Source organism: Dreissena polymorpha, chromosome 2, assembly GCF_020536995.1.
Source record: "Dreissena polymorpha isolate Duluth1 chromosome 2, UMN_Dpol_1.0, whole genome shotgun sequence".
NCBI classification, from domain to species: Eukaryota; Metazoa; Mollusca; class Bivalvia; order Myida; family Dreissenidae; genus Dreissena; species Dreissena polymorpha.
In genome coordinates, this window is record NC_068356.1 from 17,472,941 (window position 1) to 17,545,029 (window position 72,089).

A 72,089-nucleotide genomic window follows, 5' to 3' on the forward strand; every position below is an offset into this window, starting at 1 on the left:
TTACTAGGTTCAAGTTTTATAGGTTTCATTTGCAACCCTTAGATACGGATGAGCAGAAAGCAGCATAAAACCTTAACAGTCTGCTAGTTACTTGCAGGCTGTTCTGGTTTTTATACTGTATGCATATAGCCATTTTCACTTTGCTTTTCAGTAGGAAAGGGTTAAACATATAATATAAATCTTGCTTTATAACATGCTGATACACCTAAATTGTGTAAGGCCATACAAACATTTTACCAATTTCATGTCAAAAGAAATTAGTTATAGCATGAACAAATATTTTCCACAACTTTTTTTGCTCACGGTTGATTAGACTGAAAGCTGGTTTATTATTATGGATATAATTCCAATGTACAAAACAAGTTAGAAGTTTCACTTCGACAAGTCAGAAGATGTAACATTCTTAGTTAGCAGGAACTGAAACTGAAATAGAAATTTTTGGAGCCTAAGCAGAGGTTGTGTTTTGAAAACCCTCAAGCAAGTTGCTACCAAATTATTAAAATAGTTATATTTCACAAAAATAAATAAGAATAAACATGTCAATTCCAATTCTTCACATAGGCTGACATCCATTGAATTAGTCCAATTTTATTGTTTATGTGACCTTCAACTAAAAATCATTCTAATCATAATGGAGTCACGCTCATGGAAAACCGGACTTAATTAATATGCAAAGTTTTTTGTCCCAGATTGACTTCTGCGGTCTGCACAGGCTAATCTGGGATGATACTTTTATTGGTTGGAGGGTAGGTAAGAATTGAGTATTGCATTTGCTATACCTATTGCCAGACAAGATCCTTCTTCTTAACACCAGGCAACACCTCCAGACTTCAGTGCAAGTCACCACTGCTGTCCATCACTGAAGCCTCAATCTGAGAAAACTGGGCTCCATGCATGCCTGTACTGTATTGTGTGTGGACTGCACAGGCTAATCTGGAACTACACTATTCACATGAATTAAGCCAGTTTTGAGTAGAGTGAGGTTAAATTAACACCCACATGCACTTTTAAACTGAACACTTTTTTGTAATAATCAATTTTCTTACAATTTTCAAAATGAAAATCAATAACTTTAAAACAATAATTAAATATTTGTACAAAGTTTGAACTAAATATTCATAGATTTTCTACCCCTCCCGTTTTTCTATTACATATGTGGCTGGCTCTGACAAAAACAGGGCTTAATTATAGTCCATAAAGTGTTGTCCCAGATTCAGTGTCAGACTGCACAGGCTAATCAGGGACGACACTTTATCAATTTATGTTGTTTTTTTGTAAAAAGGAAGTCTCTATTTCGCAAAAAACTAGTTATGGCAGAAAGTGCGGACTGCACAGGCTTATCTGGAACAACACTTTAGGCACATGCATTAAGCCTCTTTTCCTCACAGCGAAGGTCATATAAATAATCAATGTCCTGCTGTTATAGTGCAAGGGATATAACTCAAACATGTCAAACGTCAATCACTGGAGGGGATAATCGTATCTCTATTACTCAACAAAACACAACTCATTGAACCTATTTCTGGCAGGAAAGCAGACTTTCTTCAAACATTGTGATGGATAGTTGGTAAATAAATACCTAAATACCTGGCAAAAATAATTATCTTGGCAGAGAAGGGAGGCTGGGTTTTTTATCATCAATTACCTTGTAAACAATGATCAAGAGTCTAGATGCAAAGGATATATCAGACTTTGGGAGGAAAATTATGTTAGTCTCATCAATTTGTCATAATTCTTGGACAAGTCTTCATATTTTCCCAGGAACATGCACAGTGATAAATAGTTTGGTTAGCAGGGGTTTCAAGAAAAATACTTCTTTAATGTGATCAATATGTAACAGGAGATTATCATAATTTTTAGCTCACCTGAGCACAATGTGCTCCTGGTGAGCTTTTGTGATCGCCTTTTGTCCGTCGTGCGTCTTCAAAATTTTGCCTTGTGAACACTCTAGAGGCCACATTTATTGTCTGATCTTCATGAAATTTGGTCAGAACATTTGTCCCATTGATACCTCGACTGAGTTCGAAACTGGGTCAAAAACTAGGTCAAAAAAAAGAAAAACCTTGTTAACACTGTAGAAGTCACATTTGATGCCCAATCTTCATGTAACTTTGTCAAAATATTTGTCTAAATGATATGTTGGTTGAGTTCAAAAATGGTTCCGGTCCGTTGAAAAACATGGCTGCCAGGGAGCGGGGCAGTATTCCTTATATGGCTATAGAGAAACCATGTGAACACTCTAGAAGTCACAATTTTTGCCCAAGCATCATAAAACTTGGTAAAAACATTGGTTTCATTGATATCTCAGACGAGTTCGAAAATGGTCCAGATCGGTGAAAAAACATGGCTGCCAGGGGGCGGGGCAGTTTTCCTTATATGGCTATAGAGAAACCTTGTTAACACTCTAAAGGCCAAATTTATTGTCCAATCTTCAAGAAATTTGGTCAGAAGATTGGTCTGTATGATATCTTGGATGAGTTCGAAAATGTTTACGTTTGCTTGAAAAACATGGCTGCCAAGGGGCGGGGCATTTTTCCTTATATGGCTATATATGGTTGTAGTAAAACCTTGTGAACACTCTAGAGGCCACATTTATTGTCCAATCTTCATGAAATTTGGTCAAAAGATTGGTCTCAATGATATCTTTGATGAGTTCGAAAATGGTTACATTTGCTTGAAAAACATGCCTATGGCTACAGTAAAATCTTGTTAACACTCTTGAGGCCACATTTACTGTCCGATCTTCATTAAACTTGGTCAGAAGATTCATCCCAATAATATCTTGGAAGAGTTAAAAAATGATGCCGGTTGGTTGAAAAACATGGCTGCCAGGGGCGGGGCATTTTTCCTTATATGGCTATAGTAAAACCTTGTTTACACTCTAGAGGCCACAATTATTTTCAGATCTTCATGAAACTTGGTCAGAAGGTTTGTCCCAATAATATCTTGTTATCTCAGGTGAGCGACTTTGGGCCTTTCAGGCCCTCTTGTTGTATGTAACACTCACATGACTAGTTACAGGATAACAGCACATACAGACCAACAATTGTTTCATGCTGCACCTGAGTGACAGACAATATACTAGAGATCACATTCAAGACTCACAACAAGTAGATTAATGTTTGAGATTGAAAATACTGTAAGCAAAAAGTGTTTTTTTAATATCATGTAACATATGTTAATGATCAAAATTCTCTAAAGTATGTGGGTGATAATTATTGAATCTTTTATATTCCATTTATTGTTTATTACAAGTCATATATGTACTTGAAATATTTATTTTGGAATACATTTTTCTTAATAAGCTTCTATAAATTACTATACAAAAATACCTTTTCAGTTTAGCCTTATCTGACTGTGTTTTATAACCTGTTTCCCCTTTAAAACTGACCTTATAAATATATTTTTAATAAACAAAATCAGGATCTGACAATTTGCATTGTGTAACATAATGTTATGATGTTAATACAATCATACTTAATTTTAAACACTACTTTGCATATCCTCTACTTTTACTGTTGTTCACATGGAAAAGCAATTGCAATTAAAAAACTAAATGTACATGTTGTATTAAATTTTAATTTAGTTGTTGATAGGTAGCTATTCTTATAATTTTCCATTTTCAGAAGGAAGATCATGTCTCAATTGGAAGTCAAATAGAATTACCGGGGTAAATCTCACAATTCTTTTAATAATGTCATGCGCACAGTGTACCTGCATGTTTGCTTCTGATGAATGGCAAACGTTTGTGTCAATAACATTCTTGACCACATTTATCATCATTATTGACTAGAATTGCTGCTTGATTTCAATGAAGTGAAAAATTGTTTATTTGGCCCAATGACACAAGATTATATGTCCCTAAAATTTTCACGAAATTCCCGATTGTGACCTGAACAATGTATGAATTATGGCATGTGTGAAATTAAATAATGAAATAAACTGCAACATAACTTGGCAAAAGTAATAAGCAAACATATTTATATTTAAATGTTTATCTTTATCATATTTAAACAAGACCTGTATTTGTGAATCACAATGCCTCTACTGCGCGGGACCGAAACTCACACTTCATCAGTAAGTCATGTAGGTAGACTCAAGTGCCAAAAATCAGCTAAATATCTGAAAGAATTGCGATAAAAACCTTCGGAAACGGAATGCTGGACTGACAGATGGAAGGACAATGCGACTGCTATATGCCACCCTATTGGGACATACAAAGTATTTAATCGTACAGAGGATATAAGATTTCTCTGCTTATTTACACATATTTTCCCCAAGGAAAATATCAGTACTTTAATACAGGACTTTCTTTTGATTATGTTTTATTTTTACCAGTTCATACATTCTTTAGATACTGAAATGACATTATCAGTCATATTTTAATACTGTGCATATTTTACAATTGGTATTGCACAAATTTAATGACCCAAAAAGGCTGAAAATCAGTTAAAATTATTATGTTATCAATTACTCTTCAATCTGCTGAGAGGTACTTTTTCCCAAAATTGTAAGAAGGCCCGAATGAAATGGTCACTTTAAGTCAAACTAGAAAATGGACAAACAACAGTTATCCATGAGGCCACTCAAGAGGAATTACCTTCAAGACTACTCATTTCCGTTATTTTAAACCAAATAATGTACCCAAAGAAAAATTGCCTTTCCTTTAAGAGAGAAAACAAGAGTGATTGCCGACACAACTGAATTCAATCAAACAAGAAACAGTGTCTCTTAGCTTTGCTTGAACCATAAAACTGACTAATGCCTTAGCAATAATTAATGCTTTATTCAGAGACAACTTCCCCGCAAATTCATTGACACTGAGTGAGGATATGGTATAGATTTTCTGGGAGAATCTGTTTTGTTACTGGTATTGATCCAAATGAAATAAGCAACATTTCCCTTGTGACAAGTTTGTGAGGGGCTAATATGACAATATCTTAAATGCAAACCAATTTAATCAGAGAAGTGGAGCAGAGGAAAACTCTGCTGCTGCCTGACAATTATGCTTGTCCTATAGACAGACCATTCAATAGGCCTGACAAACAGTTGCACATCAACATAAAAAAATGTTTTCTACATGGCTTCTATGTTCTATTATTCTAAACTAGTTAAAGCAGAGTGTTTTGAAAGTTGAAGTCAAGTGTATTTACAAGAGGGTAGTGGGAATGGTTGTAGCCTCACTTATGGGAGGCCTAATGTTCGATCCTCACTCTGCGAGTACTTGTTAACATTGTTACCACAGACAGCAAGACCTGGTTCTACCCAGAAAATGGAATCAAAGGGTGTCTTACCGGTAATTAAATATATGCTTTCACAGCAATTTAACAAAAGACAAATTTGTATTCTTTTGTGAATGATATTTGTTTACATGACAAAGGAGAAAAAAATTTGTTTAGTATATTTGTTTTCATTTTTCATAAATCTTAGAAATAATTTACTAGATATAGGTGTGTAAAAGCTTTTGCACATGATATTAATTCAACCTGACTTTTGAATCAGAGTTAATTCTAAATTTAGTGTCAAACCATCTAAGAATAGGAATAGTTTAAGACAATAATGCCCCCCCCCCCCCCTGCCAACATTTAAAACAAGACGGCCAAGATGGCCCTAGTTCGCTCACCTGAGAGGAGTCGGTTCATTTAATCTTTACCAAATGTCAAACTTGACCTAGATATTGTCCAGACAAACATCCTGGTCAAGTTTTATCATTATTTCATCTGCAAGTCATGATCAATGTACCTATGAAGTTTCATGATCCTAGGCGTAAGCATTCTTGAGTTATCATCCGGAAACCATTTTTCTAAGTTGAATCACCGTGACCTTGACAGCCATTGTGTGAAAAGTTTTTTGGCACTGTGACCTTGACCTTTGACCTAGTGACCTGATAATCAATAGGGGTCATCTGCGAGTCATGATCAATATACCTATGAAGTTTCATGAACCTAGGCATAAGAGTTCTTGAGTAATCATCCAGAAACCATTTTACTATTTCATGTCACAGTGACCTTGAATTTTGACGGGTCATCTGCAAGTCATGATCATTGTACCCATGAAGTTTCACTATCCTAAGCATAAGCATACTTGAGTTATCATCCAGAAACCATTTTACTATTTCAGGTAACCGTGACCTTGACCTTTGACCTAATGACCCGAAAATCAATAGGGGTCATCTTCGAGTCATGATCAATGAACCTATGAAGTTTCATGATCCTAGGCATAAGCATTCTTGAGTTATCATCTGGAAACCATTTTACTATTTCGGGTCACTGTGACCTTGACCTTTGACCTAGTGACCTGAAAATCAATAGGGGTCATCTACAAGTCATGATCAATGTACCTATGAAGTTTCATGATCCTAGGCCTAAGCGTTCTTGAGTTATCATCTGGAAACCATTTTACTATTTCAGGTCAGCGTGACCTTGACCTTTGACCTAGTGACCTGAAAATCAATAGGGATTATCTGCAAGTCAAGATCAATGTATCTTTGAAGTTTCATGATCCTAAGCATAAGCGTTCTTGAGTTATCATCCGGAAACCATTTTACTGCTTTGGGTCACCGTGACCTTGACCTTTGACCTAGTGACCTGAAAATCAATAGGGGTCATCTGGAAGTCATGATCAATGTATCTATGAAGTTTTATGATCCTAGGAATATGTGTTCTTGAGTTATCTTCCGGAAACTATTTTACTATTTTGGGTCATTGTGACCTTGACCTTCGACCTAGTGACCTGAAAATCAATAGGGGTCATCTGCCAGTCATGATCAATGTACCTATGAAGTTTCATGATCCTTGGCATAAGCGCTCTTGAGTCATCATCCGGAAACCATCTGGTGGACGGACGGACCGACATGAGCAAAACAATATACCCCCTCTTCTTCGAAAGGGGGGGGGGGGGCATAATGATAAAACTGCCCCACTCCCAGCAGCCATGTTATTAAACTGACCGGAACCATTTTTGAACTCAACTCTCGTATCAAGGAAACAAATGTTCTGAGCAAATTTCATGAAAATTAGGCCAAAAATGTGACTTTTACTGTGTTCACATGTTTTCACTGTATACATATAGAGAAAAATGCCCCGCCCACTGGCGGCCATGTTTTTTCATCGATCCCAACCATTTTCAAACTCGTCCGAGATATTAATAACACCAATGTTTTGACCAACTTTCATGATGATTGGCCAAAAATTGTGACTTCTAGAGTGTTTACAAGGTTTCTCTATAGCCAAATAGGGAAAACTGCCACCGTCTATATACATATAGAGAAAAATGCCCCGCCCACTGGCGGCCATGTTTTTTTAACCGATCTCGATCATTTTCAAACTCGTCCAAGACATCAATTGAACAAATGTTTTGACCAACTTTCATGATGATTGAGCAAAAATTGTGACTTCTAGAGTGTTTACAAGGTTTCTCTATAGCCAAATAAGGAAAACTGCCCCGCCCACTGGTGGCCATGTTTTTCAACAGATCGGAACCAGTTTTGAACTCAACTATGATATCATGGGACAAAGCTTCTGACCAAGTGTCATGAAGATGTGACAAGAAATGTGACCTCTAGAGTGTTTACGAGCAATTGTTAACGGACGGACGGACATTCGACGGACAAAGACCGGTCACAAAAGCTCACCTGAGCAATCAGGTGAGCTAAAAAAACAACCCACTTCAAGAAATAAAGCAATATGAATACATGCAATTACTGATTCACAATTTTAAGACAACTGTCTGCATTGCAACTCATCATGTTGTTGTTTTTGTTTCACAGTGAAAATCAACTTGAGAAGGCTCTCTTATTTCTCCATGATTTGAAAACATTAAAATTGAGGCAACTACAAGAGAAACACCAACAACTCCAATTCTGGCACCATTTTACTGTCACTTAACCAACACTTCATAATACATTTTATAAAGTTGTTAGCTGGTAATTGAAGAACCATGTAATATCCCCTAATTATGCCTGTGATTGATTAATAGCGCTATATTTCATGAACTTTTATTCAACATTTCAATATGGCAAATGGCATTTCCTATCCCCAGGAGCATACAAGGCTTGTAACACAATTTATCAATTTAACATACAAAAGCTGATTCCAGTATTATGATGATTAGACATTTCAGGAAGAAATAATTGATATAACTAGAACCAGTGTAATAGAGCTGAAAATGGGTTTCCTTAATATCTATTTTCTAGCAGCGCTAAACAAGCTGTTATTTAAGCATCAATTAAGGATAAAGTTTCAAGCACTTAAATCAAACACCAACATCTACTTATGCAGGAAATCAATTTATGGCTCAAACAGTTGCAATATTTGATCATTTGAATCTGGTAGCTTCATTTGATGTAGATTTAATACATTGTAGGGCAGGTGGCTCAGAATAATTATTTTATTTGCTGCACACAAATGACATTATAACATGCAATTGATTAAAAAATAAATAATTTTGTTTGATGCTGATAACACAGCAAAAAGTAGACTATATTCAATGTTGTTCCTTCTATTGTTGGTTAAATGGGAACCATGTATGACCAACTCCATTCCAGTTCATGGCTAAAAAAGTTTGTTTATCACAAATATGTATACATGTATTAAAATCACACCTGTAGCCTGAAATTTTAATTACCAATAAAGTTGCCGAGTGTTTTCTTGCATTTATTATAACATGGTCATTGCTTTGAGCTTTATAAAGCAACAGCTTTGATCTGCATGTATATATTTAACATGGAAAATTGTTGACGAACACACCAGAATAGTCACAGGAGTGACCTTCACAACATGGGTTTATTACAAAGCTAAGACATCCTTTTTAATGAAATGGACCGTCGAACACTTTGATATAACAAAAATAAGCATTGTGTTAGGGCAGTAGGAGCTTGTATTGTATAGTGGGACCCTCCACAATACTATTGGCAATAGTCAAGCCTTTCACTAATTATTGTCTGGAAATTGTATGATGGATCCAGAAATGTTCAAAAGACACAAATGACCCCGCTTCATGTCACTGGACTCACAAACAATTGTTATGTGACAGACATAATCTGAACAGTCATTACAGCACATATATACCAGTGCTTTAGTGGGGCTACATATAAAGCCTTTTTTCACAATTGTGACTTCAAGCAAGCATCATTATTGATGCATACAACATTTTATCTTGAAAAGAAGATACATTTTGAAAATGCTATATTAAGAGATAGAACTGGTAGTCACATGAACATTTCATACCACTTTTACCATGTAAGGAATATGCCCAAACTTCAAATGTCTACTTTGACCTTGATCTTAAAGCAAGTAAAATGGTAAGAGCATGTGACAAGTCGTCTTGAGGATAACTTGTGATTTCACATTCACATTATACATATGAATCTTATGACGAATAGGCAAAACCTCCAAAGCCAACGCTGTTACCTTGACCTTGATGCAAACAATATGGCTTTTGGCACAACAGGACATCTTGATATGATAATTATTTGTTTGATCTACATGTAGATCTACTTGTCTCCCTTTCAAAACTACAGTACGTTGTATTCGATTTTTGTTGGATTTTTAAGAAACATTCCGAATGATGTTTATGACCGCGGTAATTTAAAATGGCTCACTTGCCCCCATATCCCCATCCATTGACTGATTCCGGGTCAGTTCAGATCCTTGATGCCGAACAAAAACGTTCGTTGTTGTCCGTGGCATGGGATGACGCGCATCTATATAAATTTCCATCCAGGCAAGTTGTATAATGACGTCATAATCTTCATCATCATGACGGACGCGGAGCAGTCTTTCTATAGTACTGACAATGTAGATTTGTCATCTGGCTATTTTGTCAATAAACAGATATTATATATTTAGCTTAAATCAGTAGATTTATGTAGCTAGATTGAACTTCAATAGCCTTAAACCCCAGATGGCTGAATTTAATTGATAGAATTTTCTAAACTGTTCTATAAATAGATTTAGCGCTTTCTACTTTATATATGAAAAATGTACATCTTTGCACAACTGCCTTGATGGCTCAGTGGTCTTAGGCGTTGGACTTTGTTTACTAATCTGACGGGCGCAGGTTCGAATCCCACGAGGGTCTACAGTTTTTGAAATTTTTTTGTTTGGGGGGGGGGGGGCAGGGGCGGCATGATATACAATGTATGCATAGTTTTGCCCTTTTATTGTCATTTTGAGACAGTCTTCAACAAGGTTTAAAAAATTATTTTCACATAGGCCTACTCTAGATCTGACAAATCTTAGTTTTATTTTTAAATCGGCCTGAATATGTCCCTTTTCAGCGTGCCAAGTATATAAATACTTATATAGTCCCTTTTTAGCGTTCCATGTATTATGAATACCGGGCCGCACATCCAAACCACAATAAGCCAACCCCAAACTCCCCTCCCCGCCAACAGTGCTTATATTCCCTGTTTATTATGTTTTCCAGACTGATTGGTGGCAGATAAGAAGATTCAACGCTAATTGGCTAAAAGACTATCCGTGGTTGAAGTACTCAGTGTCTAAAGAGACTGTTGAAAGAAATAAGCACATATTAGGCCAAATAATCAAAGTAATTCTTTTGTTGAGCAAGCAAAGTATAGCCGTCAGGGGTCACATAGAAGAGAAAAGTAATTTCATGGCTGTTCTGAAATTGAAAGCAGAATCCGACCCTGTTCTGGATTATCACCTGAAACATGGCAAAGATAATGCAAAATATACAAGTCCAGACATCCAAAATGAGTTGATTGGATTATGTGCTGATAACATACGTCAGAGAATCATTTCTCGTTGCAAAAATGCTGAATATTTTGCAATTATGGCCGATGAATGCACCAACTGTTCAACAAAGGAACAACTATCAATATGCCTACGTTTTCTGGAACTAAAAGAGGGGAAATATGAGCTACATGAGGAATTCTTATGATTTGTAACATGCAGTTCAATTAGAGGAGTGGTTCTTGCGAATATCATATTGCAACATCTTTAGGACTGTGGACTTGACATTATGAAACTTCGAGGCAAATGCTATGACGGCGCAAGCAATATGTCCAGCAGGTATAATGGCTTACAAGCATTAATTCGAGAACGTTTTACTCTTGCAACGTATGTTCATTGCAAGTCGCATTGTCTGAACCTAGCTTTAGTCCATACATGTAAACTCCAGTGTGTACGGACCATGATGCAAACCGTTCAGGATATCAGATTTGCCTTCTCCTACTCCCCAAAACGATTAGAAGCGTTCAACTCCGAGCTGTCAGAAGGTCAAGTAACACGTGAACAAATGGACGGTCGTCAGAAGCTGAAGATGCTCTGTGAAACACCTTGGATGAGCCGGGCAGAAGCACTGACGACGTTCCTAAAGGCTTTCAATGTTGTGGTCCATGCCCTCGAACATCTTGAGAATGATGGCGACGTGAAAGCTGGGGAACATGTATGGGCTATACTGAGATTCGAGTTCATCATCACTCTTGTCACCTGTGACCATGTACTCAGCTCTCTCGTTGGACTCACAGCAATACTGCAAGTTAGTTTCTAGCTCAAGTGTTCGAAAAATTGTTTAGCCTTCTCCTTTGAGGCCTACTCGACCCCATTCTTGCGTTGTACAATATAAATCTGTTTGATATATTTGGTTGCAAACTTGAAATTCTTCTTCGTCGTCATAAACATGATTACTTACAAAGGCCTGGTTACATTGATTACTTACAAAGGCCTGGTTACATAGTTAATCAGAGTTTCACTTTTCTATATTATAATTTATGTAATTCTATTCGTATCTAATGTAGAAATTCAAATATAATTATTCATTTACATGCAGTGAAAATATACGTGTATAAACTCATTGGAATTAGTTTTATAAGAATTTAGTGACTGATTAAATTTCTATATTGATTTATTAGCATTAAATAAAAAGAAAATATCATTTTCCCGCCATACGACAACAATTTGATATTCAATTTCAGGTCGACATGGACTTGATAGAGCATTCTTCGTGCTGAACAACAAGATGGTGCGGTGTTTGATGCGCTCTTCGAGAAAGCTGTCAATATAACGGCCGAATTCGATGTAAGTTTCCAAAATACTAAATGCTTATATGACAGAGATATAATTAGAATGTAGAATAGTTAAAACAACAAATTCACCAAACATTTTCAAAAATAGTCATACCAAACTATCAAATCAATAGATAAGGGTTCAGTGCATACAAAATATCCTTGGTTGATTTTTATTTTGTATAGCGTGCCTTTTATCCCGGCTTTGTCATTAGACCTTTAAGCGAGGTTAATGAACAGCGCCATGTAAAAGTGGAATAAAGAATGTTAGAACGATAGTTAACAATGAACTGTGGTCCAATCAGATTCACAATTTAGGACAACGATTATAAAGTCCATTTGTATACGAGTCTTTCTATGCTCTATGGACATAAAAAAGTAATTTCACATGTTAATAGTAAACGATTTAATTTTAGATCCATGCAAGTGTACCTCATCAAAACCCCAATCAGCAGAAAAGGGCAAACTACACTATAGGAGATTTGTTGACATACTGGCAGATTGCCTTGTTCAACGTCTTTGTCGATCACATTGTTGAAGATTTCACAGAGAGGGTTCTCATCAACCAGGAAAGGTTCTGTGCGCAGCTACTTCTGCCAACACTGTTGGATAACCTGAATGATGAACAGATGAATCAAATCTACAAGAGTTATGAAAGCGACATAGACTCGACTAGAGATGCATTTGCGGGCGAAGTTCGGCGCTGGAAGGTACGGTGGAACAACAAAGTTCAGAAGCCAGGCACTCTTATTGATACTCTGTATGTTACACCAAAGGCAGCATACCCGGCTATACACCGTGTACTAGCAATCCTGCTCACAATGCCAGCTACCTCTGCCTCGTGTGAGCTTTCCTTCAGTTCTATGCAACGTATCAAATCATACGTGAGAAGCACCATGTCTGGCCAAAGGCTGTCTGATTTAGGACTCCTGCACATTCACAGAGAAACCAAATGTTTCGATCGATGAAATAATCAACACATTTGCCTCGATTAAGTGTACAAATATTGATTTCATGTAATTGATTCACTTGTTTGAACAATTAGTGTAATAGATCGACTATAAGTAAGTTTGACACTCAACAAAAAATTGTTCTCTGGTATAAAGATATTACAGTTAAATTTAGTTCTCTGACATTGAGATAAAATAGTAACTTATCAAAGAAAAACAGTCCAGTCTTATATTTTCTTATCTTATTATTTGTCTAGATATGCTTTAAATCTCACCACAGGCGTTATAGGATTAAAAAAAATTCCGGGGGAGGAACCCCGCACCCCTCCTTTTTAGGTATCATTTTTTGGCCTACAGCTCAAGAAATGCTAGCTACGCCCCTGACATAGTTAAACAAGAGGGCCATGATGGCCCTGTATCGCTCCACTGTTTTTTCTTTGTGAAAAAAAACATGCAATGAGCATGGGTTGAAATGTACTCAAGCATGTGACTTTCTCTTTCTATCCCTCGTCCCACTGGGGGTTTAAAGTTGGAAGGATGAGCATTTTTATTTATGGAAAAAGTTACTACCGTGTTAACTTAACAGACTTAAAAGCCCGGGAATTGTTGCACAGGTCCTTTGCTTATAACGTAGGTACATTTATCTCTCCAGAAGATATTGTCGTTCTTTCTATTTCACATATTTTTAGATGCTGAGGATCAAATCTACGCATTTGATTTGAAACAGATTCACAAGACCCATAGGAATCAAAATGCCTTAACTCTTTACCAAACCACACATTTTGGACTTTCCCAATTTGAAAGAGGTTGCAGACGTCAATTAAATTAAAATGGAATATGAAAGAAATGATCAGGTAGGGTAGAAATAATTGTGATAAAAGGAGAAATTGCTCATCAACCCACACATCCCTAAGACCAACAGGCCTGAGAATATTATGATAATCTAAAGATTATTTCTTTATATTTATAAATGTATTTAATTAAGTAATACATTTGACTTCTAAGATCAATTCATAACTTATATTATGAAAATTATAAAATGGTCAGAAATATATATGGATTGTTGAGCAATTGACAATCATATCCACAATTCATGAGTCACGATTCACAAATGGAAAAATGAATCATTAGTTATTAAAAAGCAGCATATACGATAGTTAAGAACATTGCACTTCATTAATTTCAACACCTTCTCTTTGAAACAAAGTTTGAGTTTACCGTGCAGTATCATATATTGACTTTTCTTGAAATAGTTATGTTCATGAAAGTTGTGTTTTTAAAATCAATAATATATTATTAAACTGATTTAAACACTACAAAAAAGACATGAAATTAACATGTCATCCAAAATATTTTCATCCAGATATATGGTCACTTTCGACATATTTAAATAAAACCCGACTTTTTTCAGTTTGTAAGAAAAACATTCATAACACATGTTCTTACTTCAATGCCTCTGTAAGCAGTCACCATCTGACCTAAAATGGCACTAAATGACAGGATTTTATCTCATGTTTACAAGATGTTGATGTTGTTGGTCACAGCCAAACGGTCGCAGTAATATCCACTGGTAAACGTCATATGTTCAGTTTTGTGACCCCGGGGCCGGGTCAAATTTGAGCCTAGGGGAATAATTTGAACAAATTTGGTAGAGGACTATTAGATATCACTACATACCAAATTTAGTAGCTCTAGGCTCTATAATTAAGAACAAGAAGATTTTTAAAGTTTGCACACACTAAGCCTTATTTAAGCATATGTTCATTTTTGTGACCCCTGGGGCAAGGTCAAATTTGTTCCCAGGGGCATAATTTGAATAAACTAAGTAGAGAATTATTATATGTCACTACCTACCGAATTTGGTAGAAATAGGCCCAATGGTTATGGACAAGAAGATTTTTATAGTTTGCACAAAATGGGCCCAATATAAGCATATGTTCAATTTTGTGACCCCTGGGGAACGGTCAAATTTGATCCCAGGGGCTTAATTTGAACAAACTTGGTAGAGGACTATAAGATGTCATTACATACCAAATTTGGTAGCCCTATGCCATACGGTTATGGACAAGATGATTTTTAAAGTTTGCACAAAATAGGCTTTATATAAGCAAATTTTCAATTTTTGACCCCCCGGGGCAGGGTCAAATTTGATCCCAGGGGCATAATTTGAACAAATTTGAAAGAGGTTCACGACATGAACATTCCTGAGAAATTACATCAGAATTGGACCAGTAGTTTAGGAGATGTTTAAAGAAAAAGTTAACGCACGGACGCACTGACGCACACACGACGGACACAGGACCATGACATAAGCCCCGCTGGCCTTTGGCCAGTGGAGCTAAAAAGAAAGTACAGTTAAGAGCTGTTGTTTTTTAATATTGAAATCAAACAATTGGATTACCATCAGACAATCCATGCATATATTATGGATGCCATATAATTATACTGCTGAAATAACAAAACTGCAAAAAACGCATTGTTTTAATTAACTTCCTGCATTTGTGGATATCACTGCCCATTCCCAGCCTGTCACGTCAAAACTGTCCCTCTGATTGAATTGTCATCCCACTGTCTGAAATAAATGACCCTAGATCATTCACCTGTGTATTGGGGCAGGGTCGGTTTTAAGGTAGCGCACCTCTAATGATTTCCCGCGATTTATTTTACGATCATTGCCAATCTTCAATGATCGCTTATTTCCGAGAGATGCATTTTTTTTTTCAAACTTCGAATTTTGATATATGTTTAACTTATTCATTTAGAATACATTGTTTTCACTATAAATATTGACTTTGATCCAATTAGCGACTGAAAAATACGATTTCGCGATTTCTTCAAAGATCGAGCGAGCCTTTTTACCTGTTTACTTATGAATATCTAATTTAAGGTTGCGCTGATGTGAAGTTGTCGTGGCCGAGTGGTTAAGGCGATGGACTAGAAATCTTTTGGGATCTTTACGCGCAGGTTCGATTCCTGCCGACATCGCATACTTTTTGCGATGCGTTTTATTTCTTTTCTAACGTAATTTGATTTAATATAGCACATAAGCTATGTTAATTGTTAAATATGTTGAAAATTGTATGCACATCCTTCAATTTTAAAATTAAAACAATGTTACTACTAAATTGATTAATTTACTGCTGAAAATACAAGTGATGCATGTTGCATTTTTATTTTTATTTCAAAAAGTAAACGGTAAATCTGTCTATTTTTTTGGTATTATTGCTGTATATAGTGTTTCTATAAAAACTAAGTTTAAAATATAACTTAAATGATACAATTTTGAATTTTATGACACTTTGTTTTTAACCGACCCAATTTTTACTTGGCTGAAATCACTTACATTTCATGGCGCTATTCCATAGATTAAAATTTGTAAAAAATAAATGTCTGTAAAATAATACTTATTTCATCTTGTTTAAACTTTAAACACCTTAACTGCATCTGTACACACCAACTGCATGACCATATTTGGAAATTTGAATGAATTATGGAACTTTTATATACCCCAGGGGTGAAAATAAACTGGACAAAAGCCGAGCGTGAGGGTGGTTTTGAAAAAATCGGTATATTTTTTTAAAAAGCCTGGAAAGCTTACCTACAAATTTGCATGTAGTTCAGTGAAATGATGCTGATTAGGAAAATAATTAATTAAATTATATTTGGATATGTGCCCATTAGAGGTGCGCTACCTTAAACCCAGGGGCATAATTTGACCAATCTTAGCTAAGAATCATTATCTGATGTCACATATTTAATATCAAAGCTTGTGCTTTGTGGTTTAAAATCAGTTTTTTTAATTATTAAGCAACATTATTCAATATAAAATATTGTACTCCTGAGGTCCAGCCTGGCTTAAATTGCCTAAATGTTGGACAGGATCAATTTTACATACAAATATATAAGCTTTTGGCAATGAGGTTTCAGAGATGTTTACGGTTACTAGTATTTACAATATAACTGTACAAATAATGTGACCCCAGGGGCAAAGACCACTATACTATGCTACACACCAGATATTTAACCAATGACCCTTGCGGTTTCAGAGATAATTGTTATGTCAGTCCACCAGTATATAAATTATTTGACAACTGACCAAAATATTAAATCCCTGACCCTTGCGATTTAAGAGAATAATTTTTTAAGTATTTAATTTTATTAACTTTATTTAGCTTGGGTGACTTATATATTCAGTGAATCAGAACGAATCCAACAACTATAACAGAGGGTTGGCTATGGATCATTCCTAGAAAGTGTCATTTAAACCTGCCATAGGTTTCAAGAGAAGTTGTTAGAAGATAAATTTAACTAAAGGACAGACAAGTGCACGAACAGACTCACAGACTGACAGGCGCTTGACAGCACAAAATCCTTAAAGCTCCCCATAAGAAATTGTGCAGTGGTCAGCTTAAATTCAACCAAATATGCTTCTTAAACAATAATTACTTCCTAATTACCCTTCTCTATAATAAGTATAACTTCAACAGCTGCAGCCATAGTGTGCTACTGTCTGCATATTGCTCACATAATCTGCCACACTAAGTGATTAATCAACCCTAAAATAAACTCATGCAGATACCAGCTACAGAATAAGTCAAAGAGAGACAATCAAAATCATTTTTAAAGGGAGACAGGACACTCCTCAACAAGACTACCTAAAAACTTCATTATTTCCCTTTTTATTGACCACTTTTTGTAGGGTTTAAAGGAAATATCAGTGGTTAAAAATCTGTAATAAAATATTCTTAACAGTGAAAATTTCCGGTTATGTTAAATGTTGGTACTGCGTTTTCATGGTTCCCAAAGAAATTCTGTCACTGAAAAAGATAGTTTTAAAATGTCAGAATAAAAATTAGTGAAATTACTATTTAAATAATTAAAAATACAAACATTCATAAATGAATTTCCAAACCTTGTGAGAAATGCTCCTTAAAGGGAATTAGCTCAAAAACTGAAATAAGTTTGAACAATATATTTATTAACAAAATGTACAGATAAGTTAACGATGTTCTATTACTGATTTCCGCAAGTTTTTCTATCTGCCAAAGGTTCAAACAGTATGGCTTATATAAGGGACTTTTCATGCCATGGGTTTATTTGTAATAAATCTGTTACCTACAATATAAAAAACCGTTGTAAGACATCATATACACAATTGAAAGTTTTTACATTCACATCAAAACATGGATTATAACAAAAGGATGATTTGCTAATATAAATCCCGCAAAATGGGAAAAGTTAGATTATTATATAACATGACACACAAAAGGAGTGACAAACATTAACTTTAAACCCTACTATCTAGGAATGAAATAGTTTCTTACATTTAGCTATAGTTGACAATAAATTAGTTAAATGTAGAAAGTAGAATTATCCGGTTATAAACAGCACACTAAATAGATAATATGCCCTGGTGACAATGATACAACAATAATGAAATGTGTTGGATTCGGAACAATATAATAAAACTCATGATCATAAAACAGGATTTTATATTTTCAATAATAATTTTCTTCAGTCTCTTTAACAGGTATTCAGTCATCTTATTTTCATAAAATATGATTAAGTTTTATGTCATGAAATTTCGCAGAAATATAGATGAGAATTACATGCCTCTTTGAATTCTTGATCTCAAAATTCACTCAAGACTAACCAGTATGCTTATTTACATGATCCTCCATTAGCGTTCTCAAGATATCAAGTGGAATGGTTTTTATGTTACAAGTGCCTCTGACTATATCCTCTTATTGGTTGACCTCAAAAAAACCTCCCAAGAAACAAGCATACTTGCTTGGATGGTTGTCAGTAAAATGTTTCTTTAGTATGCAGCAGAAACACTATGGTCTATGAAAAAAAGGTTGAAGCCGCACAGCAGCTATTTTAGAAAAAAATGACTTTTGACCTTGAAGGATGACCTTGACCTTTCACCACTCAAAATGTGCAGCTCCATGAGATACACATGCATGCCAAATATCAAGTTGCTATCTTCAATATTGCAAAAGTTATGACCAACCTTAAAGTTTTGGGACAGGCATACAATACAAATACAAGACATACAATGACAGACAGGCCAAAAACAATATACCCCCAATCATTCGATCCAAGGGCATAAAAATGTTTCAGATTAGCAAATTTTCGTAGTATTAATGATATTTGTGAGGAAACAGTAATACCGACAAGGGCTGTTTGTAAAACATGCATATGGGCTGTCCGTTGTACTGGCAGCCATTGTGTGAATACGACTTTTGTCACTGTGACCTTGACCTTTGACCTAGTGACCTGAAAATCAATAGGGGTCATCTGCAAGTCACGATCAATGTACCTATGAAGTGTCATGATCCTAGGCAAAAGCTTTCTTGAGTTATCATCCGAAAATCATTTTACTATTTCGGGTCACCGTGACCTTGACCTTTGACCTTGTGACCTCAAAATCAATAGGGGTCATCTGCGAGTCATGATCAATCTACCTATGAAGTTTCATGATCCTAGGCATATGCGTTCTTGAGTTATCATCCGAAAATCATTTTACTATTTCGGGTCACTGTGATCTTGACCTTTGACCTAGTGACCTGAAAATCAATAGGGATCATCTGCGAGTCATGATCAATCTACCTATAAAGTTTCATGATCCTAGGCATATGCGTTCTTGAATTATAATCCAAAAATCATTTTACTATTTCTGGTCACCGTGACCTTGACCTTTGACCTAGTGACCTCAAAATCAATAAGGGTCATCTGCGAGTCATGATCAATCTACCCACGAAGTTTCATGATCATAGGCGTATGCGTTCTTGAGTTATCATCCGGAAACCACTTTACTATTTCGGGTCACCGTGACCTTGACCTTTGACCTAGTGACCTCAAAATCAATAGGGGTCATCTGCGAGTCATGATCAATCTACCCATGAAGTTTCATGATCCTAGGCGTATGCGTTCTTGAGTTATCATCCGGAAACCACTTTACTATTTCGGGTCACCGTGACCTTGACCTTTGACCTAGTGACCTCAAAATCAATACGGGTCATCTGCAAGTCATGATCAATGTACCTATGAAGTTTCATGATCAGGCCCAAGTATTCTTGAGTTATCGTCTGACAACCACCTGGTGGACGGACCGACCGACCGACATGAGCAAAGCAATATACCCCCTCTTCTTTGAAGGGGGGCATAAAAATTAACCATGCTCTAAAATATCGATTATATGCATCTTTAAACGATAAAACAAGAGGGCCATGATGGCCCTGTATGCTGAAAAAAGGCTGAAACAAATATTCTCTGAATGTGCAAATACTTAAAATAATATTTAATATAGGCCCTATTTAAGCACTTGTACACTTTTGTGACCCCCTGGGCATAATTTGAGCAAACTTTGTAGAGGACTACTATATCTCACTACATGTACAAACAAAATGTGGTAGCCCTAGGTCGTAGAGTTAAGGACAAGAATATTTTTTAAGTTTTCACAAAATAAGCAAGATATAAGCGTATATATGATGTTCAATTTTGTGACCCGCGGGTCAGGGTCAAATTTGACCCAAAGGGCATAGTTTGAACAAACTTGGTAGAGGACTATAAAATGTTACTGCATACCAAATTTGGTAGCCATAGTCCAAATGGTTTTCGACAAGAAGATTTTTAAAGATTTCACAAAATAGGCGCAGCGCGTTATAAGGGTTTATTCAATTTTATGATCACCCTGGGCAGGGTCAAAGTTGACCCCAGAGGCATTATTTGAACAAATTTGGTAGAGGTTTATTAGATGTCACTACATACCAAATTTGGTAGCCCTAGGCCCAATGGTTATGGACAAGAGGATTTTTAAAGTTTTCACAAAATAGGCCCCATATAAGCGGATGTTCAGTTTTGTGACCCCCCCCCCTCCCCCCCGGGCAGGGTCAAATTTGACCCAAGGGGCACAATTTGAACAAACTTGGTAGAGAACTTTTAGATGTCACTGCATACCAAATTTGGTAGCCCTATGCCTTATTGTTAAGGACAAAAGATTTTTTAAGTTTTCACAAAATGGGCACTATATAAGCATATAATTGATTTTGTGGCCCCAAGGACAGGGTCAAATTTGACCCCTGGGGCATAATTTGAACAAACTAAGTAGAGGACTATACAATGTCACTTCATACCAAATTGTGTAGCACTAGGCCTAATGGTTATGGACAAGAATTTTTTTTAAGTTTTCACAAAATAGGCACTATATAAGCATATGTTCAATTTTGTGACCCCCGGGGCAGGGTCAAATTTGACCCCAGGGATAAAATTTGAACAAATTTGGTTGAGGACTATTAGATGTCACTACATACCAAATTTGATAGCCCTAGGCCCAATGGTTATGGACAAGAAATGTTGAAGTTTTCACAAAATATGCCTTATATAAGCATATGTTAAATTTTGTTAACCCCTGGAGGCCGAGTCAAATTTGACCCAAGGGATAAAATTTGAACACATTTGGTAGAGGACTATTAGATGTCACTACATACCAAATTTGATAGCCCTAGGCCCAATGGTTATGGACAAGAAGATTTTTAAAGTTTTCACAAAATAGGCCTTATATAAGCATATGTTCAATTTTGTGATCCCCCGGGGCAGGGTCAAATAAATTTGACCCCAGGGGCATAATTTGAACAAACTTGGTAGAGGACTATAAGATGTCACTTCATACCAAATTTGGTAGCCCTAGACCCAATTTTTATCAACAAGAAGATTTTTAAAGTTTTCACAAAAAGGCCTTATATAAGCATATGTTCAATTTTGTGACCATAGGGGCAGGGTCAAACTTGACCCCAAGGGCATAATTTGAACAAACTTGGTAGAGAACTATTAGGTGCCACTACATACAAAATTTGGTAGCCCTGGGCCCAATGGTTATGGACGATAAGATTTGTAAAGTTTTCACAAAATAGACCCTATATAAGCATATGTTCAATTTTGTGACCCCTGGGGCAGGGTCAAATTTGACCCCAGGGGCATAATTGGAAGAAATTTGGTAGAGAACTATTAGATGTCTCTACATACCAAATTTGAAAGCCCTAGGCTGAATGGTTATGGACGAGAGATTTTGAAAGTTTTCACAAAATAGGCCTTATATAAGCATATGTTCAATTTTGTGACCCCAGGGGCAGGGTCAAATTTGACCCCAGGGGCATAATTTGAAGAAATTTAGTACAGGACTATTAGATGTCTCTACATACCAAATTTGATAGCCCTAGGCCCAATGGTTATGGACGGGAAGATTTTGAAAGTTTTCACAAAATAGGCCTTATATAAGCAAATTTTTCAAATTTGTGACCCCCTGGGGCAGGTTCAAATTTGTCCCCAGGGGCATAATTTGAACAAATTTGAAAGAAGTTCACCCCAGGAACATTCTTGAGAAATTTCATCAGAATTGGACCAGTAGTTTAGGAGATGTTTAAAGAAAAAGTTAACGCACGCACGGACGGAAACACGGAAGTACGCACGAGGGACACAGGACCATGACATAAGGCCCGCTGTCCTTTGGCCAGTGGAGCTAAAAACCTAAAAATTATATAGCCTTGCAACGCGAAATGATTTAATTATTTGGAGAGTTCTGTTGTTGTTGTTATATTTTGTGACACTACACAGAAAATATAAAATACATCACTTATTGTATGAGCATGGATAGCCATGTGGTCTTAGCCTTAGACTTTTACTCCAGGGGTCAGTGGTTCGAGCCTAGTTGAGGTTTACTTTTTTTTCTTTTTAAAATTTTATTCTTGTTTTTTACTGGAGCTTTTTAGATCCAATGTTTACAGTTATCAATATAAAGCATTAAATGTCAAACTTCAATACATGCCAAAATCTGTGAAAATGTCCCTTTAAAAGCCCCTGTTTGATCTCTTGACCTTTGGGTTTATAAGTATTGTCTTTTTCTCCCAAGTAACTAACATGTCAACTTAAAAGAAAGTAGGTGTACAAGTTCAATAGATAATGTACTGAAACCAACTGACTACAGGTAGACAAACAGACTCACAGACAGACCATTCAACTGACTGCAGGTAGACAAACAGACTCACAGACAGACCATTCAACTGACTACAGGTAGACAAACAGACTCACAGACAGACCATTCAACTGACTACAGGTAGACAAACAGACTCACAGACAGACCATTCAACTGACTACAGGTAGACAAACAGACTCACAGACAGACCATTCAACTGACTACAGGTAGACAAACAGACTCACAGACAGACCATTCAACTGACTACAGGTAGACAAACAGACTCACAGACAGACCATTCAACTGACCATCGGCAGAGAGAAAATTGCAAACCACTCTCAAAGGGCTGTAGGGGATACAAAACAAGTTTTCCATTTCTAAAAGATCTATGTAAAGACAAACAAACATAGCCCATTCTTTCTGATATCTTTGGAAAGGACGATACAAGAATGAAACTTATTAAACTTAAGGAAAAGGCATGGACTAGGAAATTTTGGTGTCTGTACTTTGAATTTTACTCAAGTCATAACAAGAGATGTGTTTGTCAGAAACACAATGCCCCCTTCTGCGCCGCTTTGAAGACGTTTATTTGAGCTTTTACCTTGAAGGATGATCTTGACCTTTCATCACTCAAAATGTGCAGCTCCATGAGATACATATGCATGCCAAACATCAAGTTGCTATCAGAAGGAAAATAGAAGTTATGAGCATTTTTTCGAAACCTAAATGCAAAGTGTGACGGAAAGACAGACAGACGGACAGATGGACGGACGGACTTTCCGATCATTATATGCCCTCCTTCGGGGACATAAAAATATTTTAAAAAGTCAAAACAATAATAACATTCAAAACAGTAACATATTAAAACAAGAAACTGTCTGAGACGGGTGATGCTCCCCAAAGTTTTTTTGTCACAATATTGCACTATATATTCAGATAAAAGGAAACGTTTTGAGGGCACAGTAGTTGGGGGGACAAGAATTTTTGTATTTAAAATTTCAAAGGGCAATAACTCTGTGAAAAATCATCCGACCAGAACCCGCTGATAATATGCACATCTCCTCTTGGTAGTGAAGCTTCCCTTAAAGTTTTATTGAATTCCGGTCATTAGTTGCTGAGAAATAGCCCGGACAAAAATTGTGCACGGACTGACAGACAGACGCACACACACACACTCAAGGACAGACGAATCGGCGACTATATGCTCCCCCCAAAATAAATTTTGGGGGAGCATAATGAACCAACTTTAGGCGAATTGTAAGTTAAACAATAGTTATGCATATATCTGTTGGTTGATTGCTCATGTTGTAAAACAACAGAACACAATCCACACATGTCACCCGGCTGTGAGTTGACAATACATCCTCTATGCTACCCGCTTACAAAATAGGTCTGTAAATGAGTTAGTGTATACATTGTCATGTTTGGTTATTAACTACTGAACACAACGTTAAATGAATTTGGTTTTTCAGAATGTATTATCATAAGGATGACAAGACTACCAACACCAATAGGGGCTCTTATCTAATCTCGAGGTATGATGTGAAGTTATCAACGTTTTAATCTTCCTCCCTTTTGTTAATTTAAGATAGTGTTAATGTAAATGTTTCACTGGTTCAATACTGTTTGACATTATCTGATGACACATGGACAATTTCTTAAATAGAGAATGTCAATTTAAAACTAATTGTACCCCAAATTAGTGGATATAAATAGGTAAGCATTTTATTTTCATACAAGAAATCTATTTATACTTTCATACAAAAAAGTATTAGTTAATAAATTAAACAACTTGATAAATGTATCATTCTGTTTCCGCACGTCCTTTTCCACATTAGATTATTGACTAATACAGAAATAAGAAGTTTTCCGTCATCATAACTTCTAAAACAATCAAAACAGGTTTTGCATACTACTTATAAATAAAGTGAAATGAAGATTAACAGTAAATGTTCAAGCAACATGCATGTGTATTCTAATTAAACAGTGCATACACATTTTATAAATATAAAAATACTTGTTTGCAAGGCATTGGGCAAATATTTGTATTTATGATCAAAATTTGATGCTTTTGAAAGCTTCTTATGTTTTAAATAATGTCATAAATGAACTACAATAGTCTCAAATATAAAAGTTAAGAAGAACGCTTGTTATTTCACGAGTGATCATAGAAAATATATTTTCATGAGTTTCTTTTATGCCCTTTTTCAAGAAAATAATTAACAGCTGCTTCCCTTTTGCACCGTTGATTTACATTGTAAAAGAGATTAACTGGAGAATTTCGCTGGTATAAAAATGACTTCATTTCATGTTTTGAAATGTATTGAGGCACACTCCGAGAAAGGGTAACTTTTCAGCAAAAGGGAAGCAGCTGTTAATTATTTTCTTGAAAAAGGGGCATAAAAGAAACTCATGAAAATATATTTTCTATGATCACTGGTGAAATAACAAACGATCTTACACTGACATGAACAAATATCCTCTATAACTTCAAAATCCGGCCACTTTTGACCCTTCATTAGCCACCATATAGCCAACCTCTGACCAACATGGGTCTGTTTAACTTTTGTCATTTATTAAAGAACACTGAAAATACTTTTTCAAACAAAATTTAAAAAATCTTATTTCATGAGAAAACCTTTCAAGTGTTGAGACTGGACTTATTTATCAGACAAGGAGATTATATTAAGCAGACAAAACTGTTTCACACTAGAACCAAGGAAAAGTGAAGTGAAGAAAATTCCCTTTATATATATATATATATATATATATATATATATATATATATATATATATATATATATATATATATATATATATATATATATATATATATATATATATATAAAGGGAATTTTCATCATCTTCTAGCAATATACAAAAGCTCTCAAAGGCTGACTGCTAACATAGATCGTAAATTAACATGTCACAATATGATATGTGTACACCTTTGTAAAGACAAGCTTACACTTAACTGCATGAAGCCAAAACCGATGTGAGTCTATTTATAAACATTAAATACTGTTTGCATACATTTACATCAACAATGACGGAACTGTATGAAAGCTGAATAGTAAGTGCACAATCTAGATTTACATTTATTTTGAAATCAGTGATAGATGGTCAAATTTATGGAACATTTTCAGTGACGGTAGATTATAAATTATAGTCAATTATTTTTTCTATAGGTTAATGTTCAACAAATATTCTTGAATTTATACATTTGCACTTAAACCATACTGGTGTAAACGAAAAATCATTTGAGTATTGCACAATTTTACCTGTATACCATGTACTGGTACATGTGGTTTCGTATTACCATATAACTTGTTTTTGTCATTTGTTTGCATTCATGTGCACAATATTGTTACTGACAAATTGTTTGACCCAGTTAAGGCTTTTCATTAAATATGAACTTTTATCATTAATGCCAACAAATACTTTGTAGCACTTTATGGAAGCCGATTGAGTGACCTGATTACAGTGTTTGACCTTAATTCAGTTATTCTATGACCTTAATTCAGTTATTTTATGTATATCATTTTAAATTTTAAATTACGATATTTACTTCACCGGTAAAATTTTGATTTTGTATTAACACAAACGTTTGTTAGTCATTTTGTTTACATTAATGTGCCTAATATTATAGGAAAATTGTTTGAATCAGTCTAAACTACTTCTGAAAATAAAAATACCATCGTTTGCCAAATATAATTGTGTCTTGTTCTGTGAAAGCTGGTCATAATGCATGTGCGTAAAGTGTCGTCCCAGATTAGCCTGTGCAGTCCGCACAGGCGAATCAGGGACAACACTTTCCACCTAAACTTGATTTTCTGTAAGGAGGGACTTCCTTGAAACTAAAAATACCATAAACGCGGAAAGTGTCGTCCCTGATTCGCCTGTGCGGACTGCATGAATTAACCCCTTTTTGCCAGAGTGAGGCTGAAATGTATAAGCATGAAATTATGATCAAATCATTTTAATATTTATTGTAATATAATGACAATTTCAGGTCCATATATTTACATTTAAGATGGCCATTCTGTACAGCTGTATCGCGCGGGGGACAACAGTGCTGTGCAGCCATGGTTTGCAGGCGGGCGCGAACAACTATGAGGCAGAGGCAGTAAAGGTCCTGCCACAGATACCAGTAAGAAATGACGGGAAAACTACAATAACAATGGCCAGGTATTATATCATATTGTTTAAAATGAACTTTTTTTAAAATCAATTAACTTTTTGCCAGATAATATATACTACGATAACTGCTAAAAACTACTTGTACAGATTCACAGATAAACCTAGGTTTGTTCTTTGCCTAGTGTTAATTTCAATTAAAAAATGTGCACTCTCACAATATCAGTCAAGTTTTTTACTAAAATTGCTCAGAATTTACTTATTTTATTTTACTGCCTTTCACCAATTTGAGCAGTATTTTTTTAAGGAATAATTAACCCTTTCCATCATATGAAGCAAAGTAAAAATGGCTTTTGCAACCAGCATAAAACCAGAACAGCGTGCAAGTAATTACAGGCTGTTCAGGTTATAAGCTGTTGGCTGCTCATTAGTAACTTAGGGTTGGAAATGACGCCTTTAAAACTTGAATTTAGTAAGAAAGGTATTTTAGTTATATGTTATTTTTTAAAGGACTACAAATGCGTCAAAATATGTATCTAAGTGGTAAAGGGTTAAAGAGTTAAAGACAAAATTTTTACCTTGACTTAATTCATTTTAGCATGCTTGGTAAAAGGTCTTGTTCAATACTTTAAGGACCAATATTCAACTTGTCTTTCTTAAAGTCTCAGTCGATGTCTAGACTATATGCTTCTGTTCCATCATCTGAGATTGAAATGATTTTGCATCTTCATTCACATAATGTAAACATATTCTGTATATGCATTTCACTGCAATTAATTTGGTTATATAAGTGTTCACTCAGCATTATGTTATTTTAGAAGGCCAGCTTTTATCAAACTAAAGATTTATCAAAAATTTATGGCAGTGAGCAATTCATTGTGCTTCTAAACGTAACAAGAGCACCGCCTTGCGGGTGCAGACCGCTCATCTATTTTTCTTTTTAAAGGTGTTTCAATCACAAAGGAGGGAGGGGTGGAGTGGAGAGGGGTGTATAGGATGGGGGTGTGGTCCTTTATAACATTATCTTCCAAAAATGCAAAAAAAAAGCAAAAAAAAAAAAAAAATGTTTTTGGGGGGGGGGGGATTCTTGGGTGGGATGGTTGGACGGTATTTCAAAAATAAAATAATAAAAATAAATATTTGTGCTTTTTAAACATGTTTGAAAAAAGCAAGAGATGTGTTTGTCAGAAACACAATGCCCCCTATTGCGCCGCTTTGAAAAAAAAAATGTTTTTTTTTACCTTTGACCTTGAAGGATGACCTTGACCTTGAACTTCCATAACTCAAAATGTGCAGCTTTATGAGAACGCCACTTTGAAATATTACTTTTTGACCTTTGACCTTGAAGGATGACCTTGACCTTGAAGGATGACCTTGACCTTGAACTTCCACCACTCAAAATGTGCAGCTTCATGAGAACGCCGCTTTGAAATTTTCTAATTTATTTTTTAACCTTGAAGGATGACCTTGACCTTGACCTTCCACGGCTCAAAATGTGCAGCTTCATGAGATACACATGCATGCCAAATATCAATATCTTCAATATTTTTTTTTTTTATGGCCAATTTTAAAGTTTTCGGAATGACAAATGCCATATATTTGACATTTGACCTTGAAGGATGACCTTCACCTTCACCTTTCACCACTCAAAATGTTCAGCCTCATGAGATACACATGCATGCCAAATATCAAGTTGCTTTCTTCAATATTGAAAAAGTTATCGCCAATGTTAAAGTTTTCGGACAGACAGACACCATAAATTTGACATTTACCTTGAAGGATGACCTTGACCTTGACCTTTTACCACTCAAAATGTGCAGCTCCATGAGATACACATGCATGCCAAATATCAAGTTGCTATCTTCAAAAGTGAAAAAGTTATGGCCAATGTTTAAGTTTTTTTAGGACGGACAGACTGACTGACATACTGACGGACAGTTCAACTGCTATATGCCAAACTACCAGGGGCATAAAAATAATTTTTTTGGGGTGGGGGGTATAGTGTGAGGGTGTGGTGGTCATTTATTAGATGATCTTTAATTTAAAAAAATAATGGGGGGGGGGGGGGGGTTGGGGGGGGATTTAGGGGAGGGATTCCAGGGGAGGGATTTGGGGGGGGGGGGAGCGGACGGGGGCGTGGGGGATGGTTTGGGTGGAGTCTATTGTGGTATGTCAGGAAAGAGTTGTTTTTTCAAAGTATCAATCGAATCTAATCATAGATAAAGAAGTAATGGCAATTTTAGCAAATTTTAATAATTTGACCTTGAGAGTCAAGGTCATTCAAAGGTCAAGGTAAAATTCAACTTGCCAGGTACAGTAACCTCATGATAGCATGAAAGTATTTGAAGTTTAAAAGCAATAGCCTTGATACTTTAGAAGTAAAGTGGATCTAAACACAAAATGTAACCATATATTCAAAGTTACTAGGTCAAAAAAGGGCCATAATTCCGTAAAAATGACAACCAGAGTTATGCAACTTGTCCTTTACTGTCCCCTTATGATAGTTTGCGAGTGTTCCAAGTATGAAAGCAATATCTATGATACTTAAGTGGTAAAGTGGACCAAAACACAAAACTTAACCAAATTTTCAAGTATAAAGGCCCATAATTCCGTCAAAATGCCAGTCAGAGTTACATTACTTTGCCTGCACAGTCCCCTTACGATAGTTAGTAAGTGTTGCAAGTATGAAAGCAATAGCTTTGATACTTTAGGAAAAAAGTAGACCTAAACACAAAACTTAACCAAATTTTCAATTTTCTAGGTATAAAAAGGGCACATAATTCTGTCAAAATGCCAGTCAGAGTTACATAACTTTGCCTACACAGTCCCCTTATGATAGTTAGTAAGTGTTGCAAGTATGAAAGCAATAGCTTTGATACTTAAGGAATAAAATGGACCTAAACACAAAACTTTACCAAAATTTTCAATTTTCTTAGTATAAAAGGGCACATAATTCTGTCAAAATGCAAGCCAGAGTTATCTAACTTTGCCTGCCCAGTCCCCTCATGATAGTAAGTAAGTGTACCAAGTTTGAATACAATAGCATTGATACTTTATGAGAAAAGTGGACCTAAACGCAAAACTTAACCGGATCACGCCGACGCCAAAAACAAAAATCTGTTGGTTCAATATTACATGCCAGGTGCAAATTGCCTCAATTTGATAAAACATTTTAGACAACTGTAAAGGGCTTAGGAGAATATAGAAGAATCATGAATACAAACATTTAATATTCAAGAATACCTTGACATTGAGAATGCATAATTGGCTAAAGCAGTCTGCACATGGTCTCAATACTAAACCCTTTGAGGCAAGTTGCATGAAAATCCCTCAAATTGTAAAGGGGATATTGCACATACATGAACAAATGAACACACAAATGGAGGCTCAAATATTTTACCTTCATATGTGACCTTGACCAGGAGCTGGCATAGAGACTGAATCTTCTGCATATTGTATCAAGGTTCTTAACGTTTTTGTCAAGATACATGAAGGTTGCAGTGATGTAGTCGATATGGTGTCCGTCTAGCTATCAGGAGGTCACAGGTTCAATCCCCACTGTGGGAGCTTTCTTCAGATTTCCCCTATAGACACCAAGTACTGGTTCTAGTCCCAAGAAAAGGACTCGAGAGCGTTTCAAATAAGCCTTGGTCTTTCTATGCAATCGAGCTAAAATAAATAGGTTTAAACTAAAATTAGTTACATAAAAATCCTTCCAAAGGGATGTATGATATGGGGCAAACACAAATGATTCAGACAGACATAGTAAACGAGGATAAAATATATTCTCATTACACCCTTGCCACTTTGCTGGGATTAAAAAATATCTACAATTGTCATGAAATTTCTAAAATTTTATTTATCAACATATTAACATATCAGTATGATATTTGTCATAACATCACACACACACACACCATCCAAACATAATGTGAAAATTTATGGTATACATAAATATTTCCAAACATTCATTGTTCAAGAAATTTTTATTTTAAATACTATCAAATCTGCACAATTAAACAGGAAGAAACATTGTCCACTGTGTGGTACACATCATGAACACACATAAACAACAGTTTCAAACATGGTTAAACAAATACTTATTTACCTCCCTTACAACATTACATAGTAAAGATTGGTTAAAATAATAATCATACTGGATTATTATTGAAAGCCAGACCAGCAAGCTGATATATCAGAAATGTTTATAAAAGAGGTCATTGACATAGATGAAATATATACAAACCAACCTCTGGTTTGTCTTGAGGCATTCTGTTCATACACCATTGTAATAGTTATTAAGATCAGACCTGGACACCTTTTGGCTGGATTTAATTTTTCTCTTTTTAAATCATATTGTTTGTGTGTATTGGATCAGTTACCTAAGGTATTGTATCACATATTGGTTTAGTTAATTAATTTATTGATTAATGTTTAAAGCTTATCCAAACTTAATAAATGCCTTTCAAAAATGGGTAAATATCCACACATTTTTGTTTGATTGAAACATTTTTTTTGTGTAAAGCTGTACAAGAAGCCGAATTAAGTTGTGTCTGTCAAAAATTAAATTCATCATAATGTCATAACTATGAGTAACTGCTCCTACATGGCTGCCTGAGGTACTTGCCATTTTGAGCTTTCTTATGCCTGCCTACATGGCTCCCTGTGGTACTTGCCATAATGAGCTTACTCAGGCCTGCTTACATGGCTCCCTGGGCTACTTGCCATTTTGAGCTTTCTTATGCCTGCCTACATGGCTTCCTGTGGTACTTGCCATTCTGAGCTAACTCAGGCCTGCTTATATGGCTCCCTGTGGTACTTGCAATTCTGAGCTTTCTCAGGCCTGCCTACATGGCTCCCTGTGGTACTTGCCATTCTGAGCTTACTCAGGCCTGCCTACATGGCTCCGTGTGGTACTTGCAATTCTGAGCTTACTCAGGCCTGCCTACATGTCTCCCTGTGGTACTTGCCATTCTGAGCTTACTCAGGCCTGCCTACATGGCTCCCTGTGGTACTTGCCATTCTGAGCTTTCTCAGGCCTGCCTACATGACTCCCTGTGATACTTGTCATTCTGAGCTTTCTCAGGCCTGCCTACATGGCTCCATGTGGTACTTGCCATTCTGAGCTGTCTCAGGCCTTCCTACATGGCTCTCTTTGGTACTTGCTATTCTGAATTTTCCCAAGCCTCAACACTTTGACAAGGAAATGGAACTAAGTCATTTTGAACATCATGAGTTTGACTTAATATTTCTGATGTTGTGTTCAGCCACTTATTTTTTGAGACTGTAAGGACTGTGAATATTACTGAGAGAAATGATTATACTAACAGCAGGTGTTTTTACATCAGGCATTTCCCTTTCTACTATTATTTTGACAGCAGATGTTTGTGAAACAGTTATGTCCCCTTCAACGATTATACTAACAGCAGGTGGTTGTGAAACAGTTATGTCCCCTTCTATGATACTATTTATAAGAGCTGTTTGTAAAACAATTATGTCCTGTTTTCTGTTAAAAATCATTCTTGATATTATTTATAATATTTGGAGACAATTGAAAGAAAATTGTGACCACTAGATGTGAACGGAGCCGATATGTTTAAATGCGAAATTTTCAACTTATCAAACGTGTTCGTTCCTAGAGCAGAAATGAGTCAATCTTCGCTAAAATAAAACTTTAAAGGCCACACATTTTTATTGAGCTTGGTCAAAATTTAATGATAACTGTTGAAAACAAAAGTACTGATATGGTTCCAAAATTTGATTTTGAGATAAATCAAGGGCCAATAACTATTGTTGGACTAATTGGCCAACATGCTATGTTCAGTAACATTTTGATAAGATTGGTGAATGAAAACTGCTGGACCGATATAAGCACAACCATATAAAGTAACATCACTGCTTGCACAACTAGTATGGCATCATTTCTCAATTCTATGTCCTGGTTCTGCTGCAAGTTCGAATGCATAGTGGACAATGGCATAGCTATGTCCTGTTTCGGCTGCAAGTTCAATTGTATAGTGAAGAATGGCATTATATTCATGTCCTGTTTCAGCTGCAAGTTTAATTGTATTGTGGAGGATGGCATCATATTCATGTTCTGTTTAAGCTGCAAGTTCAATTGTATTGTGGAAGAAGGCATCATATTCATATCCTGTTTCAACTGCAAGTTCATTTGTATAGTGGAGAATGGCATCATATTCATGTCCTTTTTAGCTGCAAGTTCAATTGTATTGTGGAGGATGGCATCATATTCATATCCTGTTTCAGCTGCAAGTTTATTTGTATAGTGGAGAATGGCATCATATTCATGTCCTTTTCAGCTGCAAGTTCCAATGTATTGTGGAGAATGGCATCGTATTCATGTCCTGTTTCAGTTGCAAGTTCCATTGTATTGTGGAGAATGGCATCAAATTCATGTCCTGTTTCAGCTTCAAGTTCCATTGCAGAGTGGAGAATGACATCTTATTCATGCCCTGTGTCAACTGCAAGTTCCATAGCATAGTGGAAAATGACATCTTATTCATGTCCTGTTTTAGCTGCAACATTGCATAGTGGAGAATGGCATCTGATTCATGTCCTGTTTCAACTGCAAGTTCTATTGTATTGTGGAAAATGGCATCATATTCATATCTCTTTTCAGCTGCAAGTTGAATTGTACAGTGGACAAGTGCATCATATTCATGTCCTGTTTCAGCTGCAAGTTCCATTGTATTGTGAAGAATGGCATCATATTTGTTTCCTGTTTCAGCTGCAAGTTGCATTGCATAGTGGAGAATTGCCTCATATTCATGTCCTGTTTCAGCTTCAAGTTCCATTGCATAGTGGAGAATGGCGTCATTTTCATGTGTGCAGCTAAGCCAGACTTCAAGACACAACCTTGCTTTGCCTTTCTAACAGAGGTAATATTGGGAGGGACTGAAGCCAAATAAGTATTAACTCCTTCACATCTATTAGTTAAGGAATTATTTCTCTCCATAGGAAATCACACACATGTATGAAACAGTTTGAATGCCAAAACACGCAATATTCAAGTCCAATGAATAGATACAATTGAAGATTTGTGTAAGTGAATAGAATTGAACTTTGTTCTTAATTGTTCATTATATACCAAATATATTGGGAATTTACTACTTAGTATCTAATACTGATGATATCATACATTGGAAATATTATTTGGGTCATTTTTATACAGTCAAAACTGACCTAACAGCCACCTAAGAATAACGGTCACCTGCAGACAACTGTCAGTCAAGATTCCCCACGACGAAAATCACTCTTAATTACACTTGAGAATAACGGTCACCTGTCCATAGCGGCCAACGGCTACTATATTCCACTCCGAAATTGATATTTAAACTGAAAACAATGGTCACGCGTCAGTCGTCTCGAGTCGCGACAATTAAAAACAAAGCACATCATTTGTCCGTCTATTTTGCGGGTAAAGCTTCTGATAGCGGTAATTGCCTTTGATATTATACAAGAAGCACGCTTAAACAAATAACAGGGTGTTGAGAAGGTTTGTTTTCCGGGGATAATTATGGGTATGTTCAAAAGAAAATATGTTAGAGTTTGTGATACGTTTAAAGTAATTATCGCTTATTTAATGATCGCTTATTAGTTCACTGTACTTACAACCTTGAGTATGGATTTGAAAATAACATTTTTGGATCATTCTTTAAAGGAGCTTTCTAGCGTACACAACACTTTTAAAATCAATCCGAATAATACATCACAGAATAACAATGAGTGGTAAAGAAGTATTCTTTGCGAACCGGGTCAATTGTTCTAGTATTCAAAAGAAAATAAGCAAGTTTTTAGCATGGAGTGAATTGTTTTGATTGTTGCGCATGAGAATGGTTGTGTATGTTTTGAAGTTTTTCTTGCGTGACAAGTTATCTTGATTTTTGTGCATGATGTTCTGTGTTTTTAGAATGAATGAATGAATGTTTGTATTTTGCACGAGTTTGTTGAATGAAAATGCTGTTTGTGTGATGTTTGCGTACAAATAACTTTGAACAACATTTTTGCGTCTTTTTCTTTGAATGAGAACGGTACACTTACACCGTACTATCGGTTTATGACAGCAAATCCGCTGTTTAGACTTGTTCGGACGTGAGGTCAATTGCAAATAAAAAGCTTTATTTACTGAATTAATGAGATGCACGAGTAAACAATTATACTAGCGTTGATAAAGTCATTGATTTAGTTTAACAATATGAAATTAAATCAATCTATAACATATTATTCTGTATTATTCAATGTAAGTTAATTCTGTTATTATGCTTAATTATCAGCAAGGAGCCTTTGTTTTACACTGTATGCAAATGACTGGGTGGGGTAACGGCGTAGCAATACTACCAATTGACCAACCATCTTAAAATTGTGATCCGAAAACAATGGTCACCTTTGGACAACGAGCACTTTGGTCATTTCCCTTGACTGACTGCTGTTCTCAGGTTTGACTGTATAAAGATTATGTACATAATATTATTCTCAGCTGATTACCGAAAATGTTGTGAGAATCGATAATAGTGTGTCTGAGATATATAAATACAATTCTAATCATGGTCTGTTGCAGATTAAAGACCATATTATATTTACAAGATAATTGTTTGTTGCAGATAAAAAAAAAATTATTATATTTACAAGACTATAAATTGTATTGTTTGTTGCAGATAAAAGACGAGTTTCACAGCAGAGAACTATCAGACAAAGCTGCATTTGCAAGCAACCACAGTTTTGATGCAGAATTCAACAGTACTCTAAACAAACAGATGGTATCAGAACAAACATGTCTCATGTATAACAATCATAAATTGTTTGCTAACTTTTTAAATATCAATTATAACATTTTCCTGCAGAAAATACAGAAACAGAATTCATGGTTGTATCTGTAAATGTCACAGAAAATGAAAAATAACCATGACTCATGTCAAGCAGGGGCAAAACTCGAGGACAAGTACAATTTAAATTATTTATTAAAAAACATGTGTATTAAAAGTGTCAAAATAAAATGACAAATACAATAAGGGCTTCATTGCCCTCATATTCCACTTTTGTTTCAAAACTCAACTTATGTCAAAAACAATCTGTTCATGGCAAAATTTGTTTGTTGACACAAAAGTGTGACCTTGAGCTTTGATGTTGAGGGACAGGTGATCCAATCAACACTTTGCCTCCTCATTGTGGTCATTAGTGGAAGTTAGTTTGAAAATGCATTGCAAACGTCAAAGTTACAGTCCAGACCAGACAGTGTTTTACAGTCAATTTTTACCACTAACATTCAGATAAGGGAGACAAGTTTTACATGTGACACTTCTTCTTGTGATGGTTTATGTTTGTGACTTTTCAAGCTGCTTCATAAGTAACTTTGACCTTTGACACCTTGTTGTTACCTTGACCTTTAAAGTAGTTTTATTACGTTTAAGGTGACATAAATTGGCAAAGTATATCAACACATACACAACAATAATGTCTTCGACTTCTACATAATATAAAGAAGATATCTATAAAGTTTTATGTTGGTTGGCAGCATATGGCTTTCTCATTTTAAGACACAAACACACTTAAAACAGAAATCATAATCAACACTATTGATTATGAATATTATTTGGTTGTAACATTTTTTGTGATATCAGATATTTAAGCATCATCATACATTGTTGGGCCCTAAGGAAACTATGCACAATTTAGATAATATTTAAATGTGTTGAACAAAATGTAAAAAATGTACATATTATATAATCAAACATTTAGTTTTAATACCTATTATGCAGTTAATGGTATTAAGTGGTGACAATACCCAGTACTTTGACATTATTCAGACTTCAGATTGTTCCAACAAAAATTGATGTGAGTCTTAAAACATGCTTGTACCTGTGCCAATTATTGTAATTAGACTCAGCTCTATTAAGCTGATGATTTCCATACTTCAGTCCATCAACTACAATCATGGGTAGTGTTGTTTACAATATAAAGATAAAAAAAAAAATTCATTGTTTTTGCTGTAGGTGTTTCTTTAAAACAAGAGCTTGTCACAGTAGTGCCAAATCCCCGCCGAAATGTGTTTGCTTGTATGACAACATTTGTTTTAAAGAGTAGAATGATATTTGTAATACACGGCAGCTGTGTAATCTATTTATATTTCAAGGATCAATTAGTTATATAGTGTTGGAATTATGCTGTAGATTTCTAGTTTCAAGTAAATACATTCAGTAGATTTAGAGTTATGCTCCGGACAAAAAATTACTTTTATCTTACCGGTATCTCAAGGGAGATAGTTCAAAAACTAAGGTAGATAGAGTTATTGTTCTTAGTCACTGAACTTCTCCTACTTGCTAACTGTTTATATTTCAAGTTTCAAGTAAATCCTTCAGTAGATTTAGAGTTATGCTCAGGACAAAAATTTACTTTTAACTTATCTCAAGGGAGATAATTCAAAAACTAAGGAAGATAGAGTTATGGTTCTTAGTCACTGAACTTCTTCTTCTTGCTTACTGTTTATATTTCAAGTTTCAAGTAAACCCTTCAGTAGATTTAGAGTTATGCTCCGGACAAAAATTTACTTTGAAACTAACTTATGGGAAAAAAATCAAAAACTAAGATAGATAGAGTTATGGTTCTTAGTCACTGCTCTTCTCCTACTTGCCATCTGTTTATATTTCAAGTTTCAAGTAAATCCCTTCAGTAGATTTAGAGTAATGCTCTGGACAAAAATTTACTTTAAAATAAAATAAAGGGAGATAATTAAAAAACTAGGGTAGATAGAGTTATGGTTCTTAGTCACTGCACTTCTCCTACTTGCCATCTGTTTATATTTAAAGTTTCAAGTAAATCCCTTTAGTAGTATTAGAGTTATGCTCCGGACAAAAATGTACTTTTGAAATTATATAAAAGGATAGATAATTAAAAAATAAGGTAGATAGAGTTATGATTCTTGGTCACTGCACTTCTCCTACTTGCTATCTGTTTATATTTCAAGTTTCAAGTAAATCCCTTCAGTAGATTTAGAGTTATGCGCCTGACAAAAATGTACTTTGAAATTATATAAAAGGGGAGATAATTCAACAACTAATGTAGATAGAGTTATGTTTTTGGCCACTGCACTACTGTTGCCATCTGTTAATTTTTTAAGTTTAAAGTAAATCCATTAAATAGATTTGGAGTTATACTCTGGACAAAGTTTCGGACGGACGCACAAACGGACAGACAGACGGGACCAATTACTATATCCCCTCTGAATTTTTTTTTGGCAGGGATAAAAATTTAAAGATGATGATAATGCTGATAAAGATAGTCAAGGTTTTTATACCTGTACAGATCAAATGCATTTATAACAATCAGACTATTTAACATTTACCTGCCTTTAACAGCAAGCTTTGCAACTTCCTGTGACTGGCCGCTAAACAAAGGTTAGACTGTACACAAGAACACACACAACGTTTTAATAGGATTTTCAAAGTTATCTGTACCTAGCATATATAATTTTGGGCCAACTTACAAGAACAAACCTCATTGTATTGTAGGAAAAGTTTTCAAAGCCTGGAGCTGCTGATAATCTGACGGTTCTTCAAGGTCAGGTCAAAGAGGTGCAAGGTGTCATGGCAAAGAATATAGAGTCCGTAATCGAGCGAGGCGAGCGTCTGGACGACCTCATGGACAAAACGGATGACCTGGAAGCAGCGGTATGTTAAAGGTTGATTAGAATAATTGAAGCAATTTTCTCAGCTAAAAACAATAATACCAAAAATGACCTTTTTCTAGAAAGCTGTTTATTTAAACGATCGTTACTCGAATAAAGCTGAGCAATACGCATTGCAAACAGACTAAACAATATTGCCCTTTGACAGCACTATGGCCTTTTCAATAACATAGTGCTCAAAGATGGCTGATAAGCCCTTGTGGCGTTTGGAAAAAGAGTCATTTTTAATTTAATTTTATTTTATTGTTTAAACTAAAGGAAATACTGTTATTAGGATAACACTTTTGACAAACACAGCTATATTCAATGCTTGAAATAGTTTCTAAGCAACAAAACTTGGTGTAATTATTACCATATCTTCACAGTACCAAACGCAACCACAATTTATGCACTGTTTGGTCTTCATTTAATACTTAATGTTTTGCATTATCAAACACTGCTCATAATTCCTATGCAGGCAGCCTGCTGGTTTCTTTTAATTTAGTTTAAAAATTGCATATCATGAAATACCTTATCATCATCAGGCATAATTAAAGAAGAGGTTTTGAAGAACAAGAGACTTACCTTCACAACTTACCTTCTACTATGTTTATTGTAGAGTGCCACCTTTGCACGGACAGCTGGTAAAATCAAGAAGAAATACTGGTGGAGAAACTTAAAGATGAAGATCATTATTGGGATTGTGGTCACCATAGTTCTGCTGATTATAGTGCTAGGAATTTGCTATGGTACTGGGGTGTTTAAAGGAAGCAGTGATGACAAGAAGACTACAGTTGCTCCATCCATTTCAACCATTGCAACCCCACCCTCTGGTTGACAGTTGAACAATAGACTTTTGATTCCAATTACTGAGCTGTTGAAACTGTGAAGCCTCTCAGTACCCATTTATGAGTCTGTTGAAACAGTGATTTCCCATGAAGTTTATACCATTATGTCCCCCACTGTAATGTTGACCAGTGTTGTTGTCTTGTATCATTATATTTATATTCGAATGTTTACCAATTATATTTACCAAATGTTTTACCAATCTTTAAAATACTCACACATACAACATTTATGATACTGTTCATTACAATGTTAATAAACTTGGTGTGCATTTCATATATAAAATGTGTTTGTAAATCTACCCTATTTGCCTATATTTTATTTATCTTAAAGAAAGCAGTTGATACTCCGTAAGAACTAGAAAAGTAATTGAAGATAAACAATACCCCAGGAATTGCTCATTTCAAGTTTGTGCATATCATGTTAGAACAAAAAAAATTGTTAAATTGATACCCTGCTAATTTAAACATGTTGTGATTGACGGAGGACGGGCGAAATGATGGACGGACACGCCAATTCTATTCTCCTTCACCTTTAACAATAATTGAGAAAGCGTTCAAACAGCGTGAAAATACTGATAAATAAACTTATCAAACACATGAAGCATACTGATCGAAATCAAAAGACTGGAGTATAATAAATGATACACTTTTCATAAGTATGGATCACACTATGTGTTGCACTTTTCATAAGTATGGATTACACTAAGTGTTGCACTTTCAAGAAATGTGGATCACTGTAAGTGATGCACTTTTCATAAGTCTAGAACATACAAAGTGATACACTTTTCATAGGTGTAGAGCATGCTACATGATACACTTTTTATATGACTGGAGCATACTAAGTAAGACACTTTTCATAAGTGTTGATCACACTAAGTAATGTATTTTTTCATAAGTCTAGAGCATACAAAGTGATTCACTTTTCATACACACTAAGTAATGTATTTTTTCATAAGTCTAGAGCATACAAAGTGATTCACTTTTCATAAGTCTAGAACAAACAAAGTGATACACCTTTCATAAGTTTGGATCACACTAAGTGGTGTATTTTTCATAAGTCTAGAGCATACAAAGTGAAACACCTTTCATAAGTGTGTATCACACTATGTGATGCATTTTTTATGAGTCTAGAGCAAACAGGTGTAGAGCATACTAAGTGGTGTGGTACACTATTTATAAGAATGGAGCATACAAAGTGATACACTTTTCATTTCATAAGAGTAGAGCATACTACTGTCAACACACAGTCATATGTCTACTTGCTCATATGTGGAGGGGGGTATAACAATAGAAAATTTGACATTTTAATTCGGTGAAAAGATGTAAAACAAAAGGGCCCTGACATAGAAAACATCCCCCAGAAAATCAAGCAATAGCCTAGCAAGATATTCTTAATCTGACATCTAAAAAAAGTAATCAATGGAATAAAGGATTACTGAAAGCCCTTTATAACAACGTAATTAATATAATAAAAGAAAATTCAACATCAACATACATCAATGTATTTATATATTCTTTCGAGATTAGAACGCTTTTAATGGGCATTTAGCATTTCTAATGCGTTATTTTGCCATTTACAGGCGACTTTTCACCAAAAAGAAGTACCTCGCAGTCAGCGACCTGGGGAAAATTCTTGGTAAATGTCCCAAATTCGGGACATTGCGGGTTTTTTTTTCCTCAAGCGCCGGTTTCTTATAAAGGTATTAGTATTTGTTGCAGAGCGAATAGAACGCTTTTTAATAGTTCTGAGACTGTTTTATGCGTTTTGTAAATGTTTACCGGCGACTGTTCATTCACGAAAACACTATGTCCAACACGGACAGTCTTAAACGACAAAGAACGCTTTTTAATAGTTCTTAGGCTGTTTTATGCGTTTTGTAAATGTTTACCGGTGACTGTTCATTCACGAAAACACTATGTCCAACACGGACGGTCTTAAACGACAAAGTCCAAATAAGGTCTATATCGAGTAAGTCAAGAAAATTCAACATCAAAATACATCAATGTATTTATATATTCTCTCGAGATTAGAACGCTTTTAATGGGCATTTAGCATTTCTAATGCGTTATTTTGCCATTTACAGGCGACTTTTTACCAATAAGAAGTACCTCGCAGTCAGCGACCTGGGGAAAATTCTTGGTAAATGTCCCAAATTCGGGACATTGCGGGTTTTTTTTTCCCTCAGGCGCCGGTTTCTTATAAAGATATTAGTATATGTTGCAAAGCGAATAGAACGCTTTTTAATAGTTCTTAGGCTGTTTTATGCGTTTTGTAAATGTTTACCGGCGACTGTTCATTCACGAAAACACTATGTCCAACACGGACGGTCTTAAACGACAAAGTCCAAATACGGTCTATATCGAGTAAGTCAAGAAAATTCAACATCAAAATACATCAATGTGTTTATATATTCTCTCGAGATTAGAACGCTTTTAATGGGCATTTAGCATTTCTAATGCGTTATTTTGCCATTTACAGGCGACTTTTCACCAATAAGAAGTACCTCGCAGTCGGCGACCTGGGGAAAATTCTTGGTAAATGTCCCAAATTCGGGACATTGCGGTTTTTTTTCCCCTCAGACGCCAGTTTTTTATAAAGGTATTATTATATGTTTCAAAGCGAATAGAACGCTTTTTAATAGTTGTTTTATGCGTTTTGTAAATGTTTACCGGTGACTGTTCATTCACAAAATCACTTTGTCCAACACGGATGGTCTTAAACGACAAATACCAAATACGGTCTATATCGAGTAAGTCAATAAAATGGACTTTGTTTCTAAGCGAAAAGCCCAGTTTTCCCAGAACGAGGCTCATATAGACATTCGCAAGTAACCATGAATAGTATTGAAACAAAATTTAAACCACGAGATATCTTTAAAATTAATTGATAAAACTAATAGGCATCGGCGCCCCTTCAACTTCCTGCTTCCAAAAATGTACTACTACTATGTTTAATAAAAATCTTTATTTTTTAAAGATATCCGTATCGTCTGATATAACGTGAACCTGTCATAGCTTATATGGTACACAGCAACAATTAGTTGTAACTGGCATTGCTAGCTGAACAGTAATGTGCTTTTATGTCAAAGGACTTGCAGGTTGTTGTGTTCATTCAATATCAATGAAAACATACCACGAAGCGTATGGGTGATTGTTAATGATTTTAGCCCGACATTTCGAAGAAAAAGATACTATTTTTCTCGCCGCGTTCGAGATTGGTTTGAGTATCGTTCTAGCAAAACTGGGCTTAATACATGTGCGTACATGAACTTTTCGTTGAAAGAAAGTCTCTTCTAAATACAAAACACTTCAGGCGATAAGTGTCCAATTTTATCAAAACGAGGCTCGTTTAAGTTTTTCGGTAAGCTTGTTTTTCAGGAATGGCTCGAGGGATTTTATTCAAACTTAAAACATATATTATCAATATTAAATTGACCGCATAGTCTTAGTTTTGCAACTCTTGTTTGAAATTCCTTATGTCTAGGGATTGCGTATAGAATAGTTGTGATCAATGTCAAGGTTACTGGTTCTAAATATTGAAAAATGGTTTTTGCTTGAGATCTTGAGAACGAATTGAGGTGTTGTGATGCAAGTATATATACATTGTACACACATTAATTTTTTTGCATACGAGGCACATTCGGTCTATATAGACAGTCAGTGTCACTAATATTAAATACAGTAAATAGTTTCCGCACAAGATCGATGCTTTTGTCTCATATGATAATTTTCAAATTATAAAAAGACTAAAGTACTTGATAGCTAAAAAAACTTGTAAACATACCAAGCAAATAACGTTCTTACTACCCAAACAGTTTGGTTTTGAAAAAAAGCTACATGAAGTGTTAGTAGATCAAGACAAGTCAATCGCACTGTCCTTCGAACGCGCTTGTTGATATTTTATATTTTGTTCATATTCTTCAATAATATCATTGGTTTCAAATTTAGCTACCGGTAAAGTCAATTTTAAATAGACAACACGAATAGGGAAGCATAACATGCATTATTGTAATTAACAGCATGATGAACAAATGTTAAACAATAAAATCTCATTTTAAAAGGCATGCATTGACGTTAAAGTCAATATGTTGTTGTTGTTTTTTTTAACTTATAGCTTCAATTTAATTTAAATTTGACAGAGCTGTACCGGAATATGGTGTGCTTCCTGACGGAGAATCGGAACATGTTCCAGTGGGCGGAAGTAGTTTTCCTGGAGCGCTGGTACCGCGATATCCCCGACACCACTAACGATCAGGTTCTTCTAACAAGTCAGCTTCTCTCTGGGAAAACGGGGCTCAATGCATGTGCGTAAAATGTCGTCCCGGATTAGCCTGTGCAGTCCGCACATTCTAATCAGGGAAAACACAGTCCGCCTAGACTGGATTTCCGTTTAGGAGAGACTTCCTTAAAATGAAAAATTCCATAAAAGCAAAATGTGTGCGGACTACACAGACTACTGTTACTGTTTTGAGAGTGGAAATATCCAATATTGTTTCAACAAAAGCATTGCAATACATTCGTCTCAAGTATGACATTTAACAAATCGTCTTGTTCAGGTGCGGGACATGACACGCCGAGGTCAGCTGGAGGTGGTTCTGGGTGGCTGGGTGATGCCGGACGAGGCGGTTACACACTACCAACCTGTCATCGACCAGCTTATCGAGGGACATCAGTGGGTCGAGGAAAACCTGGGCATCAAACCCATCGATGCCTGGATAAACGACCCTTTCGCGTATTCCTCCACGATGCCTTATATTTGGAAAAAGTCCGGCATTGAAAACATGGTGAATTTGCGAAATCTTCAAGCGATTCGACGCGTATGGATTTCTTGTGGCGGCCATATTGGAATTCCGATGACGTCAACGATATTCTGACCAATCTTCTGACCGTATCCGGGGTATTGAATAGGGCATGTGTGCGGTCCGGACCAGACGTATGCAAACAGTTTAATTTTCTACACATGATGACGTCATCTGAATCCGTGCCAGTGACGGACGCTAACGTCAAGGATTTCGCGGAGAAATTATACAAGGCTTATAGATTCACTTCCAGATTGTTGGCTATGATAATCTCGTGATTTTCATTGGCAAAGACGCGTGGTACGATGTGGCAAACGCCTTTCGAGACACGCATTACAATTACGGCAAACTTATGCAATATATAAACGCAAAATCGGACTTGACGATGAATATCCAGTTTGGTACGGCCAGGGACTCCTTCGATAACATTCGTAAGGTCGAGTCTAAATTACGAAAGATAAACGGACCGGAAAAAGCATTTTCAGTTTTAAGCGGTGACTTTTTTCCTTACTCAGATTTTGAAAACGACACGTGGACGGGATATTGTACAGCGCTGAATCGGCTGAAACGATTTGCGCGCAAAATTGAGCCGCTAATCCGCGCAGCCGACGTGTTCATCGTTTCAGCCTTTCACCAATGCACGAAACCCAAAACAGCCTGCGCTGAATTCTCCAAATCCTACAAAGATATCATGGGTAAGCTGCGGAACGCAAGGCGGGACGTTGGTATGTTTCAGCATCACGACGGGATCACCGGTACGTCACTTCCGTTCGTCGTCTCAGACTACGAGGAGCGGCTTACCAACGCGTACCGACAGCGCTCGGTCTCGTGCTCACGAAGAGATCTGTAAGCTCAACGACGGCACTGAAACACAGCGTCGACAAGGAGGGTTCGAGATCACTTCTCTTGTTGAACGAACTGAAATTTCAGGATGAAAATTTGAAAACCGTAGTTGCGAATCCGGTTGAGCATGCTCGCGAGGATGTTGTAAGTGTATGCATCGCTCAGGGTCATGTAGTGGTAACGGATGAAGAAGAAAACATAAAACAGTACCAGGCGCCCGAACCCACCCATCCCACACCTAATGGACTGAGTATTTTGTCGTTTTCTGTGAAAATATTACCGTATGAGGTCCGGACATTAAAAATCTCAAAGTCTGCAACAGGCCAGAGCGACGCCGTCGAATAAAGCGTTTTAATGTTTGATGAAAACAAAAGCTCCAAGAAATACATGTTAATCGATAACGAATTCATTGACGTACAGTTTGACGCTAGGTCGGGCAACCTAGATAGAATTAACGACAAGAAGACTGGCAAATATACGGTGGTGAGATCCAAGTTCTATAAATACAACCCGGGAAAGAGCGGCGCCTACTTGTCAGGCCAAAGAGATCAACGTTCTGTACTATACAAGGCCAAAGATCAAGGTCACCAGTGGAAAGGTTTTCTCGAAAGTCTGTTTTACCTACAGATCCGGATTTTCTTAGAAATTCACCATTTACAACGTGGATGACGTCAAGGCGACGTCGGTGTTCATCACGAACGAAATCGACTTGAACATATCGAGCCGTCGCTGGTGAATACCGAAATCATCATTCGCCTGCAGACGGACGTAGATAACGGAGACCTCTTCTTCACCAACCAGAACGGATTCACGTTGATGGACAGGCGAAATAACCGATAGCGTCCGATAGAAACCAACTACTATCCCATGACAACGATGGCGATTCTAGAGGACAAGGGCAAGAGGGTAACTCTGCATTCCGCGCAGCCACATGGAGTTGCCGCCCTTGACGACGGCTGGCTCGAGGTGATGCTCGACAGGAACGTGTTCAGGGACGACCGGAAGGGTCTGGGGCAGGGGGTCACCGATCGCGTGCTCACGCGGACCGAGTTCGCCATACAGGTAATTATATTCGGGGTCGTGTTTCAGAAACATTTTGTTTTCTTCTTTTATTTCTCATTTATTGTACCATGTTTGAAATTTACATTACATGTCATTTTTGCATACAAACCATTGGTATTATAACGTCTTATAAAAGTTATATCTTATCCCAAAGTTTTAAAGTTGTCGGTTTGCTTAAACAGACCACATGTTCACATATTGTTTGACGTAGGGTTCACTACTTATCAACTCAATTGTAACTACTTTTTTACAAAATGCTTTTGGATCATAAATCTTAGGAAGTGTTCAAAGTAGCTCATTATTTTAATCGGATAATGAATAAAAATGTATATAAATGCTCATTATGTTTGCCCGATAAATACATATGTTAACATTGGAAATATATATCGTTTTAAAACATGTACACTGTATGTAAATTTCTGGGAAATGCCGTGCATAGGCCATATTTTTAAGTATTAACTTGCAATGTTTCTGGAATACCTTCGGGGCCTGTATTCACATTTCAATTTTAAGACACACGAACAAGCTACATTCTTGACATTGTTTTGTTATTTTAATGTTTTTATATTTAGTCTTAGTTGGCATGTAATTCCCTCTATTACGAACCACGGTTTAACTGCCTTTTATTTATAAAGACACCAACAGTGTAATGCACATGTCATGTTAATAACGGTTTAACTGCCTTTTATTTATAAAGACACCAACAGTGTAATGCATATGTCATGGTAATAACGGTTTAACTGCCTTATATTTATAAAGACACCAACAGTGTAATGCCTTTCATGTTAATAATCACGGCGCAAATCTGTTTGTAAATACAATATGAGTCTCGCTCTGGGAATACGGGGGCACATGCCCAAGTATTCCCAGAGCGACTATACATGCAGTAGCGTTTTATTTCGCTGCATTCGTCCGGTTAATAAATCACGTACGTTTTACAGGTGGAGTACAAGGAGGTTACGGGTCCCGTCGTAGAGCCGCGTTTTACACACGCCACGCTGAATAGCCTGGTCGTCAACGAGCATCTTCAAAACAAGCTGATGCCTTCTCCATAGAACACCGGGCCGAAGAATTCACCCGGAAGTTACAGCTATTTCAATTGAAATATTTTCCGTGTGATCACACGGTTGCGGGACTTACACAATTAGTTTCGAACGCTCTCGAATAACGGCATACGAGCCTCGTTCTTCACCGGAAGTCGCCGCATTGCGCATTTCCGGCGGGAAAGGTGCTATGTTCGATCTCGAATGATAAAGTATAACTCTTGGATTTTATACGTGCCTTAGGTGTGAACAAGACAGTATTTAACGTGACTGAGACTTCGCTTTCGCACTTACATCACGTAAAGTCGTTGACGTTTAATGAAGATATATCTCCCAATTATTGGAAGCTCAGAAGTTTTGTTGATAAAATAAAAACCGAAGAAATAGTAGTGTTTATATAACATTGCGCCTCGTTCTAGGAAAACTGGGCTAAATGCATCTGCGTTAAGTGTCGTCCAAGATTAGCATGTGCAGTCCGCACTGGATAATCAGGGATGACACTTTCCACTGTTACGGTAATTTTTGTTTAAAAGAAGTCTCTTCTTAGCGCAAATCCAGTTAAGGCATAGTCTAATCTGGGACGAGACTTTACGCACATTAATTCAGGTCCTGTTTTCCCAGAACGAGGCTTCCTTATTGACGTGTTCATTGCTTGCATTAGTAAAACTATTATATAGTGTTATTTATGTAGAAATTCAATTTTATAATAATGTGATTGTGATTTGAACAATCCGATCAACTATACATTGCATTCACAAAACATGTTTATTTTGTAAATTGTTTTACTATACTGTATACATATTGTTATTGCCGGAAAATACAAATTTACAATAAATATTTTGTTTAAATCCTGCTGTTTGTGGTCCGAACTGCGAAGGGAAACAGTTTAAAGATGCTATTTTTAACCCATTAATGCCTAGCGTCTAGAATATAGGCATTGGCAAACAGCGTAGACCCAGATGGGACGCCGCATGATGCGGCGTCTCATCTGGGTCTGCGCTGTTTGCTTAAAGGAATTTCTGTAAGAAATATTCTAAATATAGAAATAAATATACTTGACATCCCTAATTTTGGAAATAAATTGATCCAATTTAGAAGGATGGGAGAGTCCACAAGGCATAAATGGGTTAATATAAATCACGCGCCTATTTGATTCGTTCAGCTGTAAATAAACGGCTCATGTAAAGAAAGAGGATGAATCGCATCAAAATATCTGACTGGACGTCAAAAATACTGTGGCTAATGTATAATACAATTGAACAAATACATAATTATATTAATGCTGTGTTTAATATTTTATTGTGAAAAATAATCACCATAAAATGCATGAACATGTAAATATATTTTCAAATAAATATTTGATATAACATGGACGAAAAATATTTGACAAGTACCGTAATATATTCACATATACATGTATACACATCAACATAGTTAAAATGTATATTAACATAAATTACCATTTTGAACAATCAATTTTAGAAACAATTAAACACACCATGAACAATGTGTACATGTATATCAATACATTATTATAAAAGCAACGTTCTGTGAAAACTGGGCTTAATGCATGTACGTTAAGTTTCGTCCCAGACTAGCCTGTGCAGTTTGCATAGGCTAATGAGGGGCTAGACTTTTTAAATAAACTGGATTTGCATTAAGAAGAAAATTTATTCGAACAAAAACTAGGAGACAGTGTCAGTATCATGTTGCAACATCTTTAAGAGACCATGACGGTACTAATTCATTAGCATCGTCAAGAGACAGTGTCAGTACAAATACAGTAACATACACAAGAGACAGTATCATTAATAATGTAGTAACGAATATAGTTATTGATGTATATAAGATGATGGTATTAACATAATAATAAATTTGTTAACTCTTATGCAATACCTGGCGTTGACATGTACTTAAAACAAATTAGACTTTTCCAATTAATATATTTCTTTTATATACGGTTAACGTTCAGTCTATTTCGGTCTTGTTTATATGTGAGAACATATTGGGCTACAATCGTCTATTAATTTTACCTACATGCTCCAATCTTCCTTTGGCTATACATATTTACATTGGTTGAATTTGTCGTCATATCCTATATACCTACTGTATAATTATCTTATTTTTTCTTTATATTTGTTTTATGAACATAGCATAATTATAAGTATAGCGCTACCATTCAGGTTTCAAAATTTAACAGCGAGTTTAAAATATTTTGTTAGAAATAGCCGTATTTCTAATCTACCAAGAAACGGTAAATCTAACGCTGTTTTATTTGATCCGATTTCATTGTTTGATTTTTCATAAGCGATCAAATATTTGTATAACAATTGTCTCCGTCAGGAGTGTTATTGCGTGTTAAAATTAGATGCTAACATTCTATTGTCAATGTACGGCACGTTTTGTTAAACAATTTCATTCTAACAAACTGTTTACAAGTCCCATCAATGCTAAGTATTATTTATTGAACAAGCTCAGACAAGTGTAAGTGTAGCTAATATTTAATGAAATGAAGCCACGATTCAATTATACATGCAGATTCAAAAATTACGGCTATACTAGTATTGTAATTAATGTACACATATGGTCAATGTGTATGTGTACGCTTATATAGCAACGTCGAAAAGTTCTGAATTCAGATTGGGTTCAATGCAGTCATTTGCAAACTTTGATACGTGATTTATTTAACCCTTAGAGTGCTGGAACCGAATTTTTAAGGCCTTTGCAAACAGTTTCATCAAACTGTTTGCTATTCTGATAGTATTCTTTGAAAAAAAATCGAAGAAAATGCTAATTTTATGCCACGTGTACAGTTTACGGACAATGATATTTTCCTCCTTCCTTTTTAAGAACAACGGTAATCGATGTACTGCTAGTGATGCATCGTTCTTAATACAGGACAGGTATACCCGTTCGGTAAAAAGTATATTCGCTTAAAAATCGTGCCTAAATATGTTTACAACCACGGTCCTAAGCCAACAGTTGTTATATGACAGGTATGAATTTAAACTCCCGTAAATGGAATAATGTTATCGAATTTATAGTCACATTTTCATGATTGGATTTGAAGTTAAATTAATAAAATAAGAACGAATGATATATGTTGAAACAATATGGTAATTTTAAAAACAGTTCAAATACACAATTTCGACGTCTTATAAACAGAAATATAATTTTACCAATGTCATAGTCTTGTATCACACGCGCATCATTTTGAATGAAAATTATAGAATAAACAACGTCAAAAACTAGTTTCAAAACTGTTTAAGTATAGTGTGCGTTGTATTACATTCAACAAAAATTAATCTGCAATATCTAGGCGTGTTTGCATTAAGCTATTTTCGCTTAAACCCATTAATGCCTAGTGTCTAGAAAAAAGGCCTTGGCAAACAGCGTAGACCCAGATGAGACGTCTCATCAGGGTCTGCGCTGATTGCTTAAAGGAATTTCTGTGAGAAATATTCTAAATATAGAAATAAATATACTAGACGTCCCTAATTTTGGAAATAAATTGGTCCAATTTAGAAGGATGGGAGAGTCCACTGGGCATGAATGGGTTAACGCGTGTTTCAATGCGGACGTTTACTTACATGTGCGGAGAATGTTTCAACTGAAATGTTGCACATTATAAGTATGTGGAAAGGTTATCTTGTATCAGCAGTTTTGGTTTAGAATTGTTTCAGTCGACCCCTCATTTTTAAGTAAGTAAGTTGTTTTATTTACGTGACATGCTTATATATATGCAGAACATACAAGCTGTATATTATAGTTGTTAAATGGGCCTACATGCCACCATAACACAGTTAAAAACAATTTTAGCTGATTATAATTGAAGTCTGCATTAGAACAATACCAAGCCTTACATATTCAAGTCGTTTTAAGTGATTTGCACTTTTTGTGAATTTGTGCAGTCACGTACATGGCAAATACAAACTGACTTCTTAAATAAGTCAAAATGCTGTTAATTATGCGTAACCGAGCGTGCAGCCGCTATCTATGAACCGTATCTCCAATAACCGAGCATGCAGCCGCTATCTATGAACTGTATCTCCAATAACCACTATCTGCATTACTGAAACAGGACACGGACATGGGATTTAAAAAGTTGTAAGTTTGTTTAACATATATATTTTTTTGTATTTCACATTTTTAATATAATCACATATTGGAATTTAAATTAGTAATATATGAGCCGTGCTCTTGGAAAACCGGGCTTTATGTATGTGCGTAAAGTGTCGTCCCAGATTAGCCTGTGCAGTCCACACCGGCTAATCAGGGACGTCATATTCCGCTTGCGTTGCATTTTTCATTTAAAGAAGGTCTGTTATCAGCGAAAATGCAGTTTAGGCGGAAAGTGTCGTCCTGATTAGCCTGTGCGGACTGCACCAGCCAATCTCGGACCACACTTAACGCACAAGCATTCAGCCCCGTTTTCCGAGAACGAGGTTCTTATAATTCTTCGCACACCACCGGCTGATTTCGGCACTTTTGTGACGTTAAGGATGACATTAAATGTGTGGATGAAATAATATCACATTCTTCGTTTATATTTCTATTTCTGTGCATTATTATCATAGCATTAATAATCCTTAAGTATGCGTGAAATGAAATCACCAGCGGTGAATGTGTGCATTGACATACAAGCTGATGCATATAGTACTGTTAATGATACATTTTCTTTTGTTAATTGTTTTCTTTGATATTATAAATGAAATATACAAATGAGCCGCGCTGGGAAACCGGGTCTTTATGCATTATGACGTAGTAGTCACATTAATAAACCTTCGGAAAAGTCTTCAATCAAGAAGACCAACATAGATTGCATCAATATTTATAGAGGCTAGTTCTGTATCCAATAAGGTTATCGGTACCGGGACATTGCTATGCACGTGCTAACTGTATTTTTGATACATAGGTTTATGCATAACAGTTATTGGTTATCATGCATCCTAATTATATATGGACGTTGTTGTACTTGACAATAATTGCTGTTACAATCGTTCGACGACCGTCTGGCGTTCAAATATATAAGGCATGCTAGATGCTGTGTAAGAGCGTTTATTCCAGATTCATAAGTGGTTATTTCATAGGAAAATTTAGGTTTACGGCTGGAATTCGAAAGTACTGTTGGTAGAAAATTAGTATTCACTGAAAAACAAACAATTACCAATTATGAAGCTGTTTTACTCAATGACTGTGTGTTAATTTACATCATATATTGTTTTACGGATGAATTGACAATATTAAAGTGAAATTAACTTGTTGATTGACTTAGTTGTGAATTACGGACCACGTCTTTGGTGCACACGTCTACGCTACATATTGTTTAAAAAAACGATGCCGTTAATAAGGCTATAAGTATAAAGCTATGCTAAGCTTTGCAACATCAGGTGCATACAGTGTCGTCCCAGATTATCTTGAGCAGTTCTCACAGGCTTATCTGGGACAACACTATGCACATGCATTAAACCCAGTTTTCCCAGCGAGCGGCTGACTTATTTGTTTCATCAATCATACCTTCATATATAATCATCAGTCGATAACTGGTTAGGAATTGTCTTGTTTTAATGTCCACTAGGGGTAAACTGATATTGTGATGTTTATGTATTATTTTATCGTAATAGCGGACAAAAATGCAAAATACCACACGCATTAATGCCATGGTGTTAAAATTAAAATGCCTGTTAAGTGGTTGTTACAGAAGAAAACAACAGTGCTCTTTCTTTCTTTGTAATACTCACAAACATTTTATTCGCACGAGTAGAAGTAGTTCCAGCCCAAGGACCCCTGTACATGTCACCTGGATTAAACATGTTACCATTTACATTCTGTTTCAGACGACATAAACATGCGACGCCAAGTGTCATGGCGGAAGTTGAAAGTGGCGGTGTTTCTATTGGTTGCCATGCTGATTGCACACAGCTTATGGATGCTGACCGGAATTTACAAAACAGCGCCGCCGAAAAACGGGGACTATATTCTCAAAGCGCATGGACACATTCTACCGCATTTAGAAAAGCTGAAAGAAGTCCGAACGAAGGAGGTTTGTCATAGAATATAGCCATGGACTGGCTAACTCTCTGCGTTTGATCTTCCTTAGGAGACGGACTACACTTTAGATGCAAACGGCCGATACAAAATTCCCGCCGAATTCTACGCGGCAGACGAGAGTGCGGCGACACGTGACGAGCACGTTAACGTGATTCTCGTCCCGTATTCCCGCGCTGATCCGGGCTATGGAATGACCTTTGAGGGATTCTACTCGAAGCGATTAAGTCGTAAGTATAAATTGAGCCACGTTCTAGAAAAACGGGGATTAATGGATATGGATTAAGCGTCGTCCCAGATTAGCCTGTGTAGTCCACGCAGGCTAAAAAGGGACGACTCTTTCCGCCTTTACTGGATTTTCGCTAAGAATGAACTTCCCTTAAACGAAATATTCCATAAAAGCGGAATGTTTCGTCCCTGATTATCCTTTGTGGGCTGCACATGCTAATCTAAGACGATACTTTACGCACATGCTTTAAGTCCCGTTTTCCTAGAGCGAGGCTCATATAATTATGAAAATGTTATATTAAGGACACCTTTTCCGCTTTAATTCATGCGTACATAATATTGCGTTTGTTTTCGGTTACATATTCCAAAGTATATGGGATGTAAGCAATGATTGAAATCATATTTGTATAAGTAAATGGTAAAATTAAAGAGTATGCGGTTTCGGTCGGTTACATATTAGGCTTCTGAGCCTGAAACAAACTTACAATAATTCAATAGAGCTATTAAGTAATTTGGTATTTCAAAGATAATGTCAGAAAGAAAACACCACTAATCAAGGACTACACTCCTCGCTTTTATGGAAAGTTTCGTTTTAACCCTTTAAGCGCTGGAACCGAATTTTGAAGGCCTTTGCAAACAGTTTGTTTGTAAACAGCATTAAGTGAAAGGGTTATACAAACTTATTAGTTAAACAATGCATAATCGAGAATTAATTCGGAGATGAACTGTGTTTCAGTTATTAACAAAATTGTGTGTGCCTCTGTAGTTAAGAGCGTCCTTAACAAACTTACAAAGATTATTTATATCTATCTTATAACATGAGGTCAAAAGTTGTGTAAATTTAAATACAGAAGGTTTAACATAGTAATATTGTTTAATATATTTCTTTCTTATTACAGTAAAACACTTGCATACAATGACAAAATGGTACTCGTCCTCAATATCGCTATATAACATATTTGTTTAAATTTAAAACAGCAACAACAAATATAAAATAAAACATTAACAGTTTTACCGTATTTACCTACCCTACCTAACAACCCGAACCATCAAACCAAAAAAACGGATCGGGTTTGTCATCTTACTACCTACCTACTTACGATACTTACCAACCTACCATATATACCGCAAATACCGACCTACCCTACCTACGTGCCTACCCTACCTACAACATCTACATACTATACCTACCATCTGTTCGTAGTCACAGATGGGTCCTTAACCCGGCCTACCCTACCTACCCTATCACTTACCTATTCGGGGCAAGATCTTTACTTTTTCAGCCAACCTATATCTTCCCCATCTTCTCCTCTTCGGACCCCATAGTCGAAGAGGAGCTCCTCGCCTGCTTTTATGTCGCGAATCGCCGTCAGCAGGACCACGGTTGTACCGTCTAAGTCAACGGCCTTCGGCTTCACGTTCTACATCTTGGCCGAATGGTACATGTGCCGCCCGTAAGTCTTCATGAATTCCGCCCTGGAATGACAACTACATTGATAAGATGCATCAATACATATCTTACCTTCCTTTAAAAACAGCATGTAGTTGGTGGCCTGGGGGTCCGTGCTCCTCATTCGTTGCTCTCCCTCCTCCGACGAAATCGTCTGGCCGTGGTAATCGCACACCACCTGTCCTTTGGGGATTGACGAGTTGGCAAAGACACCTCTCCCTTTGTTGGCACTGCTGCGTAGACAAACGTAAGGCCAGCTCTGTCCTTTGATGAGGGCCCTCATATCATCGCTATCCGGATTCAGGGACGAGCTCTGGTAGGTCTTTTGCATGGACCGGAACTTGGACAACAGTACGCTCTCCTTGATTTTGACGCCACACTTGTTCCTCACCAAGTCTGCGGCCGTCAACGTAGGTGCAAGCAGGTCCTTGTACGGCACATTCTGTCTTTTCTTCCAGTTCTTCAAAAGACGAATGGCCATGTTGTCCGCAAGAGCGTTGTCCCGCATGGTCCGGAGGGAGCGCTGTATGGTTGCCGCATCATCTGGGCTCATCTTACGTCCAGCAGCCTTCTCCATGTCTATCAATTGGGTAGGGGTGGGAATGGTCACGTCGGCGATATCCCCGGCCACTTTCTCCTTCAGTTGGTCCATGATGCGCTCCACCTTGATGTCCTTCGGCGTCTTCGGTGATCTTGGCAAGACGGCTTTCGGTGGAGTGGCCGTGGACGGTGGTACCTCCTGCTCAGCGGCAGACGTCACATCGACTGATGTTGTCGCCACCGATCGAGGTACGCTATGGGCAACCGCTGCGTCCACGGTTACTGACACGCGGTTGCCTTTGCCGTCCACGCCCTGATCCTCCTCGATCGCCTACAAAGCAGCCAGAGCGTCAATCGACGTTTTCGCAAACCCGTGCTTGTAGTGGCTTCTTGCTACCTCCGCCGAATGGCACAGGTAGTCGGCGACTAACTTCCTCTGGGCTTCAGGCCTTGATTCAACCCACGTCTCCCACGCGCACCGAGCGGTTGATGAGGTGATTTTGGCAACCTTATACTGCTTCTGTAACTTCTCGATCCCGTCGCTGACCTTCTTGAAATGGCGCCCGTCGCTCTGCGTGAAGAAATACGGGTGTGTCGCATTCTTCAGACGGAAGATGATGATGCGCACGTACCTGAAATATAAATAAAAAATATCAGTCCAGTAGGAATTAAGGGCAATGCGGCAGTCCTGCGAGACCTTCGTCTTATGATTGGCCACATGAACTACAATGTGTGGGTTGCCAAGGTCAGACAATGTCCGCTCGCCATTATACGCCGCCTGAAACTCACTGCCATGCATATTTTCGGCTGCGCCGACACGTATACCCTGGCCCAGACACAGATAGGCCGTGATATATCGGTTAATGAAGGCTACCCTTGTCTTGGTTAGAATCGGTCCGGAGTCGTCCTTCTTTCTCAGTTCATCCATCGCTCTATCGAAGTCGTCTTTGGCAACCGTAAGGACTCTCTTCACTTCGGCTGGTGCAGGTGGCATCGGCTTCGAGTTCATCTGTCTTTTGTGGAGTTCAAACACACCTGAATCTAGACCAGAACGCGAGTTAGAAATATGGATTTGAAGACAAGAAAGCCTGTTAAACTCACCTTGATCGTTACTTACCAACAGTAGGTCCATGTCAATGTTCACGTACTTCATGAATTGCATGAAGTTCTTCGTGTAATTTAACACGGTTTTGATATTTACATCCATTTTGTCAAACCATGCAAGAAGCTTCTCGTAACCGGCCAACGACAGGTAAGTCGTTTTGAAATCTTGCCCTGTGATGCCCTGTAGCCCCATCATTTTCCACGTCATCCTCGTCACGTCGGCCAGGCTGTTGTTAATCGCTGCTTCGGACGTATGCGCTTTCCGTTGGTGCGAGCGGAAGTTCTGGAATGATAGACAAAATTGGGTCATATCTAAATGATAGCTATACAAGCGAGAACACGAGCATTTCATACCGCGTATGACACCGATTTCTTCCTACCCTAAATATAGGCTGGTCAATAAACGGCTGGGGAACATCGTAGAAGCCATTTTCCTTCAATCTTCTCCTGAGGTCTGCGGTCGGCAGTCGCCCGTTTGCTGACAGGACGCGAGTGCCTCCACCGTTTGCGGAAGTCGAAGGCTGGCAGGTAGCGACATCTGTAGCGGCGTCACCGATAGGAGAAATTCCGGAGTCCGGCTCATCCTCAGAATCACTTGAAGAAAAGATTACCCGCCTTCTTGATTTGCTTCCAGACGGCGGTTTAACCTCGGCATCAAGATCGCTTTCCAGGGACGACAGCGGGCGCTTCTTGGTGCGGGCGTCCTCCTCGTCGCTCTCCGGGGCCCGACTGACCGTGGCCGCTTTCTGTTTGCCGCCGCCAGCCTGCACTGCCTTCTTTGGTGGAGATAACTTTAATGGTGACCTTTGAGCCACAGGCGCTGGTGGAGATCTAGTGAACAACGACTTTGACAGCGGCAGACGCTGCTGTTTTTCTGGCTGTTCTTCCCGCTCGACTTGCGGAAAGCGCCGTTTCACCAAGCGACAAGCAGGCTCCACCGGGTGCGTCCATACACCAAACTCTGTGGGGATTATATCATGCCCCCAGTCCTCAAGGATGGCGTACACCTAATGTAGAAACATTTCCATATTAATTATATGAACAGTTGACACAGATTCAAGATATGAATAGAAGTACATCTAAGTAGATGAATTATGAGTGTCGTGAGAAAACCGGGCTTAATGCATGTGCGTGAAGTGTCGTCCCAGATTAGCCTGTGCAGTCCGCACAGGCTAATCTGGTACGACACTTTACGCCTAAATTGCCTTTTTGCTAATAAGACACCTCATTTATTAGAAAAATGTCATAAAAGCGGATGTGTCGTCCCTGATTAGCCTGTGCGGACTGCAAGGCTAATCTGGTACGACACTTTACACACATGCATTATGCCCAGTTCTCACAACGCGACTCATATATCAAAATGTAAAAAAATACATTATTTACAATAACGTTGTATAAACGTATTTACATACCTCGGATGCGGTGTACAACTTGTCTGATGAATAGCATCCTTCAGGGACCGCTTTGTTGGCCTCGAATGCGGTGTAGTTGTCCTTCAGCATCTTCTTGTTTTCTTTGATGAACTCTGCCCTCCCATCTATCCCGACAGGGCATCGGGGGCATGTCATCTGGTGACGATCTAGCTTTGTCTTCGCGTCTTGCAGGCACCAATTGCAGCGATACAACTTGCGATTGGGCTGTACGGCCGTCTTCAGTTGTCCAAGAAACGCCTGTGCCATCTTGTTACTACTAGAACTACTTATACTACTACTAATAATACTACCAATAAAACTACAACAACTAGGTAACTACTGTTACTAAAATAATGAGTATTACTACTAGAAGTATTCAATCTACTGAGTGTAAGAATTGGTGTATTAACAAAAATACTACAAGTATCAATATACAAATATTATTATTATTATTTAAACTAGACTAGACACTCCAGTTATTAAAAAATATCAAGCTTTCGCTGATAGTTTCTCAAAATACTACTTATACTACTAAAACAAATTGTACCAAAATACTACTAATAATAATACTAATAAAATATCAAATGTTTCGCTGATAAAACGCAAAGATACCTGAGCTCGAATAGTTATTCGGATCAGTTGTGTCTCTCGACTGACGATACTGCATTTCGACCATGCTTATATACACGGTGAGCCGTTTTGAGTCGGCTTGGAGCTTTGATTGGCGCGGATTACTCAATCCGCTGTCGCCACGAGGTGACAATTGAGTCGGCTTGGAGCATTGATTGGCGCGAATAACTCCATCCGCTGTCGCCACGAGCTGACAATTGAGTCGGCTTGGGGCATTGATTGGCGCCGATTAATCCATCCGCTGTCCGTCCGTTCGTTGAGTGACAACAGATTAGCAATCAGGCCGACAATAGGTGTTTTTATCACCCGACTAGACAGCAGGTGACACTTACTCAATTGTATTGTAAGTGCATTATGTTACCGCTACGATACGTTTGTATCTGAAAATAGCCCAAAATAATTATAACAATATATTTTGTTTCAATAGTGCCATCATTAAAACAAGGAAAATATAACCCAGAATGTACGTATAATATATGGTTTTATATATCAATTGATTAATTATATAACATTTATTTTAATATATTATTCATTTGCAATAAGCCCGAATATATATATTTAATATTTATTATTGGTATAATGTATTCTTATTATAAATTTATATTAGAAGAAGTGACATTATTAGAATATATATATTTAATATTTATTATTGGTATAATGTATTCTTATTATAAATTTATATTAGAAGAAGTGACATTATTACTTTATAAATATAATATTAGTATTATAAATTATGAATCTTTCCACTAAAATGCTTCAACATAAAAATACCATAGCTTCTTATAATGGTAATAACACTTACAATACTACCAATAATACTACAACAACTAATTAAACTAATATTATTAAAAAATAATATTAATTACTATAATATTACTACTAATAATACAAAAACTACCGCGTATACGAATAATCTTATAATTAAATATATTATGTATCTTTTTGAAATTATAATTGAATGCCCATTAATGCAAGTTATATCATTATTATTAAGTTGTATTAATATAAATGCTAATAAAAAACCTCATTTAAACGACAAATGTCATAAAAGCGGAAATTGTCGTCCCTGATTAGCCTGTGCGGACTGCACAGGCTAATCTGGGACGACACTTTTCGCACATGCAGTATGCCCATTTTTCTCACAACCCGACTCATATATTAAAATGTAAAAAATACATTATTTACATTAACGTTGTATTAATATAAGTAATGATAATAAAAATAATAGTAGGAATTATGAATAAAATACTAATAACAGTAACATTATTTTAGTAATACGTATTTAAAATAATGAAAATAAATATAATATTACTACTTCTAAAACAAAAACGAATGCGTGAACGAGTTATATTATAAATAGTAATAGAAAGTCTAATTGTTAAATTGAAATAATATATGAAGAGCGTCGTGAGAAAACCGGGCTTAATGCATGTGCGTGAAGCATCGTCCGAGATTAGCCTGTGCAGTCCGCACAGGCTAATCTGAGACGACACTTCGCCTAAATTGAGTCGGCTTGGAGCATTGATTGGCTCGAATAACTCCATCCGCTGTCGCCACGAGGTGACAATTGAGTCGGCTTGGGGCTTTGATTGGCGCCGATTACTCAATCCGCTGTCCGTCCGTTCGTTGAGTGAAACCAGATTAGCAATCAGGCCGACAATAGGTGTTTTTATCACCCGTCTCAACACCTGTTGACACGTCTGCTCAACCTGCGTATATATAATCGGACCTAATAGTGACTCGACAGTCGAAAGACAAACATTGTCCGTATAACTACTACACAGTGTGTTGTGCGTTCAAAGTGAGAAAATGTGTATTTTCGTCATCTTTTTCTGTGCCCTTGTGGCCCAGACTTCAGCAGAAAAGAATAGGGACACGTCATTAGACGACTTGTCAAAATACGACAAGTCAGTCTACCGCGGAAATATCGGCGTGGTTCTCGACGGCAGCGTGACGCCCACTGCAAGCTGGTGGTACCACAGCTTCGTAGTCTCTCTGCCGATAGACGACATGACGTCAATTATAAGGAAAACGTTGCACCCCAGGACAGAATCTGTGAAGGTCAGTAATAGTATCAATAATAGAAATTGTATAAGCAGCAGTTATTAAAGCAGTTAATCTATAGTGGCGTCGTGACAAAACCGGGCTTAATGCATGTGCGTGGAGTGTCGTCCCGGTATCTGGGACAACACTTTACGCCTGAATTGCCTTGTTGCTAATAAGATACCTCATTTAAACGAAAAATGTTTTCTCACAACGCGATTCATATGTGTCTTTAATAAGTAATAATAATTTAATAATAAGGATGATTATTATATTTATAACAGTAACCATTTTCTAGTAATACGTGTGTATTATAATAGTAGTAGTATAAGTTGTGGCATTAACAGTAGCCTATTAGTATGCGTATTTCATCGGTAATAATAATAAAACAATAAGGATGCTTATAATACTTATAACAGTAACTATCTTCTAGTAACACGTATTTATTATAAAACAAATATTAACAATGCATTATGCCCAGTGCAGTAACAACAACATTTGATGAGCGTCGTGAGAAAACCGGGCTTAATGCATGTGTGTAAAGTGTAGTCCCAGATTAGCCTGTGCAGTCCGCACAAGCTAATCTGCGACGACAATTTACGCCTAAATTGTCTTTTTGCTAATAAGAGACCTCATTTAAACGAAAAATGTTTTCTCACAACGCGATTCATATGTAGTAGTATTTGCCTTTAATAAGTAATAATAATAAAATTATAAGGATGATTATTATATTTATAACAGTAACCATTTTCTAGTAATACGTTTTTATTATTATAGTAGTAGTAAAAGTTGTGGCATTAACAGTAGCGTATTAGTATGCGTATTTCATCGATAATAATTATAAAACAATAAGGATGCTTATAATACTTATAACAGTAACTATCTTCTAGTAACACGTATTTATTATAAAACAAATATTAACGATGCATTATGCCCAGTGCAGTAACAACAACATACGAGGAGCGTCGTGAGAAAACCGGGCTTAATGCATGTGCGTAAAGTGTCGTCCCAGATTAGCCTGTGCAGTCCGCACAAGCTAATTTGCGGCGACACTTTACGCCTAAATTGTCTTTTTGCTAATAAGAGACCTCATTTAAACGAAAAATGTTTTCTCACAACGAGATTCATATGTAGTAGTATGTGCCTTTAATAAGTAATAATAATAAAATTATAAGGATGATTATTATATTTATATAACAGTAACCATTTTCTAGTAATACGTTTTTATTATTATAGTAGTAGTAGAAGTTGTGGCATAAACAGTAGCGTATAAGTATCTGTATTTCATCGGTAATAATAATAAAACAATAACGCTGCTTATAATAGTAACTATCTTCTAGTAACACGTATTTATTATAAAATAAACATTAACGATGCATTATGCCCAGTGCAGTAACAACAACATATGAGGAGCGTCGTGAGAAAACCGGGCTTAATGCATGTGCGTTAAGTGTCATCCCAGATTAGCCTGTGAAATCCGCACAGGCTAATCTGCGACGACACTTTACGCCTTAATTGCCTTTTTGCTAATAAGAGACCTCATTTAAACGACAAATGTAATAAAAGCGGAAAGTGTCGTCCCTGATTAGCATGTGTGGACTGCACAGGCTAATCTGGGACGACACTTTACGCACATGCATAATGCCCAGTGCAGTAACAACAACATATGAGGAGCGTCGTGAGGAAACCGGGCTTAATGCATGTGCGTGAAGTTTCGTCCAAGATTAGCCTGTGCAGTCCGCACAGTTTTACGCCTGAATTGCCTTTTCTCACAACGCGACTCATGTAGTAGTATATGCCTTTAATAAGTAATAATAATAAAATTATAAAATTAAAATTATAAGGATGATTATTATATCTATAACAGTAACCATTTTCTAGTAATACGTGTTTATTATAATAGTAGTAGTATAAGTTGTGGCATTAACAGTAGCGTATTAGTATGCGTATTTCATCGGTAATAATAATAAAACAATAATGATGCTTATAATACTTATAACAGTAACTATCTTCTAGTGACACGTATTTATTATAAAACAAATGTTAACGATATGAATCGTTTTGTAGGTCATTGCCGAGCTACTTCAGACCAGGGTGGATAACCTTAGACGGCGAGCTATGGACACCATACTTGAGCTAGATCTAACCAGCAAGCGTAGCCGGAATATACAGAACGCCCCTCTCGGCTTTATCGGGGACCTCAGCAAGTCTCTCTTCGGCACGGCAACACAAGATGACGTCCAGAAGATTGCCGATAAGGTCAACCGATTGATCGCGGCCGGGCAAGGTCTGCAAAACGACTTGGTTTCTCACCTGCAACATTTCGAGTCGTACATGTCGCTAAGCAGCCGGAAAATGGCCAATATGGAGTGGTTCATCAACCGGACTGTGGAAGGCATGACGTCCATCCAGCGGAATCTTCATTCTTTCGAGAATATGACGGAGCGGCGCATCAATGTACTGGAGCAGGCTTTGGAGGAGAATATCAAAATGGTGACAGGGTCAGCAGAAATAGCTCAGTATCTGACGGAACTCCAGGCGGGTCTTGACCACCTTGCAGCTGGTAATCTGCCTTACCATCTAATCAAACCCGCGGATATCGCCAGAGTCATTGATCAATTGGAAGATACCTTGAAAAAAGCCGGGTCTCCATTACGCATCGTGCAACGCGACCCGACTTTCTACTATGGATCTGCCACGTTCTTGACCCACATTGTCGGCGGCAGAGATATATGGGTTACTCTTAAGGTCCCCGTTGGCATGAAGACAGACATGGACCTCTACAGGGTGCTAGTCTTCGGCGTGCCATTTGAGAACCACACCGTTTTGATAAAAGACCTTCCCGCGTACTTCATGGCCGACTCATCCACCGCCTACAGGACAGAAGAGGTGGTGTTTCAGGCAATCGACACCAAAGATATAGCCCAGTGCACCGGCAAGCATCACCGCGTCTGCGATTTAGTCCTCAACGCGCAGCTAGTGAGCACTTCAACAGCATGTATCGCGGCAGTCTGGATGGACGACCAGCGAAAGCTTGAGTCAAACTGCCTTAGGGTGATTGTACCTGAAAGTCGACGTCCCATCGCGCGGCCTTTGGCGAACGGAAGGGTCCTTTTCGTGGACGTCAAGGACTTCAATAAGACGTGCCACGGGAAGCCGACGACACTCGAAAGCGGATGCACGTTTTGCATGGTTAGACTACCATGTAACTGCACGATTTCCACGCCGTTCGCCGCAAACATAGTCGCGCCGAGTAGACGGAATTGCCAGAACAATAAAGACGGCAACGACATCTCCAAAATACACCTGACTAATCTTCATGTACTAAAGACTAGACTGGACAGCACGTTAAAGTTAAATATTCACTTCCCCAGCAGCGTGTACCAACAGGACGTCATCACCTCGGCAGAATATTCGTTTGATAATATAACAAGGGAATATTTGAAATCTCAGGCAGGAGTAGAGGAAGACTTGTCAACCCTGCAACAACGGGCTCATCAACTCATGGCAAAGACAGAGAAAGACCGTGATGTCAGTGACTATTTCTCACTCAACGGTAACCTGCACACGGGGCTAGGAAGCGCAGGACTGATCGGATTGATATGCTTGATCATGTTGCAAGCGTGGGCTACCAGATGACTGCTCGCCATGCAGAAAGGCTTAACCTATACACTGGCCGTTGCGAGGTCGAATAGGGTCGACGCTCAGCAAGGTGAGGTTACACTGGCCGCAGCGAAGGCGAATAAGGTCGACGGCAAGCATAGTGAAGATTGGTTTGATGCTGACTCAGTTTAAGTCTGGGATGGATCCGGCAGGTAAGTGATTATTAATAGTTATATAAGTAGTATCAGGTAAGGGGGTAGGTTAAGGGGTATGGTAGGGGGTAGTGAAGGGTAGGGTAGAGTAGAGAAGAGTAGTGTAGGATAGGAAAGGGGGCAGGGCAGGGTAGGGTATGCATGAACTGATTTTTTTTTTCGGGGGGGGGGGGGGGGGGGGGGGGGGGTAAGTTTTGTTTAAATTTTAAGCCTTAATAAGAATATTCTCGAACACCATTTTATAACCTAAATTGTCTTTTTGCTAATAAGAGACCTCATTGAAACGAAAAATGTTTTCTCACAACGCGATTCATATGTAGTAGTATTTGCCTTTAATAAGTAATAATAATAAAATTATAAGGATGATTATTATATTTATAACAGTAACCATTTCCTAGTAATACGTTTTTATTATTATAGTAGTAGTAAAAGTTGTGGCATTAACAGTAGCGTATTAGTATGCGTATTTCATCGATAATAATTATAAAACAATAAGGATGCTTATAATACTTATAACAGTAACTATCTTCTAGTAACACGTATTTATTATAAAACAAATATTAACGATGCATTATGCCCAGTGCAGTAACAACAACATACGAGGAGCGTCGTGAGAAAACCGGGCTTAATGCATGTGCGTAAAGTGTCGTCCCAGATTAGCCTGTGCAGTCCGCACAAGCTAATTTGCAGCGACACTTTACGCCTAAATTGTCTTTTTGCTAATAAGAGACCTCATTTAAACGAAAAATGTTTTCTCACAACGAGATTCATATGTAGTAGTATGTGCCTTTAATAAGTAATAATAATAAAATTATAAGGATGATTATTATATTTATATAACAGTAACCATTTTCTAGTAATACGTTTTTATTATTATAGTAGTAGTAGAAGTTTCGGCATAAACAGTAGCGTATAAGTATCCGTATTTCATCGGTAATAATAATAAAACAATAACGCTGCTTATAATACACTGTAACTCCAATATAGCGCGGTCAATGGGGTCCAAGCCGCGAAACAGCGTTATAACGGATCCGCGTTATAAGTTTTGAGCTCATTTACTGCAGGGCGCTATAAAAAAAACAGGTATAGAATAGCCTATAATATAGGTCATGTATATTGCCATGCTGTGTTGACGCAAATACATGCATATAAACCGAATCGTATCGATAACAGTATACATACCACTTTTCTTATGTGCACATTTATCCGATAATCCAATAAAATTGCAACATCACTTAAAAAATTATAATCTTGAACATTAATGACGATATATGTTTAAGAAATTCGTAAACACAACCGTACGCATAAATGCCATTTTCAGTAGTGTTAAGAGTACAGTGCATTATGGGGCAGAGCTTTCATTGGACGAGCGACTTTAAATTTAGATTGAATGCAATACGATTCATGAACAAAAAATTGTTTTATTGCGTCATACGCATGCAAAAAACGTGTATCCCGGGGACTTTCTGATACCGCGCGAAAATGAAAGTGACACTCTGTTAACAATTACCGGTACACTGCGTTCGCATGTAAATAAATCGTCTGCATTATTTAATTTCTTATGTACGAACTGAAAGATTAAATGACATAATACTAGAATGATAATGAAATGACAGAAAAAGTTGTTTTATACAGTGGGCAGTATATTTCACAGCCGCTCATTTAATATAGTCAAACTGCAACCATATCAAAGTAAGAATGTTTCAATCGTTTTGAATTTCTTTATTTGTATAACAATCCCGCTTGCACTTAACTTATGGAAAGTATCGCACTGAACCGCTCTGATGAGGAATACATGTAATAAACACTGACACGCGAGTTTTTTCACACCTTTATTGACATTACACAACAGATTAAGTCATTAACACCAATTAACTGTCGGTGTTGTTTAACCTCGAGGCGATTATAATCGGTTCAACGGACGGTTGAATAAAGCAATCAACATGTGATTGCCGCCATCTTTGAATTGTCTGAAAATACATGAAGTTACATAATACGGATTTGAATCAGAAATCAAATGGAAGGTTGGAGAAAAAATGGGATCCAAGCACCCCCCGCGTTATATTGGATTCAGCGTTATAACGGAGCGCTTTATATTGGAGTTACAGTGTAGTAACTATCTTCTAGTAACACGTATTTATTATAAAATAAACATTAACGATGCATTATGCCCAGTGCAGTAACAACAACATATGAGGAGCGTCGTGAGAAAACCGGGCTTAATGCATGTGCGTAAAGTGTCATCCCAGATTAGCCTGTGAAATCCGCACAGGCTAATCTGCGACGACACTTTACGCCTTAATTGCCTTTTTGCTAATAAGAGACCTCATTTAAACGACAAATGTAATAAAAGCGGAAAGTGTCGTCCCTGATTAGCATGTGTGGACTGCACAGGCTAATCTGGGACGACACTTTACGCACATGCATAATGCCCAGTGCAGTAACAACAACATATGAGGAGTGTCGTGAGGAAACCGGGCTTAATGCATGTGCGTGAAGTTTCGTCCAAGATTAGCCTGTGCAGTCCGCACAGTTTTACGCCTGAATTGCCTTTTCTCACAACGCGACTCATGTAGTAGTATATGCCTTTAATAAGTAATAATAATAAAATTATAAAATTAAAATTATAAGGATGATTATTATATCTATAACAGTAACCATTTTCTAGTAATACGTGTTTATTATAATAGTAGTAGTATAAGTTGTGGCATTAACAGTAGCGTATTAGTATGCGTATTTCATCGGTAATAATAATAAAACAATAATGATGCTTATAATACTTATAACAGTAACTATCTTCTAGTGACACGTATTTATTATAAAACAAATGTTAACGATATGAATCGTTTTGTAGGTCATTGCCGAGCTACTTCAGACCAGGGTGGATAACCTTAGACGGCGAGCTATGGACACCATACTTGAGCTAGATCTAACCAGCAAGCGTAGCCGGAATATACAGAACGCCCCGCTCGGCTTTATCGGGGACCTCAGCAAGTCTCTCTTCGGCACGGCAACACAAGATGACGTCCAGAAGATTGCCGATAAGGTCAACCGATTGATCGCGGCCGGGCAAGGTCTGCAAAACGACTTGGTTTCTCACCAGCAACATTTCGAGTCGTACATGTCGCTAAGCAGCCGGAAAATGGCCAATATGGAGTGGTTCATCAACCGGACTGTGGAAGGCATGACGTCCATCCAGCGGAATCTTCATTCTTTCGAGAATATGACGGAGCGGCGCATCAATGTACTGGAGCAGGCTTTGGAGGAGAATATCAAAATGGTGACAGGGTCAGCAGAAATAGCTCAGTATCTGACGGAACTCCAGGCGGGTCTTGACCACCTTGCAGCTGGTAATCTGCCTTACCATCTAATCAAACCCGCGGATATCGCCAGAGTCATTGATCAATTGGAAGATACCTTGAAAAAAGCCGGGTCTCCATTACGCATCGTGCAACGCGACCCGACTTTCTACTATGGATCTGCCACGTTCTTGACCCACATTGTCGGCGGCAGAGATATATGGGTTACTCTTAAGGTCCCCGTTGGCATGAAGACAGACATGGACCTCTACAGGGTGCTAGTCTTCGGCGTGCCATTTGAGAACCACACCGTTTTGATAAAAGACCTTCCCGCGTACTTCATGGCCGACTCATCCACCGCCTACAGGACAGAAGAGGTGGTGTTTCAGGCAATCGACACCAAAGATATAGCCCAGTGCACCGGCAAGCATCACCGCGTCTGCGATTTAGTCCTCAACGCGCAGCTAGTGAGCACTTCAACAGCATGTATCGCGGCAGTCTGGATGGACGACCAGCGAAAGCTTGAGTCAAACTGCCTTAGGGTGATTGTACCTGAAAGTCGACGTCCCATCGCGCGGCCTTTGGCGAACGGAAGGGTCCTTTTCGTGGACGTCAAGGACTTCAATAAGACGTGCCACGGGAAGCCGACGACACTCGAAAGCGGATGCACGTTTTGCATGACTACCATGTAACTGCACGATTTCCACGCCGTTCGCCGCAAACATAGTCGCGCCGAGTAGACGGAATTGCCAGAACAATAAAGACGGCAACGACATCTCCAAAATACACCTGACTAATCTTCATGTACTAAAGACTAGACTGGACAGCACGTTAAAGTTAAATATTCACTTCCCCAGCAGCGTGTACCAACAGGACGTCATCACCTCGGCAGAATATTCGTTTGATAATATAACAAGGGAATATTTGAAATCTCAGGCAGGAGTAGAGGAAGACTTGTCAACCCTGCAACAACGGGCTCATCAACTCATGGCAAAGACAGAGAAAGACCGTGATGTCAGTGACTATTTCTCACTCAAAGGTAACCTGCACACGGGGCTAGGAAGCGCAGGACTGATCGGATTGATATGCTTGATCATGTTGCAAGCGTGGGCTACCAGATGACTGCTCGCCACGCAGAAAGGCTTAACCTATACACTGGCCGTTGCGAGGTCGAATAGGGTCGACGCTCAGCAAGGTGAGGTTACACTGGCCGCAGCGAAGGCGAATAAGGTCGACGGCAAGCATGGTGAAGATTGGTTTGATGCTGACTCAGTTTAAGTCTGGGATGGATCCGGCGGGTAAGTGATTATTAATAGTTATATAAGTAGTATCAGGTAAGGGGGTAGGTTAAGGGGTATGGTAGGGGGTAGTGAAGGGTAGGGTAGAGTAGAGAAGAGTAGTGTAGGATAGGAAAGGGGGCAGGGTAGGGTAGGGTATGGGGGGGGGGGGGCAAATTGTAGGTAATTAAATTACCTTTCAGATGATGTATAACTTTAATGGGTGTATGTAACGGTTTAATCGCAATATAATCCGCGCCGCCGGGAATTTTTGAAAAATATCGAAATTTGGCGCGGGTTTTTCACCGGTCACCCGCGCCGCTCATATAACAGGTTATTATTCATGAAATTGAATAAAATACATATTAGTCGTTAAGTAGAGAGGTATTACTACAATATATAACAAAAAAATCGTTTCCATCATTGATATTGACTTCACAGCATGTAAGTGAACTATCAGCGCTTGTGTCCCATATATGGGACACACCCGCGCCGACCAAAATTGACCCAGCGCCAATGGGACCTATAGGGAAATTTTTTTTTTTATTTATTTTGGTTTAAAACGTCATAAAACGTATAAATAAACATATTTTTTTTCCAAATAACCCGCGACCTGGGGAACGGGTACCCCGGCGCCGCGCGGGGTCGAGCTGTTGAGCTTGAATGCAATAGCTTTGATACTTTGAGAAAAGTGGACCTAAACACAAAACTAAACCGGACGCCGACGCAGATGCTCAGGTGATGACAATAGCTCATTTATTTTTTTTAAATAGATGAGCTTAAAAGACAAGGACAATTTTGTTAGAAACTACCTATTAAACCCAAAGGACCTCTCCAATGTACCAGCTGTGATGTACAGGAAGAAAAACGAGGATGTGGTCGTGAAAAAGTACCTGCTCTACATGAACAATATGGGTAGGAGAAATGAGTTTTTTGCTTCAGGATGTGTTGTTTACCCATCATTTCCATGGTTGGCTGCATCACCAGATGGATTAGTTAACAATGAAAATGCTGTCTATGAAATTTGACACCTTTAGATGCCTGTTTGGATCCAGGCTTTTTCTGCCATTTGAAAAATGGCCACATGAATCTTAAAATAGACCATGGGTATTATGCTCAAGTGCAGGGACAGATGGGCATTTGTGTAGCAGAGAAATGCGATTTTGTGGTCTACACCAATACAGGACTGCGTGTTGAGAGAATTCTTTTTGATTCTTCATTTTGGAAATGTATGACCAACAAATTCAGAGAGTTTTATGTAACTGAGTTTCTGCCTGCTGTAAGACACATGTAGTCAACAAGCTCTTGTCTCCAAACAGTTAATGGTTTAACAGTTACCTGTTTTATTTATTTATATGTAGACCTGGTATTGTTTTGAGTTGCTAATATTCTAGAACAACTCGCAATAGTGTGCAATACATTTTGTAGCGTAAAGTACTTGTGAAGGTTATCTGTCTGAGTAGGGGCATAGTACAATAAGTAAATTGGTAATACCCTCTGTTATTGGCATAACACTAACTTTCAAAAGAGAGCTTATTCAGATTATCGTAGTTTGCACTTATTGACAACATTCTGTTGTTCCATAATAGCCTTTAACTTTAACAACTTTGTTCTTTAATTCAATTGGAGAAGCATTATAATCCAATCAAACATGTATTATTATGTATTATGTAGAAAGTAACTTTTTAACAATATCATATACATGAAATTAATAAGTGTGGATAAGTTTGTGAAGCAGTTTTCAACCGCTGAGTAGACACTGCCAGAAGTATGAAAGACATCGTCCTTACCTAGATCAACACCAAAGAGGTCAGTTGATTGACCAAAGAAGAGACCCTTTGTAACAGACCATTTTTTCCGCCTAGCCCCTTTTTCCCGGGGAAAAAATGGACTAGTCCATTTAATAACATTTGATTGAGAGTTGCTAAAGCTGCCTCCACCCCCCCCCCCCCCCCCCCCTATCTTTTATTTTACTTCTGTTTTACATTTATTATTCACCTTTTGGCCAGTTTTTCCCCCCTGGCAAGTTTTTCCCCCTATCATGTAAAAGTAGTTTAACAACAGAATTTAATTGAGCGCACTAGTTGCTAAAACTGCCTACACCCCCTTATCTTTTATTTTACTTCTGTTTTATATTTATTCTTTGCCATTCGGCAAGCGATGCCCCCATGAAAATTGGTCAAAATGTTCATCTCAATGAAATATAGGCTAAGTTTAAAAGTGGGTCATGTGTGGTCCAAAACAAGGTCACCAGACCAAATCACAGAAAACGTTTGTTAATACTCTAGGTCACTTTTCATACCAATCTTCATGAAAATTGGTCAATAACTAGGTCATTAGGTCAAACGATAGAAAAGCTGGTAAACACTCTTAAGGTCACATTTTTGCTTTGATATTCTTGAAGTTTGGTCAAAATATATATCTTGATATGAATGATTTTTTTTTAATCATTAGGGGTCAAACACTTGATTACTAGGTAAAAATAATAGAAACACCTTGTAAACACTCTTGAGGCCATATTCTTGCTTTAATATTAATGAGTTGTGGTCAAAATATTTACCTTGATTTCCTATGGTAAAGTTTAATTATAGGTCAATCATATTAGATCAAGACTAGATCATAAGGCCAAATGATAGAAAAAAGCTCATAAACACCCTAGAAACTACAATTTTGCTACAGTCGTCCTTTTCTTTTGGTCAAAAATTTCTTTAACAAATCTTTGTTATATTATATGATGAATTTTCATATAGAGTAGATAACCCATATAAGTTATTGTTATAGGGGTCCAAGGTCAAGGTCACAGTGACCCCGAATATGAACAGGAGCCCTGAGGGCCCTGTATCGCTCACCTGAATTTTTTTGTATAAAAGGTGACAT

General features: G+C 37.3%; 2 protein-coding genes and 1 pseudogene across 4 annotated transcripts; 2 read left to right on the top strand and 1 right to left on the bottom strand.

The window, feature by feature from the left end:
• The first annotated feature begins 24,503 nt into the window (after positions 1–24,503).
• Positions 24,504–39,918, top strand: LOC127866076 (vesicle-associated membrane protein 7-like). Of its 3 annotated transcripts, none has more exons than XM_052406468.1 (6): positions 24,504–24,670; positions 26,988–27,142; positions 33,894–33,990; positions 35,767–35,868; positions 38,617–38,775; positions 39,391–39,918. In XM_052406468.1, exons 2-6 carry the CDS (start codon positions 26,988–26,990, stop codon positions 39,607–39,609), a joined length of 732 nt encoding a protein of 243 aa, XP_052262428.1. In that variant the 5' UTR covers positions 24,504–24,670; the 3' UTR covers positions 39,610–39,918. The 3 variants fall into 3 exon arrangements, with proteins under 3 accessions (XP_052262428.1, XP_052262429.1, XP_052262430.1); XM_052406469.1 differs by having other exon boundaries at positions 24,520–24,670; positions 26,967–27,142; XM_052406470.1 differs by lacking the exon at positions 24,504–24,670 and adding an exon at positions 25,909–26,027.
• A 3,854-nt stretch (positions 39,919–43,772) lies between these two features.
• On the top strand, positions 43,773–47,378 carry LOC127869565 (alpha-mannosidase 2x-like; annotated as a pseudogene).
• Positions 47,379–54,913: 7,535 nt separating this feature from the next.
• LOC127869566 (uncharacterized) lies at positions 54,914–58,415 on the bottom strand. The gene is made up of 5 exons (XM_052412221.1): positions 58,149–58,415; positions 57,117–57,743; positions 56,030–57,019; positions 55,165–55,963; positions 54,914–55,035 (listed from the first exon to the last, which is right to left on the bottom strand). The coding sequence occupies exons 1-5, from the start codon at positions 58,413–58,415 to the stop codon at positions 54,914–54,916; spliced, it is 2,805 nt and encodes a 934-aa protein (XP_052268181.1).
• Positions 58,416–72,089: the final 13,674 nt, after the last annotated feature.

Excerpts from the sequence above, each read along its gene's own strand:
- LOC127866076 (XM_052406468.1), top strand. The coding sequence starts at position 26,988 with ATGGCCATTCTGTACAGCTGTATCGCGCGGGGGACAACAGTGCTGTGC. Across the intron at positions 27,143-33,893 it reads ACTACAATAACAATGGCCAG|CTTCAAGTTCCATTGCATAG; the intron begins GTATTATATCAT and ends GTCCTGTTTCAG. Across the intron at positions 35,869-38,616 it reads GTACTCTAAACAAACAGATG|GAAAAGTTTTCAAAGCCTGG; the intron begins GTATCAGAACAA and ends ATTGTATTGTAG.
- LOC127869566 (XM_052412221.1), bottom strand. The coding sequence starts at position 58,415 with ATGGCACAGGCGTTTCTTGGACAACTGAAGACGGCCGTACAGCCCAAT. Across the intron at positions 57,744-58,148 it reads AGTTGTACACCGCATCCGAG|GTGTACGCCATCCTTGAGGA; the intron begins GTATGTAAATAC and ends TTTCTACATTAG. Across the intron at positions 57,020-57,116 it reads TTGACCAGCCTATATTTAGG|AACTTCCGCTCGCACCAACG; the intron begins GTAGGAAGAAAT and ends CTATCATTCCAG.